Raw genomic sequence first — 60,948 nt, forward strand, 5'->3', positions numbered from 1 at the left:
GAAGATAGAAGATGCCGTCTGGATGAAGACTTCGGCCCGGTTGGGTGAAGACGTCTCAAGGTAGGGTGATCTTCAAGGGGTTAGTGTTAGGTTTTATTAAGGGGGGATTGGGTGGGTTTTAGAGTAGGGTTGGGTGTGTGGGTGGTGGGTTTTAATGTTGGGGGGGTATTGTACTTTTTTTTACAGGTAAAAGAGCTGATTACTTTGGGGCAATGCCCCGCAAAAAGCCCTTTTAAGGGCTATTTGTAATTTAGTATAGGGTAGGGATTTTTATTATTTTGGGGGGGCTTATTTATTTTATTAGAGGGATTAGATTAGGTGTAATTAGTTTAAAAAATTGTAATTATTTTATTATTTTCTGTAATTTATTGGGGGTTTTTTAATTTAGATAATTGTATTTAATTGTATTTAATTGTAGTTAGTTTAGGGAATTAATTTAATTATGGTGTAGTGTTAGGTGTAATTGTAACTTAGGTTTATTTTTATTTTACAGGTCAATTTGTATTTATTTTAGCTAGGTAGCTATTAAATAGTTAATAATTATTTAATAACTAATAATAATTGTACCTAGCTAAAATAAATACAAGGTTGCCTGTGAAATAAAAATAAACTCTAAACTAGCTACAATGTAACTATTTGCTATATTGTAGCTAGATTAGGGTTTATAGGTAAGTATTTAGTTTTAAATAGGAATAATTTATTTAATTGTAGTAATTTTATTTAGATTTATTTAAATTATATTTAAGTTAGGGGGGTTAGGGTTAGGATTAGATTTAGGTTTAGGGGTTAATAAATTTAATATAGTGGCGACGATGTTGGGGGAGGCAGATTAGGGGTTAATAAATGTAGGTAGGTGTCGGCGATGTTAGGGACGGCAGATTAGGGGTTAATAAAATTTAACTAATGTTTGCGAGGCGGGAGTGCGGCGGTTTAGGGGTTAATATATTTATTAAAGTGGTGGCGATGTCCGGTCGGCAGATTAGGGGTTAAAAATTTTATTTAAGTGTTTGCGATGTGGGCGGCTCGGTTTAGGGGTTAATATAGTTATTACAGTGGCGGCAATGTTTGGTCGGCAGATTAGGGGTTAAACATTTTAGTTAAGTGTTTACGATGTGGGGGGGCCTTGGTTTAGGGGTTAATAGGTAGTTTATGGGTGTTGCGAGCTCAATCTGATTGGCTGATCGGATCAGCCAATCGGATTGAACTTGATTCTGATTGGCTGATTCCATCAGCCAATCAGAATTTTCCTACCTTAATTCCGATTGGCTGATAGAATCCTATCAGCCAATCGGAATTCGAGGGACGCCATCTTGGATGACGTCCCTTAAAGGAACCGTCATTCTTCAGTTGGACGTCGACGGAAGAAGATTGGTCCACGCTGGAGGTCTTCACGATGGAGCCGTTCCTCATCGGATGAAGATAGAAGATGCCGCTTGGATCAAGATGGTTGCCGGTCTGGATTGCCTCTTCTTCCCGGATAGGATGAAGACTTTGGAGCCTCTTCTGGACCTCTTCAGCCTCAGGATTATGGATCGCCAGCCCCCGCTTGGGTTGGATGAAGATTTTGGAGCCAGGACCGATCGGTGATACCCGGTGAGGTGAAGATAAGGTAGGAAGATCTTCAGGGCTTAGTTTTAGGTTTATTTAAGGGGGGTTTGGGTTAGATTAGGGGTATGTGGGTGGTGGGTTGTAATGTTGGGGGGGTATTGTATGTGTTTTTTTACAGGCAAAAGAGCTGAATTTCTTGGGGCATGCCCCGCAAAGGGCCCTGTTCAGGGCTGGTTAGGTAAAACAGCTTTGAACTTTTTTAATTTAGAATAGGGTAGGGCATTTTTTTATTTTGGGGGCTTTGTTATTTTATTAGGGGGCTTAGAGTAGGTGTAATTAGTTTAAAATTGTTGTAATATTTTTCTAATGTTTGTAAATATTTTTTTATTTTTTGTAACTTAGTTCTTTTTTATTTTTTGTATTTTAGTTAGTTTATTTAATTGTAGTTATTTGTAGGTATTGTATTTAATTCATTTATTGATAGTGTAGTGTTAGGTTTAATTGTAGGTAATTTTAGGTATTTTATTTAATTTATTTATTGATAGTGTAGTGTTAGGTTTAATTGTAACTTAGGTTAGGATTTATTTTACAGGTAAATTTGTGATTATTTTAACTAGGTAACTATTAAATAGTTCTTAACTATTTAATAGCTATTGTACCTAGTTAAAATAAATACAAAGTTACCTGTAAAATAAATATAAATCCTAAAATAGCTATAATATAATTATAATTTATATTGTAGCTATATTAGGGTTTATTTTACAGGTAAGTATTTAGCTTTAAATAGGAATAATTTATTTAATAAGAGTTAATTTATTTCGTTAGATTTAAATTATATTTAACTTAGGGGGTGTTAGTGTTAGGGTTAGAGTTAGCTTTAGGGGTTAATACATTTATTACAGTAGCGGTGAGATTAGGTCGGCAGATTAGGGGTTAATAATTGAAGTTAGGTGTCGGCGATGTTAGGGAGGGCAGATTAGGGGTTAATACTATTTATTATAGGGTTATTGAGGCGGGAGTGAGGCGGATTAGGGGTTAATAACTTTATTATAGTAGCGGTGCGATCTGCTCGGCAGATTAGGGGTTAATAAGTGTAGGCAGGTGGAGGCGACGTTGAGGGGAGCAGATTAGGGGTTAATAAATATAATATAGGGGTCGGCGGTGTTAGGGGCAGCAGATTAGGGGTACATAAGGATAACGTAAGTGGCGGTGGTGTACGGAGCAGCAGATTAGGGGTTAATAATAATATGCAGGGGTCAGCGATAGCGGGGGCAGCAGATTAGGGGTTAATAAATATAATATAGGGGTCGGCGGTGTTAGGGGCAGCAGATTAGGGGTACATAGGGATAACGTAGTTGGCGGCAGTGTACGGAGCGGAAGATTAGGGGTTAAAAAATTTAAATATAGTGGCGGCGATGTGGGGGGACCTCGGTTTAGGGGTACATAGGTAGTTTATGGGTGTTAGTGTACTTTAGAGCACAGTAGTTAAGAGCTTTATAAACCGGCGTTAGCCCAGAAAGCTCTTAACTACTGTTTTTTTTCTGCGGCTGGAGTTTTGTCGTTAGATTTCTAACGCTCACTTCAGCCACGACTCTAAATACCGGCGTTAGAAAGATCCCATTGAAAAGATAGGATACGCAAATGACGTAAGGGGATCTGCGGTATGGAAAAGTCACGGCTGGAAAGTGAGCGTTAGACCCTTTCCTGACTGACTCCAAATACCGGCGGTAGCCTAAAACCAGCGTTAGGAGCCTCTAACGCTGGTTTTGACGGCTACCGCCCAACTCTAAATCTAGGCCTTAGTTAATTGTATGATGACTTACAGTATTCACATTGCGCAGAAGGGGAGCAAGTATAATATTATATTTTTCAAGTTAAACTGTTTCAATTTATGTATATAATTGTACGATTTTATTGATTTAAATTTATCCAAGTAACGATTACTATTGTTACAAATAAGTTACCATTTTACCCCAGACACTTAAATATTTCAAAGGCTTCAAAATGGAAGGAGTTTTCCTCCGTTGCTTTTCTTCAAAAGAAATGCTGAATACCTTCAGACATGTGATCTTCTATTCAATTTATGTATATAATTGTACGATTTTCTTGATTTAAATTTATCCAAGTAACGATTACTATTGTTACAAATAAGTTACCATTTTACTCCAGACACTTAAATATTTCAAAGACTTCAAAATGGGAGGAGTTTTCCTCCGTTACTTTTCTTCAAAAGAAATGCTGAATACCTTCAGACATGTGATCTTCTATTGGAGCCGGAAGAGGCCCCAGAGCCTTAGGGGTGAAACGCGCATAGCTGGCTGTGGTGTTTGCTGGAGCAACTAAGGCTGACGTTATTGCTACGGAAGTCTTTGGAGGAGGTATCAGGAGGCGCATCCACAAATTCAAGTTGTATTACTGAAACAGGAACCAACTTTGGGAGAAGAACACACTAGGTTGGAAAACACAAAGTCATTGTAACAAACAGGTGTACCTAGGAGGTGTGGCCCCGCAACAGTGGGACTCCATCAGACTCTTTAAGTACAGAAGCGGTATTACAATGGTATCCATGAAAGTATTTGTTGAATTGTGGGACTGCTACGATACCTTTCTAAACAGCATTGATAGCCTGAGCTCAGCTTTGAGTGCATTTGCTAAAGTAAAGTGCGGTTGCTGGTTGAATTATAACCCTGACACACTCTGACCATCTACTACACAATTGCAATTTGGTATTGCTATATTCAATTACGGGACTCAATTCCTCCATATTAGTGCTGGGAAGTTGCCGCCATAATCCTGTGACTCAAACAAAATTCTGGGACATTTTCAACTTTAAGTTTGTTAATATTTTTTGAGAGCTCTCATATACCACTATATAATTTTTTCTTATTGGAATCCTTATTACTTATATTTTCCAATATCCTTGTATATGACACATATTAGTTTTCATAGTGCACTATGATAGGAGTAGAATTGCCTAAAATTATTGTTTCTAATTAACTGCTTTTTTGTTGGCTCCAATAAATGCTTAAAAATGCTCCACTTTTTGCGGTGAATTCATGCATTATGTATAGTTATCCAATATTGCTATGTTGAGGGTTCTTAGCCCTGGGGGAATTAATCCATTTAATTTGTGGGATTAGTTAGTGCTGGATAGGACTAGCTGGTAATTCTTTAGTTTTTATATATATATATATATATATTTATATATTTATTTATTTATTTATTTATATATATATATATATATATATATATATATATATATATATATATATATATATATGAGTTGTATTTATGAATAGAACATATTCTGCTATGTGAAGAACATTGGAATCTGAAATATTAATATTTTATGTCGAGTTATCGTACTTGAGAAAACCCAATCCGGTTTGCGTGACTTTTTGGGTGTTAGTATTTTTTTTTAAATTTTCACTATTGAAGTCTATGGGGGAATACGTCAATGCAGTCTTGATATTCAAAGATCGTTTTTTTGAGCTCAGCGCTTGTGTGAAAAGTTTTTACTTTCAACTTGTAATACTCGTAGTATCTGAAGCATGCAAAAAACTTACTTCATAGTTGTCAACTGTCCCGTTACAGTCCTGGAATTTGGGACCCAGTCCCGGACATTTAAATGTCCCGGACCATCCCGGCAATTCCCTGGGAAGCAGGCAGCCTGGTTTGGTCAGGGACTGTTTCTCTCTGCTGGTGCCTGCTGTTTCTCTAGCTGCTAAAGCGGCTATTGGCTGTTGACAGCTTTAGCTCTTCCTCCTACTTTTTCTCTTTCACTTCCGTCCTTCCTTGCACAGTGGTATCTCCCTTCCTGGGCTGTCCGAGGTGACTGCGGGAATGCGGATCCTGGAGCAGGTTTTGTACAAACTGGATTTCCTTATTCCGGTGTCACCTGCTCCTGTGACACCTAAGGAAGGCATCATGGAGCTTGCCATGAGCAGCACACCCAAGTTGTGCGGCCCTAGGGAATGTGACAAGTTGAGGAGAAGAGAGGTAGCAAATAATCTAAGGATTATAATGACACCTCTGTAATGATCTTAGCCACTGTGTTTGATGTGCTCGTGCACACTTCCCCCATAGACATCAATGGGGAAAAGGTTTGCGTTGAATCAGCCAATCAGATTCAAGTTCAATCGGATTGGCTGATCCAATCAGCCAATCAGATTGAGCTTGCATTTTATTGGCTGATCGGAACAGCCAATAGAATGCGAGCTCAATCTGATTGGCTGATTGGATCAGCCAATCGGATTGAACTTGAATCTGATTGGCTGATTCAATCAGCCAATCAGATTTTTCCTACCTTAATTCCGATTGGCTGATAGAATCCTATCAGCCAATCGGAATTCGAGAGACGCCATTTTGGATGACGTCATTTAAAGGAACCTTCATTCGGACTTAGGACGTCGTTAGAAGAGGATGGATCCGCTCCGGATGCTTCAAAATGGACCCTCTCCGGATGGAAGAAGATAGAAGATGCCGCCTGGATGAAGACTTTGGACCCTCTGGAGGACATCTTCTTGCCGGATAGGATGAAGACTTCGGACCCTCTGGAGGACATCTTCTTGCCGGATAGGATGAAGACTTCAGACCCTCTTCTGGACGGATCGGTGATACCCAGCTGGGTGAATACAAGGTAGGGAGATCTTCAGGGGCTTAGTGTTAGGTTTTTTAAGGGGGGTTTGGGTGGGTTAGATTAGGGGTATGTGGGTGGTGGGTTGTAATGTTGGGGGGAGTATTGTATGTTTTTTTTACAGGCAAAAGAGCTGATTTCTTTGGGGCATGCCCCGCAAAAAGCCCTTTAAAGGGCTGGTAAGGTAATAGAGCTGTTAACTTTTTATTTTAGAATAGGGTAGGGCATTTTTTTTATTTTGGGGGGCTTTGTTATTTTTTTAGGGGGCTTAGAGTAGGTGTAATTAGTTTAAAATTCTTGTAATATTTTTTTATTTTTTGTAATTTAGTGTTTGTTTTAATTGTAGGTAATTGTAGGTAGTTTAGTTAATTAATTTATTGATAGTGTAGTGTTAGGTTTAATTGTAACTTAGGTTAGGATTTATTTTACAGGTAATTTTGTAATTATTTTAACTAGGTAGCTATTAAATAGTAAATAACTATTTAATAACTATTGTACCTAGTTAAAATAAATACAAAGTTGCCTGTAAAATAAATATAAATCCTAAAATAGCTACAATATAATTATTCGTTATATTGTAACTATATTAGGGTTTATTTTACAGGTAAGTATTTAGCTTTAAATAGCATTAATTTATTTAATAAGAAATAATTTATTTCGTTAGATTTAAATTATATTTAATTTAGGGGGGTGTTAGGGTTAGGGTTAGACTTAGCTTTAGGGGTTAATAACTTTATTAGAGTAGCGGCGAGGTCCGGTCAGCAGATTAGGGGTTAATAAGTGTAGGTAAGGTAGCGGCGACATTGGGGGGGCAGATTAGGGGTTAATAGATATTATGTAGGTGTCGGCGATGTTAGGGGCAGCAGATTAGGGGTACATAGGGATAACGTATGTGGCGGCGGTGTGCGGTCGGCAGATTAGGGGTTAAAAAAATTTATTAGAGTGGCGGCGATGTGGGAGGACCTCGGTTTAGGGGTACATAGGTAGTTTATGGGTGTTAGTGTACTTTAGAGCACAGTAATTAAGAGCTTTATAAACCGGCGTTAGCCCATAAAGCTCTTAACTCCTGACTTTTTTCTGCTGCTGGAGTTTTGTCATTAGAGTTCTAACGCTCACTTCAGCCAAGACTCTAAATACCGGCGTTAGGAAGATCCCATTGAAAAGATAGAATACGCAATTGGCGTAAGGGGATCTGCGGTATGGAAAAGTCGCGGCTGGAAAGTGAGCGTTAGACCCTTTCCTGACTGACTCTAAATACCAGCGGGCGGCCAAAACCAGCCTTAGGACCCCTTAACGCTGGTTTTGACGGCTAACGCAGAACTCTAAATCTAGGCGTATTTAAATATTATTAACCCCTAATCTGCCTTCCGCCCACATCACCCCCACTATACTAAAGTTATTAATTACTATAATAAACCTATTAACCCCTAAACCGAAAGCCCCCCACAATGAAAAATACTAAATTAAACTATTAACCCCTAAAGCAAAAGCCCCCCACATCGCAATAAACTAATTTAAACTAGTAACCCCTAAACCTAATGCCCCCCCAACTTTATATTAAAATTACAATTTCCCTATCTTAAATTAAATTAAATTAAAATTTACCTGTCAAATTAAAATATAAGTTTTAACAATTAAACTAATATAATTATTAAACTAAAATTAAACTAACTACCAATTAAATAAAACTAAACTACACATTAAAAAAATCCTAACACTACTCTAAAAATTACAAAGTATCTAATTACAAAAAATAAAAAAATACTAAGTTACAAAAAATAATAAACACTAACTTATGGAAAATAACAAACGAAATTATCAAAAATAAAAAAGAATTATACCTAATCTAATAGTTCTATCAAAATAAAAAAGCCCACCCAAAATAAAAATAAAACGTAGCCTACAATAAACTACCAATAGCCCTTAAAAGGGCCTTTTGTGGGGGCATTGCCCCAAAGATATCAGCTCTTTAACCTGTAAAAAATACACAAAGACCCCCCCAACAGTAAAACCCACCACCCAACCTACACGCCAAAATAAAAAAAACTATTTCTTAAAAAACCTAAGCTACCCATTGCCCTGAAAATTGCATTTGTATAGGCATTTAGCTCTATTACATTGCCCAAACCCTAAACTAAAATAAAAACCCATCCAAAAACCCCTTTAAAAAGCCTACCACTAACCCCCTGACGATCCACTTAAAGCTTTTGAAGTCCCGCTTGAATGATCTTCATCCCGGAGTTGAAGTCCTAATCTAGGCGGCGAAAAGTCTTCATCCAGACGGCCTCTTTAATCTTCATCCCGGCTGCGACGTCCTGATCCAAGCAGCAAGAACTCTTCATCCAGGGGGCATCTTCTATCTTGCTCCCAGAGGCGCGGAGCCGGTCCATCCTGAAGACATCTGGCGCGGAGCATCCTCTTCATACGATCGACAACGTACACTGAATCTTCAATGCAAGGGACGTGATTCAAGATGGCGTCCCTTGCATTCCTATTGGCTGAAAAATTTGAATCAGGCAATAGAATTTAAGCAGCTCTCATTCTATTAGCTATTTCAAAATTTTCAGCCAATAGGAATGCAAGGGATGCCATCTTGACTCACATCCGTTGCATTGAAGATTCAGTGTACGGCGGCGACCGTATGAAGAGGATGCTCCAAGCCGGATGACTTCAGGATGGACCCACTTCGAGCCTCTGGGAGAAGATGCTGCCTGGATGAAGATTGAAGAGGCCACCTGGATGAAGACTTCTCGCTGCTCGAGAGATAATGGTAGGTTTTTTTTATTTTTTGTAATTGTAGGTTTTTTTTATTTTTTGTGATTTTAGTGTTTTTTAATTTTTTTTAATTTTAGGTTTTAGTGTACGGCAGGTTAGGTTTTATTTCACAGGTAAGTTTGTATTTATTTTAGATAGGTAGTTAGTAAATAGTTAATAACTATTTACTAACTAGTCTACCTAGTTAAAATAAATACAAATTTACCTGTGAAATAAAAATAAAACTTAAGCAAGCAATAACTATTAGTTATATTGTAGCTATCTTACGCCTAGATTTAGAGTTTTGCGGCCGAAGCGGTGCGTTAGCTATGCATCTTTTTTTTCTAGCGCTGCTTCTAAACAACGCTGGTATTGAGAGTTCTCTGAAGGGCTGCGTTAGGCTCCAAAAAGGGAGCGTAAAGGCATATTTACCGCCACTTCAACTCTCAATACCAGCGTTGCTTACGGTAGTGGCTAGCTGGAAAAACGTGCTCGTGCACGATTCCCCCATAGGAAACAATGGGGCAGTTTGGGCTGAAAAAAAAACTAACACCTGCAAAAAAGCAGCGTTCAGCTCCTAACGCAGCCCCATTGTTTCCTATGGGGAAACACTCTCTAAGTCTGCACCTAACACCCTAACATGAACCCCGAGTCAAAACACCCCTAACCTTACACTTATTAACCCCTAATCTTCCGCTCCGGACTCCGCAGCAACCTACATTATCCCTATGTACCCCTAATCTGCTGCCCCTAACATCGCTGACACCTATATTATATTTATTAACCCCTAATCTGCCCCCCCAACGTCGCCGCTACCTTACCTACACTTATTAACCCCTAATCTGCCGACCGGACCTCGCCGCTACTCTAATAAATGTATTAAACCCTAAAGCTAAGTCTAACCCTAACCCTAACACCCCCCTAAATTAAATATAATTTTAATCTAACGAAATAAATTAAATATTATTAACTAAAGTATTCCTATTTAAAACTAAATACTTACCTGTAAAATAAACCCTAATATAGCTACAATATAACTAATAATTATATTGTAGCTATTTTAGGATTTATATTTATTTTACAGGCAACTTTGTATTTATTTTAACTAGGTACAATAGCTATTAAATAGTTATATACTATTTAATAGCTACCTAGTTAAAATAAGTACAAAATTACCTGTAAAATAAATCCTAACCTAAGTTACAATTAAACCTAACACTACACTATAAATAAATAAATTAAATAAATTAACTACAAGTACCTACAATTAAATACAATTAAATAAACTAAACTAAATTACAAAAAAAAACCCCACTAAATTACAAAAATAAAAAAAGGTTACAAGAATATTATGCTAAATACACCTACTCTAAGCCCCCTAATAAAATAAAAAAGCTCCTAAAAATAATAAAGGTCCCTACCCTATTCTAAATTAAAAAGTAACCAGCTCTTTTACCAGCCCTTAAAAGGGCTTTTTGCGGGGCATTCCCCAAAGTAATCAGCTCTTTTGCCTGTAAAAAAAAAAGCACAATACCACCCCCCAACATTAAAACCCACCACCCACATACCCCTACTCTAACCCAAACCCCCCTTAAATAAACCTAACACTACCCCCCTCAAGATCTCCCTACCCTGAGTCGTGTTCACCCAGCCGGGCACCGATGGACCAAAAGAGGACATCCGGAGCGGCAGAAGTCTTCATCCTATCCGGGCAGAAGAGGACATCCGGACCGGCAGACATCTTCATCCAAGCGGCATCTTCTATCTTCATCCATCCGGAGCGGAGCGGAGCCATCTTCTTCCAGCCGACGCGGATCCATCCTTCTTCACCGACGCCTACTCGCCGAATGAAGGTTCCTTTAAATGACATCATCCAAGATGGCGTCCCTCGAATTCGGATTGGCTGATAGGATTCTATCAGCCAATCGGAATTAAGGTAGGAAAAATCTGATTGGCTGATTGAATCAGCCAATCAGATTCAAGTTCAATACGATTGGCTGATCCAATCAGCCAATCAGATTGACCTCGCATTCTATTGGCTGATCGGAACAGCCAATTGAATGCAAGCTCAATCTGATTAGCTGATTGGATCAGCCAATCGTATTGAACTTGAATCTGATTGGCTGATTCAATCAGCCAATCAGATTTTTCCTACCTTAATTCCGATTGGCTGATAGAATCCTATCAGCCAATCCGAATTCGATGGACGACATCTTGGATGATGTCACTTAAAGGAACCTTCATTCGTCGGGTAGTCGTCGGGGAAGGAGGATGTTCTGCGCCGGAGGTCTTAAAGATGGAGCCGCTCCTCGTCGGATGTATGAAGAAAGAAGATGCCGCTTGGATGAAGATGTCTGCCGGTCCAGATGTCCTCTTCTGCCTGGATAGGTTGAAGACTTCTGCCGGTCTGGATGTCCTCTTCTGCCGCATCGGATGAAGACTTCGGCCCGGTTGGGTGAAGACGACTCAAGGTAGGGAGATCTTCAGGGGGGTAGTGTTAGGTTTATTTAAGGGGCGTTTGGGTAAGAGTAGGGGTATGTGGGTGGTGGGTTGTAATGTTGGGGGGTGGTATTGTGGGTTTTTTTACAGGCAAAAGAGCTGATTACTTTGGGGCATGCCCCACAAAAAGCCCTTTTAAGGGCTGGTAATAGAGCTGTTAACTTTTGTAATTTAGATTAGGGTAGGGATTTTTTTTTATTTTGGGGGGCTTTGTTATTTTATTAGGGGGCTTAGAGTAGGTGTAATTAGCTTAAAATTCTTGTAATCTTTTTTTATTTTTTGTAATTTAGTGTTTGTTTGTTTTTTGTAATTTAGTTTAGTTTATTTAATTGTAGGTAATTGTATTTAATCAATTTAATTTATTTATTGATAGTGTAGTGTTAGGTTTAATTGTAACTTAGGTTAGGATTTATTTTACAGGTAATTTTGTAATTATTTTAACTAGGTAGCTATTAAATAGTTATTAACTATTTAATAGCTATTGTACCTAGTTAAAATAAATACAAAGTTGCCTGTAAAATAAATATAAATCCTAAAATAGCTACAATATAATTATTAGTTATATTGTAGCTATATTAGGGTTTATTTTACAGGTAAGTATTTAGTTTTAAATAGGAAGACTTTAGCTAATAAGATTTAATTTATTTTGTTAGATTTAAATTATATTTAACTTAGGGGGGTGTTAGGGTTAGGGTTAGACTTAGCTTTAGGGGTTAATAACTTTATTAGAGTAGCGGCGAGGTCCGGTCGGCAGATTAGGGGTTAATAAGTGTAGGTAAGGTAGCGGTGACATTGGGGGGGCAGATTAGGGGTTAATAATTATTATGTAGGTGTCGGCGATGTTAGGGGCAGCAGATTAGTGTTAGTGTACTTTAGAGCACAGTAGTTAAGAGCTTTATAAACCGACGTTAGCCCAGAAAGCTCTTAACTACTGACTTTTTTTTGCGGCTGAAGTCTTGTCGGTAGAGGGTCTACTGCTCACTTCAGCCAAGACTCTAAATACCGGCGTTAGGAAGATCCCATTGAAAAGATAGGATACGCAATTGGCATAAGGGGATCTGCGGTATGGAAAAGTCGCGGCATGAAAGTGAGCATTAGACCTTTACCTACACGACTCTAAATACCAGCGGGCGTCCAAAAGCAGCGTTAGGACCCCTTAACGCTGCTTTTGACGGCTACCGCAGAACTCTAAATCTAGGCGTTAGGTTTTATTTTAAAGGTATTTAGTTTTAAATAGGAATTATTAGTTAATAATTGTAAGTTTAATTTAGCTATATTTTAATTATGTGAAAATTAGGGGGTGTTAGGTTTAGGGTTATGTTAGGTTTAGGGTTATGTTAGGGTTAGGGTTACGTTAGGGTTAGGTTTAAGGGTTAATATATAGTTTAATTTAGGTTGTTGCGATGTGGGGGGCTGGCGGTTTATGGGTTAATAGGTTTATTTAGTGGTAGTGATGTGGAAGGCCAGAGGTTTAGGGGTTAATAACTTTATTTAGTTGCAGTAATGTTGGGGAGCGGTGGAATAGGGGTTCATAACTTTAATATAGTTGCAGCGATGTTGGGGTATGGCGGAATAGGGGTTAATAACTTTAGTACAGTGACGGTGACATCGGGAGCGACAGATTAGGGGTTAATAGTTTTATTTAGGTGACAGCGATATCGGGAGCGGCAGATTAGAGGTTAATAACATTATGTAGGTGTCGGCGATGTTGGGGACGGCAGATTAGGGGTGTTTAGACTCGGGTTTTATGTTAGGGTGTTAGGTTTAAACTGTATTTTCATTTTCCCCATAGACATCAATGGGGCTGCGTTACGGAGCTTTTGTTTCCGCAGGTGTTAGGCTTTTTTTGGCCAGCTCTCCCCATTAATGTCTATGGGGAAAGCGTGCACAAGCACGTCAAAACATCACTTGTATTTGGGTGCGGTATGGAGTTTAAAATCTCCATATCGCACGCGCAAGCCGTTTTTTTTTTTTTTTAAACTTGTAATGGCAGCCGCTATGGGGGTTAAATAACGACACTTCTGTGGCATTCTTTACTTTCCCTATAGCACTCAAAAATCGTAACCCAGGTGTAAGATAGCTACAACATAACTAATAGTTATATTGTAGCTAGCTTAGGTTGAATTCTTATTTCACAGGTAAGTTTGTATTTATTTTAACGAGGTAGACTAGTTAGTAAATAGTTATTAACTATTTACTAACTACCTTGTTAAAATAAATACAAACTTACCTGTGAAACCTGTGAAATAAAACCTAACCTGCCTACACTAAAAACAAAAATTACAAAAAAAACAAAACACTAAATTACAAAAAATAAAAAACGAAATTATCAAAAATGCAAAAGAATTACACCTAATCTAATAGCCCTATCAAAATAACAAATCCCACCCAAAATAAAAAAAAACATAGTTGTAGCAGCAGGTACTTTACTTCCAATATGGAAGATATTTTTGATTTCAGAGACCAAATTTTTCTTGATATGAAAGATGAGAATACCCCAATAACCAATACATGTATATCTGATAAAACATCTGATTTAATGCAAAATTTGGAATATAATATGACCAAAGAACTTAAAGGATTACTTTCTGTTATAATTTTTAAGCTAAACAACTAACATATTAAAGTTAATAAACATTAATTAAAATCTACTGACCTATATTTTCTCCAAAACGAAGTTTCATAACGTTCTAAAAGTTATATCTTTTATTCGCCGATGATGTCACGTTATCCTGCCCACTATTTTCAGCACTGCATGTTCAAAATACTTAAACCAATAACTTTGTGTTTAAAGTGCCATTTTGAAACCTAGGTATTGTAAACGGATTGATACAGAGCAAAGGATACCCACAGAGTGGGTTTGGAAAACAATTACATTTGCAGACAAGATTTCTGATATACGGTAGAGATATGTTAATGGAATACTATTGATAAAATGCGTATTTGGGGTAGTTAGTTAGTAACAGGCATAGAAAATATTTACTTACAGTGGCCCTTTAAACAAAAAATGGAATTGGTTTTCCTGAATAGATATACGACCAAAGATATCATCCCAAGAGGCCTCCGCCTCAATAAAAATTGCACCTTTCCACTACAGACCGAATGGACTGACACTTTAAAAAAAGCGTCTAACACCCTGATAGATATTTTAAAAAGATCAAGGAAGGAAACATTAATAAATATTGAGAAAAACATTTTGGAAATTAAAGAGAAACTTTAGATAGAAAAAGCAGCAATGAATTTAAAGAAAGACAAAAAGTTATAATTGATAAATTAGCAAATCTAAATAAGGAACTTTTAAGATCAAAATGGGGAAAGATGGAAAGGGATATAAACGATAACATACAAACACACAGGGAGGACAACTCAAATGAAACCCCCTTAAACTATAACCATAATGAACAAAGAAGGAAAAACAATCATATAAATAGACCTCTACGAGACCCTCAAATACAACACTATACTAATTCTGAAAGCAATAGAAATTATAATTCATATAATGACAACTATAACTATGAGAGAAACCACAATATCAATTATAATGCCCAATATGAGAGACCAAGATATCCTAGGTATCAAAATAGAGATCACTTTTATTCAGAATTTCGGAACAATATGTTTAGACAAAATTCTGATAGAAGCCATCAGAATAGATACAATAATTGGGAATACCCCAGAAAAACTAATAGATGGGGAAATAGACAGGATGACAAATGGAGAATTCCAAAACAAAACCGTTTTGAGACACTCAGGGACTCAAGGCCTCATGAGGAAGTACAAAAAAATTAGGAACTGTTTTTTTTAGAGAGAAGCCCTCTCATGGAGAGCCACTCAAGAGATATTTTAAGACAGGAAAATGATTCAAATCTCAGAAAGAAAAGAAACCTAGAGGAAAGAGAGGAAGAGGAGTATCTAAGCGAGGCAAAAAGGTGGAGATGGATGTTAGACATCAGGGAATTTTCAATCTTAGTAGTATCAAATTGAAGGAAGAGGAAGAGAAGATCCTAAGTTTAGGTCTCTCATTTGCACCAACACAAAGACTAAATAAGTTTAATACACATATTCATATTAGAAAATTTGTGAGAAACCTTACCATAGAAAGATTTTTTCTTAAAGGCCCTGTTGAAAGAGAAGTCACTAATAAACCTATCATTTCAGACAGTATTCGACACACAGATTTTAAAGTAAAATCCAAATTTAATCCAGTCCATGCTAAGGGAAATTACCTTGATACATTTGAAAAACTAGTATGTAAAGATATACAGAAATATAACCCTCAAAAATTAAAAAAATACAATTTGAGTCTAAAAGAAAAAGAAATTATTGAGAATCTTCAAAAAAACAGTGACATACCTCAAAGACTCTACACAAGTATTGAATACACTTAAATCTATACACTGGGGGGATGGGATGTACTTGGCAACATGTGATGTCACATATTTGTATATGGTAATTGACCACTCTAAGGGTATACAAGCCGTTGAAATGTTTCTTAAGTCCGATCCAATTATGACAGATCAACACAGGTCCTTTATTCTAAAAAGTATCAAATATATACTAGAAAATAATTACTTTTCTTTTAATGATAAATTTTACCTTCAGGTAGAAGGTACAGCTATGGGCACAAGGTTTGCACCTAGCTATGCCAATCTTTTTATGGGTGCCTGGGAAACCCAATTTTTCGGCACTGGCAGCTATGGTGCAAACCTTGTGCTCTACAAGAGGTACATAGATGATCTTTTAATAGTGTGGAGGGGAACTGAACAAGATCTTAAAACCATGTTTGATGAAATGAACAACAATACTTGGGGTTTAAACTTTACATCCAACTATAGTAAAGATTCAGTAGTATTTTTAGACCTAGAGATAATGAAGGTGGAAAACAAACTTGAAACTAAGACCCATTTCAAAAAGGTTGATTGCAATAATTATATACACGCTAACAGCTGTCATCTAGATGTGTGGAAAAAGAACATCCCGGTAGGGCAATATTTACGTATCAGAAAGAACTGCTCTAGGATGGTAGACTTTGAACAGCAGTCTGAGATTTTATTAGAAAGATTCAGAGTAAGAGGCTACAAAAATTATATTACAGACAAAGCCATAGAAAGAGCTAAGAGCACTGATAGAGTCTCTTTTAGTGTATAAAAAAAAACAAAAGGAAGATATGGATAAGATTATGATTCCCTTTATAACAGATTACAATGTTGAACAAAATATTGTAAAAAGAATAATAAAAAAACATTGGCATCTTCTTAAAGAAGATGATGTATTAGGGGACAAAATTTCCAATAACCCTAAATTTGTTTTTTTTTAAAAGTTGCAAACTTAAAAACACTCCTGTAAGGCATGTAGCCATAGTAATAAACTGAAAAATATCAAAATAAATAACCTAGAAAAACCCCTTGTTATTAAAGACACTATAAGATGTACCAATAAAAATATAATTTATGTCTTAAAATGCTCTTGTAACCTTTTCTATTTTGGGGAAACCAAGAGAATGGTTAGGGACCGGATAAGAGAACATATTGGTAATATTAAAAATGGAAGAGATGATACTCATCTATACAAACATTTTAAATCAGTTCACAAAGGTAATACCAAAGATTTAAAATATTGGGGTATACAAAAATACATAGACATTGGAGAGGTGGGAACATATAGAAGAAACTATTAATAAAAGAAGCTGAACTAATCTATAAATATGACACTCTATACCCAAAAGGTCTAAACTCCGAACTAGACCTCTCACCATTTCTTTTTGATTAATTCTGTATATAACAAACTATTTGAATCAATAAAGTACTACTAATACATAATAAAGAAGGATTTTCTATTAGGAGAGATCAGATTTACTCCCTACTGTTACAGATATCTCATATCACATCTGTTACGTGTTTAGTCTTAAGGCCATATTAATGCTAATAAAAAATCTTTAATTTTATTTTTATTTTTATTAATAATGTATGGTTTAGAAATAGCTAAATTGGAATATATGTAACACATATGATATATGAAGAGATTCACATTTCTATATAAAAATGCCAAATAGACATTTAAGAAATGAAATTACAAGAAGCAGAATGCAATTATAATAAATGGAATATAAGCCAGAATGATGGATGTATGTCATTATCAATATGAAAGAAAATTTCCACCTTAGATACCTGGATTTATACAAGGAATATAATGCCTGAATGTGCAGAATACTTGGAATTCCACCTTAACGAATAACAATTGAGGAATAACCAATCAGAACATCCTGACACCTTTATAAGAGTACACCTTGCCAGTCACCTGCATCTTGATAAAGCTCCCTGGTGAGTGAAACGCGTCAATCTAAGTGACTGTGCACATCTCTCAAAACATCATATAAATGATGACATCTGAAATCTAAGAACTTTCACGAATTTTGAGGTAACCCGGGTTAATCCGCAAATCTAATAATCTTTTTGTGCTTGAGCTCATTTTTCTCCTGCGTGCACTAGCACTAAGTGTAGGGAATTACATCAAATCTATCCTGTAACTGCATTTGGATAAAACATCCGTTAGAGCCGATAGTCTGTATTGACAGCTGGAGAGTGTACCGATGACATCAGACGCCGAGGCACATGCGGTGCACTGATTTAGTCTGAAGTCTGAAGACCAATATCTAACATCGGCCTCATAGGAAGGTAAAAGGATTATACCATACAAAAAATAAGGTAAACTGACTGTGTTACATTAAGAGGAGTCTTAAAATCGCTCCTATATTCAGATATAAGTCCTGTCTCTAAAACTACAATCCATGGCATTTGCACAGACATTTATTATAAATTGTATCAACTCACTGGCTTTTATTCACGCTAGAGACTGCATTCTGGACTATAAGTCTGTCGATAGGACAGAGTGGATGATTCATACGCTTTTTAAATATACAGTCTGTGGCAAATTTATTTGTTACGCATAAACATCGTTCTTATTAGACCTTTTACTGTTGGATTTGGGGAGACGTCCCCCCTTTTTAAATTAAATTTTATTTTTATTGTATCTTGTAAATAAATCCTTGGTATACACACTAGTCAATGTTTTTTTAGTGGTTTTTAGGTCTGCCACCTTTTAGTATATGATTTTATATTATAATCTATTATAACACACTTAGCACTTACCTACGTTGTATAGTCTCTTTCTTTTGATATTAAGACTATCGTAATTACACATTAGACTAATTCTTTGCTCACGTATTAGAGATATCACTGATAAGCATCCTTTTATTATGTATGATTATTACGTTTTTTTCACTTATATTTTAGATATAGGTATTTTTTCTAAGGTATACTCAGAGAGATATCCCTAGGGTGTTTTTACATTTCCTATAATGGTGAATATATCGTAATTACACATTTTCACTAATTGTTTGTATCACAGTTATCACTGATAAGCATTCCTTTATTATATTATATATTATATATCATTTAGTCTGTTTTTTACTCCAGTTTTAGATATGGGCATTACTTTCTAAAGGTATTATCCAGAGAAATATATCCCCAGTGTACTATTACACTTTCCAACACAGTGAATATATTTCTACATATTTTTTCACATAGCTTTTTACTGTATTTATACAAATTATATTTCAGTTTCTATATATATAAGACTAAATATACTTTTAACGGATACCTTCAGCTTTTTTAGCGCACTTACTACTACCCTTTCAGCTAAAAAAAACCTAGCCTACCAATGGCCCTTAAAATCGCCTTTTGTGGGGCATTGCCCCAAAGATATCAGCTCTTTTACCTGTAAAAAAAACCCACAAAGACCCCCCCAACAGTAAAACCCACCACCCAACCAACCCCCCAAAATAACAAACCTATTTCTAAAAAAAACTAAGCTACCCATTGCTCTGAAAAGGGCATTTGTATGGGCATTGCCCTTAAAAGGTCATTACGAGTGTGGTACTGACGTTGCGTTACAGGCTAAAAAGCTTGCAGTACACCTATACCGACAAGACTTGTAACGGCTACATTAGGGAAAATAATGCATTATGGGTCACAATGCTGCTATTTGACTCATAACGCTAAACTCGTAATCTATTTGTTTTAAGAAATATAAACAGTGTTAAACATTTGACAAATCGTTCAAGCTAAAGGAGTTCATGTAACTTTTACCTTAACCTTTTTTCCTTTTTGAGATACATGTTTACACCCCCAAGCTTATGTGTCTAATAAGCGAATATTTTTATATTAGCATGGCAATTTATGGAAATAAATGTGGGGTTTCCACAACATTTCCATTCATGATGTTTACAATTTCTCTAAAAATAAAGAATATTGTAATTCTTTATTATATGTATTATTTTTTCCATGGGTAATTCCGTGTTCAGTAGAGTCAATTATCACTTGCTTTTAAATAATGAACCAAATGATTACTGATTTAAGCACAATATATATTGTTGGCAGTTCTCACTGCCAAAGTGTAATGTCTACAACTCTTATTCACTGTCATTCCCAGAACACCAGTGGACATCATTAACCTTTTGGATATTACTTGCTTAGTAGCATTACATTTCTATTACAACTCTCATTACACCAGAACCTCCAAACACCCTCCAGAAATTGCCATTATTTTGAATTGCACAAGTGTCAATATCTACTAGTATTAAATGGAGATTAGATTCAAAATGTAGTCTCCCATAGAATGTTTAAGTGCCCCATTGTACAAAGATATGATGACTTTATTTCTCTCTCCAGTCTGATTTGTTCTTGTCTTAAATAATGTTTTGTGTTTATACTGGTGGAGGCGGGTCCCTGTCCACTTACAGAAATGTAGGTTTTAGCCTTTTCAGGCAGTAAGCAATCTGCCCCTTGTACAAAAAACTATTTAGGTGCAGTTTTTTAGCATGGAATATTTAATCTCCATTCAGTGAGCATAAAGCTAATTCATCCCAGTTGCCACTTCACTTGTCCCCAGTGTTAAATGGTCCTCTCAGCTCCCTTATATTAGGGAAACTATATACCCCTCCCATATTAACCACCAGTCACAGCATGGCTACCCTAATAATCTATACAGAGGTTTTTTTTAGAGGGCTCTCTTTATAACGTCCTTGTCTATCCTTAATTCTAATAGTGATCTCCAAAATGGTACTATATTGCTTTGCAGCATCTTCCTAACTCTAAGATAACACTTTCAGCAACAACTTGCTGCCATATTTTCCCATCCCCCACCCTTGGTTATCGCTCTCCAATTACAGTGGATCTTTTAGTGGTTTGGTTCTCCTTCTATACCTTTTATTTTCATATTTTAATTTATATATATATATATATATATATATCTTCTTTTTTTTCTGTTTCTTGTTCTTGTTCCTGCCTCTCAATACAAATTACGGGCAGAAAAAAGGTGCACGGAGGTTGTCTCAAATAATTATATAACTTTTAAGGTTAGAAAAATCAAGAATAAAGAAAGTATAAAGTTAGAAATTTTAGAAAAGATTAAAGCCAATCTTTCCCAGCACTAGGACAATTCTTGCAATTTAAATATTAACAACCCACAAGGGAAGAAATTTACCATAAGATAACAGAGTAACAAAATGAACTGCTGATAAACAAACAATATAACCACAATGTGATTTTATCCTTTCTATTTAATATGCCAAAAAATATTGTATATATGGCAATTAATTAGAATTAGAATTTGAGCTCCCTATATCACAAGCACATACAATGTACAAATACATGATCAATGGTTCAAATAAAGTTTCAAAGAAAGTCCCGCTAGAAACTGGGGATCCCCAGAGCTGACTATGGCATGTAGAATTTCAAATGTAGCCAAACTCTGTTTGCAAACAATTGTGGCTCTTGATTAGACAGCCTGTTTCTAGTTATCATTATTATTATTATCATTTATTTGTATAGCGCCGTCAAATTCCGTAGTGCTGGGTACAGTGATGGGGTATGCAATGACAAAGATTTGTGATAAAATACAAAACATAATAAAACTAAACAAATCTAGTACAGGAGGAAGAGGGCCCTGCTCCGGAGAGCTCACAGTCTATAGGTTTAGGGTGCAGAGACATAAGGTTGGGGTAGCTTGTTACATTGGTTGTATTTGCAGCAATGAGTCAGGCAGTTCATGTACATGTATTAGTTTGGTTCGGATGCGGTATGGAGGAGAGATGGTAAGCCTCTCTGAATAGGTGAGTTTTCAAGGAGCATATGAAGCTATACAGGGTTGGAGACAGTCTAATGGAGTGAGGTAGAAAGTTCCAGAGGACAGGAGCAGCACGTGCGAAGTCGTGGAGGCGGGAGTGGGATGTAGAGATAACAGGAGTGTAGAGACGTAGGTCAGAGGTTGATCGAAGAGGACGGTATGGGGAATATTTTGCGATGAGAGAGGAAATATAGTTGGGAGTTAGATTGTTGAGTGCTTTGTAGGTTAGGGTTAATACTTTAAATAGTATTCTGGAGTGTATGGGGAGCCAGTGTAGAGACTGGCAGAGCGGAACAGCTGATGTAGATTGGCGACTTAAGTGGATGAGTCTAGCAGAAGCATTCATAATAGATTGGAGGGAGGAGAGGCGGTGTTTTGGAAGGCCATTTAGGAGTAGATTGCAATAATCAATGCGTGACAAAATGAGGGAATGAATAAGTATTTTTGTAGTTTTTTGAGTAAGGAAGGGACGAATTCTGAAAATGTTGCGTAGGTGTGAACGGCAGGATTTGGTAAGCGCTTGTATATGTGGGTTGAATGTGAGTTCTGAGTCTAGTGTGACCCCAAGACAGCAGACCTGGGGTGAGGTGTTGAGAATAGAGTCTTCAACCATCAGAGAAATGTCAGGTGTTGGATGTCTCGAAGAGGGGGGGGATAAGAAGCAGCTCAGTTTTGGACAGATTGAGTTGGAGGTAGTGTGAAGACATTCAATAGAAAATTGCAGAGAGGCAGTCAGAAATCTGGTTGAGTAAAGAGGGAGCGATATCAGGAGAGGAAAGATAGATTTGGGTATCATCAGCATACAAGTGGTACTGGAATCCAAAGGAAGCTATAAGTTTTCCAAGGCAGGATGTATAAAGAGAGAAAAGCAAGGGGCCCAAGTCAGAGCCTTGCGGTACTCCAACTGAGAGAGGCATAGGATCACAAGATATGTTGTTAAAGGAAACTGAAAACGAGCGGTTTGACAGATATGATGCAAACCAGGAGAGGGCTGTGTCTCGGATGCCAAATGAATGTAGTATTTTTAGGAGGAGAGGATGGTCAACTGTGTCAAAAGCTGCAGACAGGTCAAGAAGAATTAGTAATAAATAATGGCCTTTTGCTTTAGCTGATAACAGGTCATTTGTTACTTTAGCAAGAGCGGTTTCTGTTGAGTGTTTAGGGCAGAAACCAGATTGTAGTGGATCAAGACCGGAGAATACCTACTCCTCCTTCTTGTTTGTCTCCAGGCCTGGTAGTGTGACTGAAGTGCAGGCCGCCATAGGACAGAGAGGGTAAAGCAGTTGTGTTAGAGGAGGAAAGCCAAGTTTCAGTAAGGACTAACACGTTATGTGAACGTGAAATAAATAGGTCATGAATAGATGTAAGCTTATTGCATACCGAGTGTGCATTCCAAAGGGCACACGAGAATTGGGGTGTACTAATAGAGGTGCAGTTAATGAGGTTTAGAGGGTTACGTGGGCAAGTTGTATGAGGTGTCATTTGGGGTAGTGATCTGAGGGAAGCAGAGGGTGGACCTGGGTTAGGCGAGACATCCCCAGCTACAAGAAGAAGAAAGATGGTGAGCGAAAGGAGATGAGAATGTGTCTTATGTGAGTGTTTAAGTTTAGGATCAGTGAAGCATGGCTGGCTGATGGATGTGAGATAGGGATAGAGTTAATGTGTGTTGTAGAGGGGGAAGGTAGAAGAGAAGAAGAAATATGAATGTTCTGAGTGCTGTTTGTGAATGGAAGAGCTGTGACTTTAAGGAGAAGGGAGGAAAAGGTTAATGCAGACATTAGAAAGTGTAGCATGTTTGCATTTAATTTTTGGAATTTGAAAAGTACTTATATCTGTTGTCCACTCCTTTGTCTAAATCTGTTGTTATAACTCTCTCTACACTTATGAACTAGCACACTTAGACAACTACACACATGCAGTGCTGCACTGATCTAACAAGCTAAGCTTGATGGAACAAGCTGGGGATATTCAATTTAAAGGTAATAACAGTCACATGATCCTAATTAGCAAAGGTCATAAATTAGAGCAGGATCAAACAAGGCATAAACAAACATTGCAGATGGCACCTTTCTTATCAAACTGGAAGACAGAGAAAAGAAAGCTTTTTTAAGGTAATAGAGACATACCAGAGATAGATAAAGATTTGTATGGGGAATAAGCAGTTATAATATGTGATGCAGGGTTAAAATGGAGTTACTATGTATCACCTTACAATTTTGCGAACCCTAAATTGTAAGCTGATACATTTTATTTTTATGCTAATTATGTGGGTTTGGCAATGTGGCCGGAACTTTAGGGTGTGGTAAAAATTTTCATGCAGGTAATTGATAGCTAAAAGTGTCAATGGAAATTATTTTCAAATGTTGGCAACTATGCTACTTCTAGCAGAGTCAATGAGCGATGTGCAAACTACCACTCCACTTGTAATCTGGTCAAAAATGAGAGTTGGTTCAGAAGTGTATGACACCCAAGGAGTGTATTAATATATTACAATTAAATAAAAATATATAGTCAACTAAGAAATGTATATAGCACAAACAGAGGAAGAAATAAACAAAGAACACATTGATAATAAGACCATGTAATATTGTATTGAATATAGTACATATTCACAACACAAGTGTGTACTATTGAGTACAAATATAACCAAACATAATTTGTTTCACTCAACACTTTTCAGTTTTAAAAGGACAGTAAACACCTCATAATTACAAGACATTTATGTTGTGTTGCTATAGAATATCAGCCAAGTCTTAACATTTTTAAAACAAATTAACATTGTTTTTAATGAAATTATTTATCAATAGCCAAACTCAACCAGCTATTTGCCTTATTTGGGGAAACTAACCTGGGCTTTAATCTGCAGACAACAAGGTTAGCCCCGGCTATATTATTAATATAGAGTGCATTGTTTTGCAGTTCTTATCTGATAAAGCCAGTCAGGGACAGATATGTAGCAGAGTTAGTCTTGGGAATTCAACAGTGTGTGTTTTAAGTTCTGGAAATTAGAAATTGTCAAAATTACATGAAAAAGGGGAAAATAAATAAGGAACATATATTACAAAGTTGTTTCATAGCACATCACTAAACCTTTTATATAAAAATCTCAAGATTTTTACTTTCCCTTTAGGTGTTTATTTTCAAAAAACAAATATCTTCAATCTAGGATGTTCCCACCTTATCTCTGACACCCCCAGCAGAAGGCTATGTGACTGTGATACCTCAAGAAGTATCTCAGTAATTTTTTTTGTATAATCTCCAAGTCATTAAAGGGACATTAGACAGTAATGAAATGCTAGATAGATTGTGTATCCAAAACAAAGATTAGCAAGACAATAATATATAGATGCATTTTTTTAATGTATAATGGTTGTTATTGAAGAAATAAGAGTAAACTTCCAATTTCTATAAAGCACTTTAGTTTATGTAAAGTAATCGGCAACACCATGTTGAAACCTAGATTTCCTTTATATATGAGGACAATTGGATACAGAAAGTGTTCAAAACAACTTCTGTGCAGCATGTGAAACATAGCTGCAAACTGTCCTGTTCAAGTTTTTTGGCTTCCTGTCTCTGCCTTTTAAAGGGGCAGTAAACGTACAGAGTAATGTAATATATAACATTATCTTAGCGGTAACTTCACAAATTACAAGCATTGCCAGTTTTTTTTTTGTCTGAGTTTGGACTCCGCTCCAGGCTCTACTGAGCGGGTCTTAAATTTCCAATGCGCTATTCGCGGGCGTGCTGGCTAGTCACAGCATGCCCAATCTCGCCATTGGACTGAATGTAGCTCGCTCCCGCTACTAGACCAGAGTGGGAACGAGCTACATTTAGTACAATAGCACGATCGGGCATGCTGTGACTAGCCAGCACCCCTGCGAATACAGCTTTGGAAATCCAAGACCCACTCAAAGCCTGGAGCGGAGTCCAACTTTAGACCAAAAAAAAACTGGCAATGCTTGTAATTTGTGAAGTTACCGCTAAAATAATGTTATATAATTCTGCACTATGTGCCGAATTATATAACGTTATTCTGTACGTTTACTGTCCCTTTAAGTCTGTCTCTTGTTCAATTTAGTCTGTATTTAGTTTAATAACATTGTGTTCAGTGCAGTAGACATGTGCAAATCCAGATGTGTTGTTTTTTAACAGAAAGAAATCGGGGTCTGAAAAGCGGCTGCCTTCTTCTACATTTTAATAGTAACTAAATACAGAAATGCACAGTGCAGTACTCCCAAAACAGAGGTCACTGTGACTTTTGATTTTACTTTTGTCATTATAAGTCTCATTGCTTACAGTATGTTTTTCTCTAGGTCTCTATCTGTTGTATTCTGTTACACTGAAGGTTAGCAGTGTGTAGACAAATGTCAGGTAAGGGTAAGCCATGTGATATGATATATAATACCAGGAAGCCTAGGAGGCAAGGGGTAAGGAAGCAAGGCATCTCAGCAGTATAGCACAAATGAGGAACATGTGTAATTGCCCCCATTTATATACTGAAGCTTGTTTATTTGGGCCTTAAAGGGACAGTCAACCATAGAATTGTTATTGTTTTAAAAGATAGATAATCCCTTTATTACTCATTCCCCAGTTTTGCATAACCAACACAGTTATATTAATGTACTTTTTACCTCTGTGATTACCTTGTATCTAGGAACCTTCTTCCAGCCCCCTGATCACATGACTGTGACTGTTTATTATCTATTGTCTTAAATTTAGCATTGTATTGTGCCTGAACACAGTGTTATCTATATAGCCACGTGTACTTTCTGTCTCTTTGTGTTGAAAAGAGATTTACAAAGCATGTGATAAGAGGCAGCCCTCAAAGGCTTAGAAATTAGCATATGAGCCTACCTATGTTTAGTTTAAACTAAGAATACCAAGAGAAAAAGGCAAAATTGATTATAAAAGTAAATTGGAAAGTCAATTAAAATTAAAAGTCCTATCTGAATAATGAAAGTTTAATTTATACTAGACTGTCCCTTTAAGATATCAAGCTCTTCATTTGCTGGGACTAGAATTCTAAGAACATAGAGATTTACTGGGGCATTTCTAAGTCTATTACCTACTGCCCACAATCACTGCAGCAGTAAAGATGCCAACTACTTGTGTGTAGTGTTTTAGCTATAGTAAAACCCAATAAAATGAACCCTCAATGTATCTACATACATTATATCCATTCTAGCAGCCCCAAGAAAGTAGTAGTAAGCAGGTTAAGCATATTATGGTAATAACTGTCTAATATCAGGCTGTGTTACATCTATATAAACTAGGGTGCATCGTGTGTCCTTTTATACAGATGCTGAATAATTTGACTATTGCTTGCTTATTCTGGTAGTTGCTGTAAAGGTATTTTCTTATGTCAGTTATGTGCTTGAGAGTAAGGGAAGTGATGATGAGCTTGATGATTTAACCTGCATTAAAGAGCTATAACAGTCATAAAGAAACTGCTCTAATATGTTATTGCACTATTGCTTGCATATAACTGTGTGTTTAACTTATGCAAAGTTGCATAGCAATAATGCCATGCTAGGGGCTAGCATCCGGTGAGCCAATGACAAAAGACAAACGTGTGTAGTTACCAATCAACAGCCAACTACAGCTGCTGAGGATATGTACATATCCTTTTAAAAAAGGTACATAGAGAACAAAGTAGAAGCAAATGTAAAAATGACATGCTCTGTCTGAATTATTACATTTTATTTGTGTGTTTCCTATCCTATCCCTTTAAGCAATCAGTATGGCTAAATTATACCACTAGAATTGTATGTGTTTGTTTTGGGGTAGATTGAAGTGGCCGGGGCTATGCAAACTATAAATGGGCGTCGCTCTGCTGCAAAGTGTCCCTGGAAATTTTTTAAATGTTGGCAACTATAACAATTTAACCTCTTAAGGACATATGACGGAATTTTTCCGTCATAAAACAATTGAGCAAACTGAAAGCTGTGTCCTTAAAGGGTTAATAGGGTTTAAAGTCCCTGAAACGGAACCCCTTAACGAGAGCCGATGTATAGGTATGTCAGCTGTTGTTCACGTGCGGTCTTATAGGGCCTTGTTTACAATGCAGGTCTTGCCGATGTCGTGAGACTGCGCTATGTCAACATCCCTCTGTGAGGCATGCAGTACTAGCACAGCTTTATCGCTCTCTGTGAGGCATGCAGTACTAGCACAGCTTTATCGCTCTCTGTGAGGCATGCAGTACTAGCACAGCTTTATCGCTCTCTGTGAGGCATGCAGTACTAGCACAGCTTTATCGCTCTCTGTGAGGCATGCGGTACTAGCACAGCTTTATCGCTCTCTGTGAGGCATGCAGTACTAGCACAGCTTTATCGCTCTCTGTGAGGCATGCAGTACTAGCACAGCTTTATCGCTCTCTGTGAGGCATGCAGTACTAGCACAGCTTTATCGCTCTCTGTGAGGCATGCAGTACTAGCACAGCTTTATCGCTCTCTGTGAAGCATGCAGTACTAGCACAGCTTTATCGCTCTCTGTGAGGCATGTGGTACTAGCACAGCTTTATCGCTCTCTGTGAGGCATGCAGTACTAGCACAGCTTTATCGCTCTCTGTGAGGCATGCAGTACTAGCACAGCTTTATCGCTCTCTGTGAGGCATGCAGTACTAGCACAGCTTTATCGCTCTCTGTGAGGCATGCAGTACTAGCACAGCTTTATCGCTCTCTGTGAGGCATGCAGTACTAGCACAGCTTTATCGCTCTCTGGGAGGCATGCAGTACTAGCACAGCTTTATCGCTCTCTGTGAGGCATGCAGTACTAGCACAGCTTTATCGCTCTCTGCAAAGCTGCGCTAGAAAACTCTGTACCGAATGCAAGACGTACAGAGTACATCAGTCGTTAAGGTTAAGGGGTTAATACAGCTATATTCCACACAGTCATCAATTGCACACTTTATTTGTCCCTAAATGACCTCATCAAGTGGTTTGATAATGGAAACCTAGGTTTCAACATGGCAGCACCCACTAATTTAGAGAAACTTAGGGGAATTTGAATCTTTGGAAAGTCCACAATTTTGAGAGTTCAATTACAGGAAGGGACAAAATAAATAATGAAAGGATATCCCAAAGTTATTTTTTTTTTTCTACACATAAACATTTTATATTACAATCTTAAATTGTTACTGTCAATTTAAATAGAGAGATACGAAAGGTACAGTGATGGAGTTGGCAACAAAGGAACTGGAGACACTGGAAAATGTATACATTAATAAGATCTATATAGAAGAGCGTTTTACAAAACTTGTGTTCAACTATAAAACGTTCAATACTTGAAATGTGATCATAATCTGGACTTTTAAATATGGCCAACCTTCCACAAAATAACTTGCACGCCCGAAGTATTATAATGGAACGATTATAAAGCTTTCATTTTCATTTTAACAGAGTGGGCAATTTACCCAAAGAAAATATGGCCGCTGCAAATTTTTTCGTAAATGTTTTTTGATTGGCTAGCTGAGTATAGCTTTCGCCGTTCTTTCTCCGCAATGCCCTCTGCTGGTTTAGTACAGTACTGGTTTGGAATGTGGCCCCAGATGGCCGCTTGACGTCAGAGAGCGGGAGGGCTGGCGGGAGAGAGCATTTTCCCCCTAGAGCATCTACTCTATCCCTTCCCGTCAGCGGCAAACAACGTCGCTTCTATGAGAGATTACTGGGGTAAGATTATGATGCAGCTCTGTGTAATGGGGTCATTAGCTTTCAATTTGACAAAGATACAGCGTTATACAGGGGGTCAGGTATTTTATTTAAAGGGGTTTAGTCCCTGAAAGACTGTTAACAAGTTTGTGAATAAACTGCACTATATAAATATATATATGTGACCAAGTAGTTTGCTATTTCATATTGTAATAATATAAACGGTGTATAAATCAAACACATGTTGCTTAGCACTTCTAGTAACCAGATCACTGTGTGTGACACTTATTTGATGTCACTGATGTCTACAATGTATCAAGTACAAAGTTAGTTTGTAACAAACTTCCCACAAAGCTTATATAGAAAGGCTGTGAAATATAAAATTGTTTGTGATCCTAACTTGTGTTTTTTTTTATTTTTTTTATTTTCAATAATTATCACTTTAGAATTTTTTTTTTTATTCTTAAACAAATGTTAAATTGTGATTATGGAACAGTTGAGCTGTCTATGTGGCACACGTAGTAATCCCATCATTATATTCCAACTGTGCATACTGCAGTCTGAAAACATATGTAAGTTTATCAAACCTTAAAGGGACACTGAACCCAAATGTTTTCTTTTGTGATTCAGATAGAGCATGCAATTCTAAGCAACTTTCTAATTTACTCCTATTATCAAATTTTCTTCGTTCTCTTGGTATCTTTATTTGAAATGCAAGAATGTAAGTTTAGATGCCGGCCCATTTTTAGTGAACAACCTGGGTTGTCCTTGCTGATTGGACAGCACCAATAAATAAGTGCTGTCCATGGTCTGAACCAAAAATTTGCTGGATCCTAAGCTTAGATGCCTTCTTTTTCAAATAAAGATAGCAAGAGAACAAAGAAATTGATAATAGGAGTAAATTAGAAAGTTGCTTAAAATTGCATGCTCTATCTGAATCATGGCAGAAAAAAATTGGGTTCAGTATCCCTTTTATACACACAAATACATTATATAGTGTATGTATATTGTGTGTATAATTTGTTTCCCCTATTGTACATTTGTGGGTTGTTGTCCTATTCTCACAGGTATTAAACAATAACTTTGCCCCTGTTATAAGTCTGCTGCAGAGTCTACTTGCTATAAAAATACAATTCAGCAGTTAAATATTAGTTTAATCTGCAAATACAATAAATCAGTGCTGTAATATCCTGTTGCCTAGATTAAATGTCTGATGTAAAACCACAGTCTGGGAAATGGTTCCAGGGATCTATAGGAGTAGGTTTTAGGCGATCAATATGATTAGTGTAGTTTTTTTTTTTTTTTAAAAAACTATTTTAAAGGCAACATTATTAGTTTGCCATAAACATGGAAAGCTTAAAGGGATATGAAATCACACAATTTTCTTTTGTGATTCAGACCTTTTTAAAAAAAAAAAAAAAAAAAAAAGCTGCCAATTTACTTTTATTATCAAATATTTTGTTCCCATGATATTCTGTGTTAAAGAGGCATTTGACTCACTATATGGCAGGAAATACTGCTGCCATCTAGTGCTCTTGCAAAACTGCTGCCATATAGTACTCCAGAAATGAGCCGGCTCCTAAGCTTACAGTCCTGTTTTTCAACAAAAGATACCAAGAGAACAAAGAAAGTTGATAAAAGTAAACTAGAAAGTTGTTTAAAATTGCATGCTTCATGACATTTTGGGTTTAATATCCCTTTAACACTAACTTGTGTGTATTTAAAGGGACAGTTTACTCTCTTTTTTTTTTTCTCACCTTTAATGTTTTCCTAGTGATCTATTTTCCAGCTGTAGTTTGTTAAATTGTTTACAAATAGCTGCTTTACCTTTTTTCACATTTGACATGTCTGCTTTTGCCTGTTGTATCCCATCATATACTGACATTGAATAAAAAAAGATGGCGCTGAAGGAATCGCACTCAAGGCGGGGAGAATAAAGATGTCAACATTAATTTTCAATGTATTCCCTCTAGGTCTTTTTGTAGACAGTGGGAGATAAGACGGGTTTGTTTTCCATACATTTTAAACTTGAGTGGATGGTATAGCAAGTAACTGGAAATATATTAAGGGGAAACCATTTTACAGTAGATTGTCCATTTTAAGATAAATAATTACAAAATATAACAAACTCTTTTCTCTATGGACAAAAATAAGCGAGTAAAATAGTACTGTAGTATTAATTATGACGGACAAGGGATAACGTAATGCTGTTAATTGGTGAACAATTAAAAAATGCTTTACTTAGCAAAATAGAGGTTGACATGACTTTTCACACATGGACTAAATAGCATGGGGTTTAAACTATACAGAATATTATGAATTATAAACCAGTATAATTATTACGTATAACCCATTTTATGCTGTTTATAGATCTGCATGGAATATATAGTACTTGGAAGATGTTCTTGAATGTTTACTGTGAAACGATCAGTTATTTTTTGTTAGGTGTTAATATATGGAGAAATATTTTTGTCTAATTCAAAAATGTGGAACAGATTGTAATATTGCTTTTTTTCTCTGATTTATAAAAAAAGCTTTAAAAAAAATAAAAATTTCTTTTTTATAAACCATTTAAGGGCTACAGCTTAAAGGGACAGTCTAGTCCAAAACAAACTTTCATTATTCAGATAGGGCATGTAATTTTAAACAACTTTCCAATTTACTTCTATCACCAATTTTGCTTTGTTCTCTTGGTATTCTTAGTTGAAAGCTAAACCTAGGAGGTTCATATGCTAATTTCTAAGCCCTTGAAGGCTGCCTCTTATCACAGGGCATTTGACAGTTTTTCACCACTAGAGGGTGTTAGTTCATGTGTTTCATATAGATAACACTGTGCTCATGCACGTGGAGTTCCTAGGCGCCAGCACTGATTGGCTTAAATGCAAGTCTGTCAAAAGAACTGAAATAAGGGGCAGTTTGCAGAGGTTTAGATACAAGATAATCACAGAGGTAAAAAGTGTATTAATATAACTGTGTTGGTTATGCAAAACTAGGGAATGAGTAATAAAGGGATTATCTATCTTTTAAAACAATAAATATTCTGGTGTAGACTGTCCCTTTTTAAGCCTTGAATACGTGTTACAGGCCGTTTTTTAATATAGTTACAACAGCTAAACAAGTAGGAAGAATAGACGCCTAAGAAGACGAAGATGTTTCTTCTTGTAAAGCTTTGACCTCATTTACTGCTACGAATTACTGATTTATTTATAGGGACACTGAACCCAATTTTTTTTTCTTTCATGATTCAGATAGAGCGTGCAATTTTAAGCAACTTTCTAATTTACTCCTTTTATAAAATTTTCTTCATTCTCTTGGTATCTTTATTTGAAAAGCAAGAATGTAAGTTTAGATGCCGGTGTTCTGGTAAGGGGCCGAACTTTTGAAAAGTGAACCATGTCACTTCCTGTGACGTTATATCAGCTGTTGTACACATTTTGGCCCTAATGCGCGTGCCAGTGTGATCACATACCTGGCCGCATACGTCACTGGGAAACTATTTAGACCTGTGAAATTCAGAAGCCTTTCTATAGCGCATGCGTGGGATTTTCTATCACAAATGGGGGGTTATGGAAAGCTGTTTATTCGTCTCCTCGGCAATATTCGGAAGTCCGCCCCCCCACTGCAACTACTCCTATTAAGCTGAGTCTCCATGCGTGTATGACAAACGGCCACTCGGCTATCGCCACTGCTTCTTCTGCTGATCCAATGCAGCTTTTCACAGGCTCCCTTCAATGTCATTGTTTAAACTTTTGTTGCAGCAGTAAGCATTGGATCAGCAGAAGCAGCAGTGGTGATAGCCGAGTGACTGTTTGTCATGCACGGAGAATCGGCTTAATTGGAGTAGTTGCAGTGGACTTCAGAATATTGCCGAGGAGACGAATAAACAGCTTTCCATAAACCCCCCAATTTGTGATAGTTTCCCAGTGACGTATGCGGCCAGGTATGTATTGACGCTGGCACGCATGCGCATTATGGACAAAATGTGTAAAGCAGCTGATGTAACGTCACAGGAAGTGACATGGTTCGCTCTTTTCAAAAGTTCGGCCCCTTACCAGAACACCGGCCCATTTTTGGTGAACAACCTGGGGGGTTCTTGCTGATTGGTGGATTCATTTAACCGACCAATAAACAAGCTCTGTCCACGGTTCTGAATCAAAAAATAGCTTAGATTCCTTCTTTTTCAAATAAAGATAGCAAGAGAACAAAGAAAATTTGTGAATGGGGTAAATTAGAAAGTTGCCTAAAATTGCATGCTCTATCTGAATCACGAAAGAAAAAATTTGGGTTCAGTGTCCCTTTTTAACTTTATTAGAATACTTCAAAATAATCTTTATTAAAAAAGATCTGTTAATATTTTCCAAGAGTGAAAGATGACAGCTTACACACTATTCTATTTAATATTTTGGTGTGGGATCATATTTAAATATTGTCTGCACAGAAATTTGTTCAAGAGTAATTTAATAATGAAATTGTAGATCTTTTCTAAAGTTTTGGAAATGAGTCATCTACTCCTCAGCGAGGATTAGAATTTTCAGAAGAATGGTGGAATATTACTTTGCTGTAAGAGAACTATATGAGGCATCACCACAAGATTTTATTGCAACCATAGAATGCTGAAGCACTTATGGTAATTAAGATAGGTTCTTTTTAGTTAAAGGGATACTAAACCCAAATTGTTTTCTTTCATGATTCAGAGCATGAGATTTTAAGCACCTTTCTAATTTACTCCTACTATCAATTTTTCTTTGTTCTCATGCTATCTTGATTTGAAAAAGCAGTACTGTAAGCTTTAGAGCCAGACCATTTTTTGTTCAGCACCTGGGTAGCACTTGCTGATTTGTGGCTAAATGTAGCAAACCAATCAGCAAGCTCTACCAAGGTGCTGAACTAAAAATGGGCCGGCTACTAACCTTTTATTACTGCTTTTTCAAATCAAGATAACATGAGAACAAAGAAAAATTGATAATAGGAGTAAATTAGAAAGTTGTTTAAAATTGCATGTTCTATCAGAATCATGAAATAAAAGATGTGGGGTTAGTATCCCTTTAAAGGGATATAATACCTGTGACATGAGTCACCAAGATCAGAGGGCCTGTTATGGAACATTCTTTGGGCTGGAGGTACATGGGCTTAAGGATACCCAGACACTGCATGGAAATGTGGAATTTTATATGCTGGACACTCCATGTACTTTCATAACTCTGTCCTATGTCCATGTCACCCTGTATCCATAAATACAGGATGGGTACAGAGTGTAAGTGCTCCTTGTGGGAGCAATTGTGACTCTATAAACCAAGTGGGCATAAAGGACTTAATAGCTAATAAGAGCTGTTCTTATATTCTGTAATAAGATGTATTTTATTTACGTTTCAGATCTGATTGTGTCTCAGGACTCTGTCTAGGTAAACTGATTGTGTTTTTGTGTGACAGTCTAGGCCAAAATAGACTCATGATTCAGATAGAGCATGTAATTTTAAAAAAATTTCAATTTACTATTATCACCAATTTTGCTTTGTTCTCTTGGTATTCTTAGTTGAAAGCTTAACCTAGGAGGTTCATATGCTAATTTCTTAGACCTTGAAGCCCACCTCTTTCAGATTGCATTTTAACAGTTTTTCACCACTAGAGGGTGTTAGTTCACATATTTCATATAGATAACACTGTGCTCGTGCATGTGAAGTAATCTGGGAGCAGGCACTGATTGGCTAGACTGCAAGTCTGTCAAAAGAACTGAAAAAAGGGGCAGTTTGCAGAGGCTTAGATGCAAGATAATCACAGAGGTTAAAAGTATATTATTATAACTGTGTTGGTTATGCAAAACTGGGAAATGGGTAATAAGGGGATTATCTATCTTTCAAAACAATAAAAATTCTGGTGTATACTGTCCCTTTAACTAGACTGGCCAACATCAGATTGTCTGAGTAAACTTTCTTCCCCAGTTAATTAACTTGATATGATCTGTTTTACCTATGAATAGACCATTGTTAGAGGTTTGATGTATTGTTCATATGTTTGCTTTACTGTTTAACCAATGCCCTCTGTAACCTGAAGCCAGGGTGTATAAATCTGTGCTGCTTTTAAATAAAGTGGTCATTTTTGTGTTCAGAAAACGGAGTGTTGCCTCAGATCTGTCCTCCATAACTTTAGACTGCTATTGCTCTGGATAAAAGGACAAGGGAAGTGTTCTGACGGAGGTACTCACTTGGGGTACCAGCCGGTCCGTCACAATACCCAAAAGATTTATTTCATGATTTGGACGCAACGTGATTTTAAACAACTTTATAATTTACTTCTATTATCAAATTTTCTTTTTTCACTTGGTATCTTTTGTTGACAAGCAAGGACGTATGCTTAGGAGCCGGCCCATTTCTGGAGCACTAGATGGCAGCAGTTTTACAAGAATGTTATCTATTTGCAAGAGCACTAGATGGCAGCAGTTTTACAAGAATGTTATCTATTTGCAAGAGCACTAGATGGCAGCAGTTTTACAAGAATGTTATCTATTTGCAAGAGCACTAGATGGCAGCAGTTTTACAAGAATGTTATCTATTTGCAAGAGCACTAGATGGCAGCAGTTTTACAAGAATGTTATCTATTTGCAAGAGCACTAGATGGCAGCAGTTTTACAAGAATGTTATCTATTTGCAAGAGCACTAGATGGCAGCAGTTTTACAAGAATGTTATCTATTTGCAAGAGCACTAGATGGCAGCAGTTTTACAAGAATGTTATCTATTTGCAAGAGCACTAGATGGCAGCAGTTTTACAAGAATGTTATCTATTTGCAAGAGCACTAGATGGCAGCAGTTTTACAAGAATGTTATCTATTTGCAAGAGCACTAGATGGCAGCAGTTTTACAAGAATGTTATCTATTTGCAAGAGCACTAGATGGCAGCAGTTTTACAAGAATGTTATCTATTTGCAAGAGCACTAGATGGCAGCAGTTTTACAAGAATGTTATCTATTTGCAAGAGCACTAGATGGCAGCAGTTTTACAAGAATGTTATCTATTTGCAAGAGCACTAGATGGCAGCAGTTTTACAAGAATGTTATCTATTTGCAAGAGCACTAGATGGCAGCAGTTTTACAAGAATGTTATCTATTTGCAAGAGCACTAGATGGCAGCAGTTTTACAAGAATGTTATCTATTTGCAAGAGCACTAGATGGCAGCAGTTTTACAAGAATGTTATCTATTTGCAAGAGCACTAGATGGCAGCAGTTTTACAAGAATGTTATCTATTTGCAAGAGCACTAGATGGCAGCAGTTTTACAAGAATGTTATCTATTTGCAAGAGCACTAGATGGCAGCAGTTTTACAAGAATGTTATCTATTTGCAAGAGCACTAGATGGCAGCAGTTTTACAAGAATGTTATCTATTTGCAAGAGCACTAGATGGCAGCAGTTTTACAAGAATGTTATCTATTTGCAAGAGCACTAGATGGCAGCAGTTTTACAAGAATGTTATCTATTTGCAAGAGCACTAGATGGCAGCAGTTTTACAAGAATGTTATCTATTTGCAAGAGCACTAGATGGCAGCAGTTTTACAAGAATGTTATCTATTTGCAAGAGCACTAGATGGCAGCAGTTTTACAAGAATGTTATCTATTTGCAAGAGCACTAGATGGCAGCAGTTTTACAAGAGCACTAGATGGCAGAACTAATTATTTTTTTTTTTTTATTAAGGAACTGTTCATTACAAGTAGATAGTATACAAGGAATTACATTGTAAATATGGGTACATACAACATTTAAGCGCATATTTGTATTTCCTGTCCTCATTTTTAAACCCAACTTATAACAATGTTGACCACTCTTGGGTCTATTATTTTAATGCAATATCATACAATAGGATATATATGGAAAGGAGGTGGATAGAAAGAAAAGGGGAGAAGTAAAAGGGGAAACGGTTATTAAACTTGCCTAATAAAAAGGCTAAATTGGAGCCACGACCTATCGATCGCCATATCCTTCTTTCAACCAGCGTGTCCTGCACAGGTTTTTGTCTTTTTAAAGAGTAATTTGTGTTCATGCTGCATAGTTTATTGTAAGAGGGCGCTATAGAAAGCTTCCCGTGATGGTAGCTTTAGTGCTTGCAGTGTATATGTATAGGTAGCCTCATAGTCTTATCAGCATTTGTTTAGGTATTATCATAGCGATACGATGGATTTATATAATCAGAATATATTTTTTATACTGTCTCGCTGCCTCAGCCGCGAGTAGGGAGCTAAAATGCTGTTCACCAACTGTGGCATAAATATACCAAGCTACTTGTTGTCCCAAAACCTATATGATGTGTATAGGGAACCATGCTTACTGTGCAGACAGCACAAAGTGTGATTTAGAGAAGGCATCCTCACTCCCGAAACTGCGTTAGGGTAATTCTATGAAAATGTATAACATAAGAGTATTTTTTTCCCCCCGTGTAAGTTTGCGCACTCATAACGTCATGAACAGTTTACTATTGGATCATTAAGTGATACATTATTATTGACCATGTGTCTTTAACTTAAGGGGGCTCTGAATACAGATTTTATTTAGTCCCAGGACTGATTTGGCTATGAAAGATAGCGTCCTCCAAATTCGGTTTTAGTAAGATATATTAACAATAAACAGAGGTTCACGGCAGGCACAGTTAGTGGGTGGAGATATACAGAAATTTAGTAAAAACAGTATGCTATTACACATTCGTCCCCACTAAACATATTCACTCAGTCAGTTTTCATCTGTTTGTGATTATATTCGATAATGCGCTGATACAGCCATATTAACAATGTCAGTAACAGAAACATCAACACCAGCACAATATATGAACCAACCAGTTAGATCAGGAATGTCTTATGTCAAAGGTTTTCTCTTTAACCTGCTTCTAATCTTGAGGTTGCTTGGGTGACTAAATCGGGTATAAACAGTGAGCGCCTGAATACAACAATTTGTGGATCAATTCTAAGGGTTGAATCTTCTAGTGCGTTCCCTGAGGAAAGCTTAAGTGCTGTTAGCCCATTGCTGCGTGGGGTTGAGTAGCCGCTGCTTTCTGTAAGGAGAATTCCTAGCAGGGGTGGTTGCGCTGTGCTCTTTAAACCATGTGTTATCGTTTTAGGGATATTTTCCACCATTATGCTATGATGTGAAACTGCGGGTTCCAGATGTTTGTATATCCATGTGAGCCTCATGAAGCTATAGTCACGTTGGACATTCTGAGGATATTTGGCTGATCTACGAACCTCTAAATTTAACAGTGGAAGCGTGTGAGGAGCAATGGGCTTTCTCTGGAACTTGCTGTTGCTTCCAATCGCCATTCAAAAAGTCCTGTTCAGGCTCTGCTGTAGGCAGGTGCTCCGGTATTGGTTCAAAGCTCTCTCTGAGGGCTCTGGGCAGAGATCTCTGATAGTTTAATTAGCAGGATCTCTAGCTTAGCGAAGCGTTGTTCTAAGTGCTGCTCTAGATCTCTCTCCCATGCAGTCGCCATCTTGGGAAAATCTGCCGGCAAAGGTATCAAAGAATATAGATACGTTAGGCTGCTTGTGTAACAGTAGAATATTGTACTGTCTGGTGTTAGAAAGAAGGCTCAGTAAGACAGGTATCAGCTGTCAGCACTGGTAACCCGGTGAGTCCGGGGGGGGGGGTCGCTGCCTAGCAGTGGGCCTCCGCCTTAGGCCTTATGTTTCCGATCTGTGGCTCCAATTTCATAGATACAGCAACTTAAAGCGGTCATGTAGCCACAGATTGCTTTGTAGCTATGGCTTGTTGTTTGATATAAAGAGATGTGCTGTCTTTTAGCTCAATAATCGGCGGATTAAAGAGCATTCATGTAGAGGTACGCTGTCAGGTACGCTGTTCGGACACGCCCCCTATGGCAGCACTATTTTATGCAATGCAGTGCTCCAGATGTCTACCTAGGTATCTCTCTAACACAGAATATCATGGAAATGAAGCAAATTTGATAATTGAAGTTAATTGGAAACTGTTTTATTAGTATGCTCTGTCTGAATCACAAAAGAACACCTTTTAGTTTTTAAATCACTTTAAAGGGACATTGTACTCTAAAATTGTTCTTGTCCATTTTACCTGCTGCAGTGTTTTATAGTTTGCAAACAAGTTCCTTCACCTTAATTTTATTTAATTAACTTATTTTTTTCCCAGTTGAAACCACCTACACTGAAAATATGAATACATATGTATTATCTGTAGAAAAGTTATTTTAACAGAAGATAATAGCACTAATTCATCTCCCTGTGGGGACATATTTTTTGTATTTTAAAAACTGGCTGTGCTCATTGAACCACACAGAGAGAAGTGCACTCACAGGAACGAACAACCAGCTCAATAACATTGTTAGCCTGTTCTATGGCGATTTACCACCTGGGTGGAGCTTTTTAGCCCAGTAATTCTTTTCACAGAGTACAACTTCCCTGTAGAATATCAGTCTGATCCCGCCTATTACGGTCAGTTTAACGTCAAAATTTCAATCCTATATGATCATTCTTTAAGCACACTGAGCAAGGAGTCTGCGTCTGGTTGCCCCTTTTTGCCTTAGGGAGACTAAGTACAGAGAGAAGCGCACTCACAGGAACGAACAACCAGCTCAATAACATTGTTGGCCTTTTCTATGGCAGTTTACCACCTGGGTACAACTTCTTTTTAGCCCAGTAAAGCTTTTCACAGAGTGATCATTGAAACCCCAGCCATAATTAGCATTTCAATATATTAGGCTGTGTGTTTTGACAGCACATAAGCAGACCTGCTTTACCTGCAGGTTCAGCCCATTTATATGGACATGTCCATGTAAACAATAGGTGATGAGTTTAAGAAACAAAAACAGCTATTTTAAAATGCAAGAATAAACATGAATTAACAATTCCCCACACAGTTAATACTCTGCAGTAGGTATAACTAGTTATTTGTAACACATTCATAGCAAACCCCTTCTTTAGTATGCTGTCCCTTTTTAAATAGTCAGTATTCACAATTGTTTGCATATTCTAGAGCCTGGTTTCTCAACAGCCGGGCCGTGGCCCAGTACCGGGCCGTGATAGCCCTGCTGGTGGGCCCTGACCTGTCATGCCCCCACTGCACACAAGGGACAGACTGAGACCAATCAAGGCCCCAGGAAAACTGTCTCACACTGACCCAAATGTATTCAAATTTATGCAAATGAACATGGTAGCCTCCCTGCCCTAACTCCAACAGGCCCATCAACCTCCAGAGCCAGGATCCCCAACATTAAGGGCCAAAGAAAGGGCCCCCAACCTCCAGGGCCAGACCTCACACTCCATGGCCCTCACAGCGACAGACCCTCGGCAGGACCCCCACACTCCAGGGCCCCCACTAAAACCACACTGAACTGCTTAGTTACTGATAGGGCAAATCCCTGCTGCTTTCTCTCTCTCTCTCTCTCTCTCTCTCTATCTAAAACTACCGGGCCCTGGACATGTCCAGCTAAAATTTATGGGGCATTGAGGTCACTTTGGTTGAGAACCACTGTTCTAGAGTACAACAGAACAGTTTAATTGCTTTTTCTTGAGCCCTGCTGACTTGTCACAAGGTATTGAGAATACAAAAGGATTAGCAGTAATATGCTTTGCATTCAGAGGGCAGAGAGGTTCTCTATTGGAAAGACTCGGGAGCATCATCTTTTTGCCATTTCAGAATATCTTATCTTATTGGTGGTTATTGTTGATACTCCATTTGTATATGGAGCGTGATCTCACAATGTTTAATGTCCCTTTAACTGTAATCTTTAACATCGCCCACACTAACAGCAAGATCACAAGAAGTCACAACAGATAATCCAAAGTTTACCAAATTGTGATCTATAGTATGTTAAAGATTACAGTTAAAGGGACATTAAACACTTTGAGATGGTGTTGTAAAATGATAAATCATATATAAAAAACCAAAACCTTTTCAATACTTTCATTATTTATTTTGTCCCCTTTTTGTGTAATTCTATTCTGAAATTGTGAGCTTTCCAATTTCTATTATAAATGGAAGTGCAGAACACGGTTCTTCTATTCCATACAGCCATTGGCTGCACACTCTAGTGACCTATTTATAACTGTCCCTAATTGGACAAAGCAGAGAAAGTAACCTACGCTACAACATGGCTGCTCCTATTGTTCTATAGACACTAAAACTTTACATTTTATTTTGTCAATATTTAAACGGCTAATGACTTTTTTTTTTTTTCCTTTGAATGTATTATTCTATCTAGCATTTATTTGGTGTTTAAAGGGATATTCCAGCCAAAATTGGAAACCACATGGGTGCATTTAGGTATAGAACAGAAGCAATTTTTTAATATACATGCATTAGCAAAAATGCTTCTAATAAAAGCTATAGCTGTTTTAAAAGTGTATTTAAGTATGCACCGTGCACCAGCATTTTAAACACAGAACTTGCTCAGAGGGCCTAAGGTGCTTGTACCATCTAGTAATGACTCAATTTGTTAATTGCTGACACGATACAAGCCCCAGGGATGATCTGAGCAGCTGCAGCATTTAAAATGATGGTGCAGTGAGAATATCTATCTATGCTTCACATGCACATGCAGAGAAAAATGTTAACACTAAAACAGTGATAACTTTTACTAGAAGCATTTTTGCTAATATATTTATATTGCAAATATGTTTCTATTTAAAGATGTAATTAATCTATGTGCATTTACATTTTGACTGGAATGTCCCTTTAATGTCCCTTTTTAACATGGAAATAGTTCTGTCAACTTGTATTTAGTACAAAGTTGTTTTGGGTTCTGTAAGTTTGTTTTCTATTCCTGGAAAATCCATTTAACAATACAATACAAGTGCATATAACTTAGTTGAAAAATTGCTGGATTTGTTAAAAAGGGATTTATTTTTTTGACAATGGACCAGACTATTCTTCAAGAAGAGCATAAACTGCTGATTTAAGCAATAAACTCTGGAAAATTTGAATCAGATTGAGACTTCAGTGTAGCATAATTTATACTTCAGCCATTCCAATCCTTTTCTGCAAAAAGTATAAAAATAAACTATCATTCGTCATCTCCTCATGTTCTGAGAGGCTTCTTGGTTGTAAATAGAGATGTCAGGACTGTAACCTTCTAACCTGGAGACTGTTTATTCACCCAGAGCTAAAGGGAAACGCCTGACAGCCTGGAAAAAACAAAGGTTTCTAATGTTTAGATGTGGCACAAAACCTGTGAGCATTTAGTATTAGGTGAACTGCCAGTTTTTATGACAATAACCTACAATTGTGAGACCCCCCACCGCCTTTTTAAAGTTGAAGTTCTATTAGTTGTATTAATGTTTTAAACCTATGAATATATATGGTTTATATAATTATACACTTTTAGATTGTAATATAAAATGTTTAATTTTTAGTTAAAAAAACAACTTTGCAAATGGTTTTTGTCCCTTTTTGTTCCCTGTAATTTAATTCTGGAAATGATGTGGTTTCTAATTCCTGTTCTAGTGCAGAGCCCAGACTTGCTATATTTAGCACAGTGATTGGTTACAAACTCTATTGACCCATTTATAATTCTCCATATTGCCCTTTGCAAAGAAGGAAACGGATTTCAATATGGCGGCACCTACAGCTTTATCTATACTAAACATTACATTCACCCCCCCTCGACAGTTAAAGGGACTTGAAACCCAAAATTGTACTTTTCTGATTCAGATAGAGCAAGCATCGACTTTCTAATTTACTTCTAATCTATTTTTGTTCTCGTTTTGCTTTTAAACAAAAACAAACAAAAAAGAAGTGTGCACGTGTCTGGAGCACTTTATGGCAGCAGCTTTGCAAGAATGTTATCCATTTGCAAGGGCACTAGATGGCAGAACTAATTCCTGCCATGTACTGCTCCAGACAACTACCAAGGTATCTTCAACAAAGAATATCATGTGAATGAAGCAAATCAAACAAGTAAATTGGAATTTTTTTATTTATTTTTTAAACCTTGTATGTTCTCTCTGAATAACAAAATAACATTTTTTGTGTTTTTATATCCTTTTTAAGGAAATACATTTTAAGTTTGTATGTCCCAATAAGGGTTTTGTGTCTCCATGTGTGGCATATACTTTATTTAGAACTGCGAGAATACTTGTTGCCCAAATCTAATAAATGGAAAAACATAGTCTGACCAGGTAGATTGTTTCATTTATCTACTAATAAAATTGTGCTATTAGAAACCTCAATACATTAAAGAAAGAAATCTGTATTTCCCCATGTGTTTAATAGAGAGGGACAGACACAAGCATCTAATCAAGCTATCTGCTGTTGTTGTTAAAGCTTTTCATTTCCTGTTCTGTCCCTTGTGTTTATTATTCTTCGGTCTTTTTTAGATCTCACAATCTTCAACATTTACCAGATAACCACAGAGGCAGTTTGTGTCCCTAGATGGATTCTGTCTGTGATCTGAAGGTGACCTAAAGAATCACTATTGAGCACTGTAGCATAAGACAGTCTGAACCTTCACTGATCATCAAACCACAAGGTAAATGCACCCTCTGGAAATTTACAACAATGTCTGGCCGGTGCCTTTATTCTGATTTATAAAAATTTTTTTTTAAAGCTTTGTACTTGTTGAAGTAGCAACAACTAGGAGCTAGCTGAACACCTCTGAGCCAATGAAGAGGCATATATGTGCAGCATACAATCAGCAGCTAGCTCCCAGTAGTACATTGCTGATTCTGGACCTATTTAGATATGCTTTTCAACAAAAGATACAAAGTGACCAAAGCAAATGAACTAATAGTAGTAAATTGGAAAGGGGATTAAAATTGCTTGCTCTGTCTGAATCGTTAAAGTTCAGTTTTTACTTTACTGTCCCTTTAACATACAGTAGAATTAATTTGTCATTTTGCTGCTTTCACATTGTTGATTGATATAAGTATGCTTTAAAGGGGTAGTCTAGTCAAAATTAAACTTTCATGATTCAGATAGAACATGCAATTATAAACAACTTTCCAATTTACTTTTGTCATCAAATTTGCTTTGTTCTTTTGGTATTTTTTGTTGAAAGCTAAAACTAGGTAGGCTCATATGCTAATTTCTAAGCCCTCGAAGGCCGCCTCTTATCTCAGTGCATTTTGACAGTTTTCACAGCTAGACAGTGCTAGTTCACATGTCATAAAGATAACACTGTGCTCACACACATGCAGTTATTTGAGTTAGCACTGATTGGCTAAAATGCATGTCTGTCAACAGAACTGAAATAAGAGGTCTGTCTGCAGAGGCTTAGATAAAAGGTAATCACAGAGGTAAAAAGTGTATTGATATAATAGTATTGGTTATGGGTAATAAAGGGATTATCTATCTTTGTAAACAATAAACATTTGAAAGGGACAGTCTATACTAAAATTGTTTCAAAAGATAGATAATGCCTTTACTACCCATTCCCTAGCTTTGCACAACAAACGTTGTTAGATTAATACACTTTATAACATTTAAACCTCTACATTTCTGCCTGTTTCAAAGCCTCTATAGACAGCTTCTTAATCGCATGCTTTTGTATTTTCTTTTCACAACAGGAGACTGCTGGTTCATGTGGGTCATATAGCTAACAATGTGTTCACGTCCAAGTAGTTATTTAACCCTTTCGTGACTGGGTTAAAATGTCTACATCGGAACAACTGTTCCGATGTAGACAAATTGAAACCACGCGATCGTGCACACGATCACCAGATTTCAATTATTGGATCGCGTCTGGGGGGCGTCCCTACAACCCTAGGAACGCTCTCCAGACCGCGATTAAATCCTGGAAGCACAGAAGGCTTCAGGACAGCCGTTGGCTGTGACGTTCTATTCCGTCATTATGGCTCTAAAGCCCAGTGTAATTATGACGGAATAGAACGGCATTAAAAGGTTAAGATTTAGCACAACACAGTACTAAAAGCTAGTCAATACATAAGTCATGTGATCAGGGGTCTGTCAGAAGATGCTTAGATACAAGGTAATCACAGAGGTAAAAAGTATATTAAAGGGACAGTCTACACCAGAATTGTTATTGTTTTAAAAGATAGATAATCCCTTTTTTACCCATTCCCCAGTTTTGCATAACCAACAGTTATATTTATATATTTTTTACCTCTGTGGTTATCTTGTATCTAAGCCTCTGCAAACTGCCCCTTTATTTCAGGTCTTTTGACAGACTTGCAGTTTAGCCAATCAGTGATAGCTCCCAGGTAACTTCATGTGCATGAGCACAGTGTTATCTATATGAAAAATATGAACTAAAACCCTCTAGTGGTGAAAAACCTGTTAAAATGCATTCTTAAGAGGCGGCCTTCAAGGTTTAAGAAATTAGCATATGAACCTCCTAGGTTAAGCTTTCAACTAAGAATATCAAGAGAACAAAGCAAAATTGGTGATAAAAGTAAATTGGAAAATTGTTTAATATTACATGCCCTATCTGAATCATGAAAGTTTGTCCCTTTAATATAAGTGTTATGGGTAATAAAGGGATTAGCTATATTTTTTTAAAACAATATTGTATACTGTCCCTTTAAGTATTATAAATATTAATGTAATGTGGTTATATGGTTGAATTGTCTCCCAGGCAATTAGAGGATATTTTGTGTTATTTCCTAGTTAGACACAAACCTGCAATACTTCTGTATGCTGACATTGTAATGTTACTGTGACAGGATACTTGTAAAACACAAATTCTATACAACATTTCCTGTGCTGATCTAAGGACGCAGGTGCAAGATATTTTCTATTGTTCCTTATGTGGCAGACGTCACGCCTGTGTGCTGTATTAACCAGACACAATAACATTCATTTGAGTTTATAGCAGACCACAGGAATACTGATTCCGCATTGTTTTTGCTCGCTCTTGATATTTTACAATGGTGTTTTGGTTCTTATTTGAATAGGGCTAATATTGGTAACCAGAGAGACGCAATCGATTTAAACATAATTGTTAACGCTAAATATTTTCTAAATACTGATGATTCACATAGCTGATATATATTTTTTTTTTTATTAACCTTAAAGGGACATTCCGGTCAAAATATAAATGCGCATAGATGGATTACATCTTTCAATAAAAACATATTTGCAATATAGATGTATTGGCAAAAATGCTTCTAGTCAAAGTTATCACTGTTTTAATGTTAACATTTTTCTGTGCATGTGAAGCATAGCTACATATTCTCAGTGCACCAGCATTTTAAATACAGCAGCTGTTAAGAGCACAAGTGGGGTTTGTATCCTATCAATAAATAACAAATTGAGCCATTACCAATCACCTTAGGCTCTCTGAGGAAGTGCTGTTAAAAATGCTGGTGCACGGTGCATACTTAAATACACTTCTGAAACAGTTATAGCTTTTATAAGAAGCATTGTTGCTAATACATACTGTATATTATATAAATGATTCTATTCATAACTAAAATGAATCCACGTGGATTCCAATTTTGTTTGGAATGTACCTTTTTAAACTGTTGTAGTACTTATTTTGAATCATAGCTAAATGATAGTTTTAAAGGGACACGAAACCCAAAATTATTCGTTCATAATTCAGAAGTAAATTGGAAGCTTGTTTTTTTAATTGCATGCCCTGTTATATAATTTGCTACATTCTCTTGGAATTCTTTGTTGAAAAGCATATCTAGGTAGGCTCAGCAGCAACAATGCACTACTAGGAAGTAGCTGCTGGTTGGTAATTGTACATATTTGTCTCTTGTCATTGGCTCAAATAACATGTTGAGCTAACTCCCTGTAATGCATTGCTGCTCCTTCACTAAAGGATATCAAGAGAGTGAAGCAAATTTGGTAATAGAATTTAACTGGAAAGGTATTGAAAATTGTATTCTGTCCGAAACATTAAAAAACATGTTTTAAGTCCCTTTTTTAAAAGCATTATAGGGGCACTGAAGCCCTGTAAATACATACAGTATATAATATGCATGGTATATATCCGTAATTGAATTATGTGCTACAATATTCACACATTTTAAAACCTTCCTTTTGTTGAAAAGTTTCTGTTTTGCAGCGCAGGAACATGCACCTTGAAATAGAATATACACAATAAAGATAGTTTTTCAATCATTTGCTGTGGCTTTTTAAAGACTTTTATAAATAAACTCTTATACTGATCAAGCAAACACTGTGTAGAATGTTACAGGATAAAGCTTCTCTACAGACAATGGTAAACCAGCAACTTTCAGACTTAAATTACATTTCATTATTTTTCCTGTTTTCCAGTATTTTGGTTTCCTTTTTGTTGAAACTTAGATTCATTCCGTCAGAACATTCTTAAAGGGACATTCCAGCCAAAATTAGAATCCACATGGATGCATTTCAGTTTTGAATAGAAGCATTTTTGTAACATATATGTACTAACAAAAATGATAACAATGAAAGCTATAGCTGTTTCAAAGGTGTATTTGAGTATGCACTGTGCACCAGCACGCTAAACACAGCACTTGCTCAGAGAGCCTAAGGTGCTTCTACCATCTGGTAATGACTCAGTTTAATTGTTGACACGATACAAGCCCCACTGACTCTTTGAGTAGCTTCAGCATTTAAAATGCTTGTGCACTGAGAAAATCTAGCTATGCTTCAAATGCAGAGACAAATGTTAAGACTAAAACAGTGATATCTTGTACAAAAAGCATTTTTGCCAACACATGTATATTGCAAAGATGTAATTCATCCATGTGCATTTCAATTTTGACCAAAATGTCCCTTTAACTCAGGAGCATGCACGTGTCTTGAGCGTTATATGGCTACAGTTATGAATATAGTGCTTCGGACATGCTCACTCCTGAACATACTTCAGTATGCCCTAAGAAAATAAATTATATCAGGAGACAGAGGTAAACTGGAAAAGCAATTAAAATGACATTTTGTGTCTGAAATCTGAGCATTTCATTTTGACATCTGTGTTCTTTTTAAAGAAGCGTTTAGGTTAAGATAATTACTGTTATTAAGCATATCATTTCCTTTACATTGAACACAATTATTATTGTTCTGTAGTACTTTTTGTTCAATTTGTGACCCTGAGAAAATAAAAACAGTCAAGTTGCTCTATTTCATTACAGTATTATGACTAAAAAATGTAGATAAATGCAGTTCTGACTATCCAGAATGTTTTTATTTTTTTTTAAGATGAAGAACGAAATTGCTGCCGTGGTGCTTTTTCTCTCAAGCCTAATAAAAAAGAATGGCAAGTTAAAAAAGGAAGAGATTGATAGGTTTTCCAATGCCTTAACCAAATTTCTACATGATAAATACGCTGGTCACTGGTATCCTGGAACACCAACAAAAGGACAAGCGTACAGGTGTTGTAGATTTCTTGTTATTTTCACCTTTTCACACAGATCTTTATATTTAGAGTTGCCAACAGCTCTTTATACCTGATCAGCTAGTTGGGTGGTAGGTGGAGGTCATGCAAATGGTTTCTCCTTAAACTGTCATCATAGTCTTTATAATATATATTTTACTTGATCCCATTATTTACCAGTAACTAACAAATCAGTGATTGTACCCCCTAGCTACTGGTATTAAACATAAAACAGGGATCCCTCCCCCAATACCATTACGACAACTTTAGGCTGCCTTTAGAAATGAATGGTTTTAAGTTAATCTAGTGTCAGAAAACAGTGATTTGACTCCTCTTAGCCATGTGCCAGTAACACCCAGTGTTTTTTTTTTTTTTTTTTTTTTTTTTTATGCAAGTGATGGTACTTAATTTTTATTTTTTTAAAAATAAACCGCACTTTGTGTGCACAAATACATTTAACACCTCTAGCATTTGTGCCAAAATTGCACTTGACCCATGCTGCCTGGAGAAGCCAGAACGTAAATTTGTGTAACTTGCATTTGCTGCAAATCAAATAGCTGGTTTTAGGCAATTTTGCAGCCTTTTGAAGTACTAAGTTTTTGGGGGGTTTTTTAAGCTCCTTAAAGGGGAGAGGGAACAAATAACATTATTTTGATACAAAAACAAATATCCCTTTAATGCCTGTGCATATACTGTCATTTCTTTTTGCCACCATGTTTGTAAATGAGTAATCGTGGCATTAAAAATAAATGTAGCTGCTGCTAACTTCCTAAATTCAGAATGCTGAATAATATGTGGCAATTCATTGGTTTTGAGTCAAGGAGAAAAGAGTATACCATATAGAAGAAAGATCATTTTATGTTTTTAGCACTGGTGCATATAATAAATTAACATTTGGTACGAAAGTAGTCAGTTATGTGGGATGCTATTATTTTCTACTACATTTCTATATTAAAAGCCCTTTCAGCTTTAACAAGTGTTTAAAGGACCAATCAACACATTAGATTTGCATAATCAACAAATGCAAGATAACAAGACAATGCAATAGCACTTAGTTTGAACTTCAAATGAGTAGTAGATTTTTTTTATAACAAACTTCAAAGTTATGTATATTTCCACTCCCCTTGTACCATGTGATAGCAATCAGCCAATCACAAATGCATATACGTATAGTCTGTGAATTCTTGCACATGCTCAGTAGGATCTGGTGACTCAAAAAATTGTAAATATAAAAGAATGTGCACATTTTTTTTAGTGGAAGTAAATTGGAAAGTTGTTTTAAAATTACATACTGTGTCTGAATCATGAAAATTTAATTTAACCTGAGTGTCCCTTTAAGGTTTAAACATTTCTATAGCTAAGGGCTTTATCCTAATCTCTAATATCTATATTCACTAGTCTTGTTGTTCATATATATGCAGAATTAAAGTGATGGTAAATTTAACACATACTTAAATACAATTATTAATCTATATTACTTTTGATACCTTCATTTTTTTTATTTTCAGATGTGCTAAAGCAAGACTTTAGTTCTATAGCTTCCTACGGCCGTCCACATGATAAATATTTTTTTATTGAGATGGTTTTTTGCCTGTTGGTTTAGCGGTGAAAATGTCACCTCAATAAAAAAATCTAATTTTCATGTGGGCAGCCAGAGGGGGCTATAAAATATAACGGAGGTAAATGATGAATTAAGGGAAGTTTACAAAATAATATAGAATAGGATTAAAATGTTAAATTTACCATCACTTTAATGCACACAGCAAGTATCCTTCTTATGGCTATGCAGGCACCAGCACGCTAGAATGTGAGCATATTTTTACTTAAGAACAAGTGGTCGTCTATTTTTAACTGTAGTGTTCTTACATTTGATGGTCATAAACTGTGTTTGCAAATGCTCTATCTGTTAAAGCGTCTCATATTTTATTAAATGCTTTGGATGATATTTAGGGGAGTAGACTGATTAATTTTGGTGATCAGAAATTAAAAAAAAAAAAAAAATTCCCAAATATTTTTTTGTAGTTTTAGATACAATTAATCTTGTCAGTTTTTACTGTTTAGAAAAAGTCTAACTTTTTGTTGTAGAAAGTGAAATAAAGTGTCTGTTTTATAATCATCTAGTCTTCGATCAACATTTTTTTTTTTTTCTCCTTAAAGGTGTATTAGAATAAACAAGTTTCAAGGTGCCGACCCTGAACTAGTAAAAGCGTGCATTCTCTGTGGTTTAGCGTACGGCGACCTCGGTTTACCAAAGGAAATCACGCTATGGGTGGATCCATGGGAAGTGTGTTGCAGGTGAGAATTCTAAAAAGAAATACCAGAAATCACAAATGGCATTTTATTGCATGCGTCCTACTTGCTATTGGCATAAAGTACAACCTGAGATGCCAGTTTATAACATAGAAAATAACTGCACCAGTTAAATGACTGACGTGCTCACAGCTTTTTAAATTGCCTGCTGGGTTGTATGGCCTTGTCTAAGCATCCTTGGTCCCTTTTTTTTTTTTTTTTTTTTTTTAAACATAATTTGCTGTTTTATGTTAATAGAGGTGTGGGAGTTGTCTTGATGTAAAGGTGAGCACAATTATGCATTTCCTGTTCATTTTATTATCCTAAAAAACTGCTTTTACATTTATTCTTATATGCAAAAAGTATGTTAATTTGTTGCTCTTTCATTTGGTATACATATTTATTTAAATATCCCATTAAAAACTATATCTTTCTCCTGAGATGTACATAATACTGATAATGACCCCAATAGATACAGAATGGGTTCTTTCTGGATCATCACGACTGCCTCCAGTTTGCCTGGCACCCAGCTGAATTAGTTGTCACCTTGTCACAAGGTGATACCATGCTCAAGAGCAAAAGGGGTTGGGAGAGTTCTTTTATCTTTAGGTTGCTAAAATAGACATTACACACATGGCCTGTCAGTTTGTGCATCTGTCTCTTTTTAATCTTGTGTGTCTGTGGCTGAACTAAGCACAGTAATATGTTCATTTTTATGTCATATAACTAAAACCACACCTGAATGCCCCTCTGTTGCTGCATATAACTATAAATATTAACTGCTTCTGTGCCAAATCAGTGGCTGTTTGTGACAGAGGACTTTGCTTTTTAAAAGGGGAGAAGTTCACCTAGTTTCATATAAGTAAAAATTAATGGAATCAAAGAAATCGCACAGCAGAAATATTGCTTCTGACCACCAGGTGGCAATGCTGAGACACTTTTATTAAAGGATAAAAGGCACTGCTTTGCTTTTTGTAGGTTTGGTTACAGATATATCAGATTTAACTGATACATAGTGGCAACTAAAAAGACCTTTAGAATTGCATGGATCCAATAAACTTGTTTTTATTAAAAAAAAAAGTAATTTAATTATTACTTATGCCATAACTGACCAGTGAGTATTCAGTATGGGCTTTTGTATATGATTGTGTTGATACTGTGTTTGTGCAGTTGTCTTGGTCTCTAGATGTAAGTTTGTAACATCTGTATAAAGTTGGGAATGTCATATGCCTGTGCATTAGTAATTACACTTGTCCATTTAGGGCATGTGAAAGCTTGTTTAGAAACAGGAACACCCCCATTTATTATTATTTTCCCTTCACATTAAAGGGCCACTGTAAGTAAATATTTTCTATTCCTGTTACTAACTAACTAACTACCCCAAATATGCTTTTTCTCAATAACATTTCATTAACATATCTCTACCGTATATCAGAAATCTTGTCTGCAAATTTAATTGTTTTCCACACCCACACCGTGGGTATCCTTTGCTCTGTACCAATCCGTTTACAATACCTAGGTTCCAAAATGGCGCTTTAAACACAGTTATTGGTTTAAGTATTTTGAACACTCAGTGCTGAAAATAGTGGGCAGGATAACGTGACATCATCGGCGAATAAAAGATATAACTTTTAGAACGTTATGAAACTTTGTTTTGGAGAAAATATAGGTCAGTAGGTTTTAATTAATGTTTATTAACTTTAATATGTTAGTTGTTTAGCTTAAAAATTATAACAGGAAGTAATCCTTTAACTTGTGACAATCCTGTGTGATTGACAGGCAATGCCAAAACGCTAAGGTGTAATTGCTATTGCTGTGTCAATCACCTGATAGATGAAGAGAAAAGAACAAATCGTATTTCCTGATCCACTAGAGGGATCTCATTTGCCATCATCTTGAGATTAAGAGACTGAAGCTCTGTAGTAATTCAGGTGGGAGAGCACCAATTGTCCCCACAATTTGCGGGTTTGACTTGAATTAGAAGCTGTCTTTCCTTTGTTCATTAACCTCTATCTCCTTCTTACACAAACACCGGCGGTTGAAAGCTACACATTAGGAAATTTGTATACACCATGACATTGTATGTACTGGACACAAAGGATGTACTAAATCACTTAGAAAACATGTAGTGGATGATAATGTACTACTGGCTAGCATTAATGTAGAAAGTCTCTACTCTAACATCATGCATGATCTAGGACTTGAGGCTGTAAAACACTTTCAAAAGACTGTAAATCCGAAGGGGATTTTGAAAGATGACTTCACTATTGATTTACTAAATTTTGTCCTAACACACAATTATTTTCTTTTCAATAACAAAATATGTTTAAAAGATGGGAACAGCGATGGGTACCTGATGCGCATCCACATATGCCAACCTGTTTTTGGGTTGGATAGAACAAATGAGCATACTGAACCAGGATGTCAATCCATATATGAAGCATATGGACTTCTATTTGAGGTACATCAATGTGCTAATACTATGGTCTGGCACAAAAAATGAATTTCTAGATTTCATGAAATGGTTAAATAACAACATTTATGGAATGAAGTATACACACACAGTAGATGAAACAAGAATTGCATTCATGGATTTATTGATTATCAAAGACAATGATGGTGTTCTGAGCACTAAATTGTATAGAAGAGTACATCAACTAACAGCCTGCTTGAATAGATAAACTGTAGTAAAGACGAGGACTTTGAGAAAGAGGCACTCGAACTGAGAAAAAGGTTTAAAGAGGGGGGGGGGGTACCCTAACCAATGTCTCAAGAAAGCCTATCAAAGAGCAAAAGCCTCAGACCGAAGATCTTTACTAAGAAACACTACAATAGGCTGCACACCAATACAGGGAAAGGAACAGTCCATATGAGTCATAGGCACTTTTGATGAAAATAATCACAAAATACGTCAGATCTTTAAGAAACATTGGCACGTACTGACAGACGATCCTGACTTACTGGAGGTAATGACAAAAATAACCTAATCACACATATAAGATCACAAAATCTAAAAGATATCTTACCAACAGCCGTTATTGGATACCAAAACCAAGAACATGGCTTTGAGAAACCAAAGGTTTCTATACATGCGGACGTTGAAAAAGCATGCAGAAACATAATTCCAACAAAATGGTTTACAAATCCCAATACAAATAAAAAGTATGAGATAAAAACTTTCTGTAGATCTAAAATGGTTATTTGTGTTGCAATATGCAAATGTAATTTGATCTCTGTGGGAGAGAACTCCAGGGAGTTAAGAACTAGGATTCTGGAACATATTGGTATATTAAATGGAATAGATCAATACCAATAGCCCAGCATATGAATATATTCCATGCAGATGCCAAGTATGATACGTTTTTTGCAATTAAACAGCTAAAACTAAAAGGCAGAAGAGGTAACTTTAATAAAATATTGCTGCAAAAGGAATGCAGATGGATCCATGAATTGCAATCAGCCACACCAAAAGGGCTAAATGAAGTGATTTCATATAAATGTTTTCTGGGATAAATACAGAAATTCCATAATACCTGTCTGATAGTACCCCAGTATGCTAATAATTTAAAGCGATCAGGATTGAAAAAATACCTAGTAGGCTGTTTTAATATAACATAATATGCAAAATATACCCTAAAACTGCATCTTATGACTCTGTGGAATAAGTACAAAAAATACCCCTGAATAGTCATTAATTTTTGAGATTTGATTGATATGCTCTATTACGATAATGACGATAACACATATGTATAGAAATATCTACAGGTGCATACACTGGATATGCATCCAGGAGCACATTAATAGTAAACCGAATTGAGGAGTGTTTAAAGGTGTTTGTATCCGTTAAAACCTCAGTGTATGATATTAAGAGTATTCCAGGAATATTTTCCTGTACAGGAATGACACATTTCCAAAAAAAACAAATAGCCAATATTGAAATCCTCATTACGCATCCAATTTCTGTGGAACTTAATAGACATTATAAAGACAATTTAATGAGATTTTGTAAAACATATATGACTGAGAATAACCATTTTGTTGTAAATAAATATGAGCACCCTCTGCGGACCTACATGAATTTAACGTTGACGCCAGGCAGTACAACACTGCTGTCAACAAAATTGATTACCATGGCAACATATGCCTATAAGAGAAGCTGAGACCGCCCCTAACCACTGACGAAGTTACGCACAAGTGACGAAACGCGTCAGTGGGCGGGGCTATGAGGGACGCAATAGTGGAGTGAAAAATAACTTGAACTTTAATCAAACTGGGGAAAAAACTATACATCTGTTACAAATATGATATAGTCACATTCTGTAGCCTGCCACTGTTATTGTTATGGTGATTAGTTGGAGACTGAATAGTCAGCTAACTTAGAGATACTATATTAACGGCAGAGTTAGTGTTGAATGCACTGAGTATACTATATGATACGCTCAGCATTGAATGAGTGACCAGCTTGAATCAACTTTTGATGTGTGTTGATTAGTAATAGGGATACAGTTAGAAATCCGCCGACTGTGTTCAATCACAGCGGTATGCAGAAAGGAGGTCGCCTTTGAGCGCATGGTTTTATTGTATGTACCCAAATATATGCCTGCATGTTTATTCCTATTTGCTGACAACACTCCACAGTCTCTCATAGCCCACACAGTCTTTATTTAATGTAGCAGCCACAGTCCTGGGCTATCATTAAATTAGTGGATGTGAAATACCCCCTATTGCCTAGCAGTTATAGCTGTATTTTTTAAACGTTTGTGTATGTTGCATATATGTCAAAGTGCTAATTTTTATCATAAGCAAGCTATACATTATACCTGATCCATCCTCTGCTAAAGCGGTGATGAAGGCCATTGAAGTAGTTGGATTTGATCCATAGCTGTTAACATAGGCACAGTGGTATATGGTAGGATGGAGCTAAACTTTCAATACATAGAATAGCTGCTGTTGCACTGAGACTAGAATACTCCTTGTAATTAAACATTAAAAGGATGGTTAACCTGTATATACAGTATCTCACAAAAGTGTGTACACCCCTCACATTTTTGTAAATATTTGATTATATCTTTTCATGTGACAACACTAAAGAAACAACACTTTGCTACAATGTAAAGTAGTGAGTGCACAGCCTGTATAACAGTGTAAATTTGCGGTCCCCTCAAAATAACTCGACACACAGCCATTAATGTCTAAACCGTTGGCAACAAAAGTGAGTACACCCCTAAGTGAAAATGTCCAAAATGGGCCCAATTAGCCATTTTCCCTCCCCAGTGTCATGTGGCTTGTCAGTGTTACGAGGTCTCAGGTGTGAATGGGGAGCAGGTGTGTTAAATTTGGTATCGCTCTCACACTCTCTCATACTGGTCACTGGAAGTTCAACATGGCACCTCATGGCAAAGAACTCTCTGAGGATCTGAAAAAAAAAATTCTTGCTCTACATAAAGATGGCCTAGGCTATAAGAAGATTGCCAAGACCCTGAAACTGAGCTGCAGCATGGTGGGCAAGACCATACAGCAGTTTCACAGGACAAGTTCTACTCAGAACAGCCCTTGCCATGGTCGACCAAAGAAGTTGAGTGCACGTGCTCAGTGTCATATCTAGAGGTTGTCTTTGGGAAATAGACGTATGAGTGCTGCCAGCATTGCTGCAGAGGTTGAAGGGGTTGGGGGTCAGCCTGTTAGTGCTCAGATCATATGCCACACACTACATCAAATTGGTCTGCATGGCTGTCATCCCAGAAGGAAGCCTCTTCTAAAGATGGTGCACAGGAAAGCCCACAAACAGTTTGCTGAAGACAAGCAGACTAAGGACATGGATTACTGGAACCATGTCCTGCGGTCCGATGAGACCAAGATAAACTTATTTGGTTCAGATGGTGTCAAGCGTGTGTGGTGGCAACCAGGTGAGGAGTACAAAGACAAGTGTGTATTGCCTACAGTCAAGCATGGTGGTGGGAGTGTCATGGTCTGGGCCTGCATAATTGCTTCTGGCACTGGGGAGCTACAGTTCATTGAGGGAACCATGAATGCCAACATGTACTGTGAAATATTGAAGCATGATCCCTTCCCTTCGGAGACTGGGCCGCAGGGCAGTATTAAAACATAACGACCCCAAACACATCTCCAAGATGACCACTGCCTTGCTAAAGAAACTGAGGGTAAAGGTGATTGACTGTCCAAGCATGTCTCCAGACCTAAACCCTATTGATCATCTGTGGGGCATCCTCAAACGGAAGGTGGGGGAGCGCAAGTTCTCTAACATCCACCAGCTCTGTGATGTTGTCATGGAGGAGTGGAAGAGGACTCCAGTGGCAACTTGTGAAGCTCTGGTGAACTTTATGTCTAAGAGGGTTAAGAAAGTGCTGGAAAATAAGGGTGGCCACACAAAATATTGACACTTTGGGCCCAATTTGGATATTTCCACTTAGGGGTGTACTCACCTTTGTTGCCAATGCTTTAGACATTAATGGCTGTGTTTTTATTTTGAGAGGACAGCAAATTTGCACTGTTATACAGACTACACACTCACTACTTTACATTATTGCAAAGTGTCATTTCTTCAGCGTTGTCACATGAAAAAATATAATAAAATATTTACAAAAATGAGGGGTGTACTCACTTTTGTGAAATACTGTATGTGCATATGTATATTTATGCACAGTAAAATCATTTTCTAACTTACTTTATTTTGATGCATATTATGTGATTTAATTTAGCCCTATATAAAAAAAAAAAAAAAAAAATATATATATATATATATATATATATATATATATATATATATATATATATATATATTTAGATTTGGAACTGCACACTGCTGACTTATCAAAGCTAACCCTGCTACATATCTATCCCTAATTGGCTTTAGTAAATAAACTGCAAAACAATTCACTTTATACTAACAATATGACTAACCTTGTTCTCTGCAGACTAAAGCCCGGTTCACTCCTCCAAATAAAGCATATGGAGGGTGAAATGTGGCTTTTTAAAAAAAAGTTTAAACTTGGCTGATATAATCTATAGCAAGACAACAGAAATATTGTGTAATTATAAGGTGTTTACTGCCCCTTTTAGCAGAGCTTACACCATAATCCTTTCATAAATATAAACATGCACTGGTCAAATGAGGAAAAGTGTTTAATATATGCATTTAATTTACACAAATGTAAGATTGCAAGCTGCCCTCACAAAATGTTTTTGTTTCTGCTCTAGATATGGTGAAAAAAACCACGCCTTTATTGTGTCAAGCTTTGAAAGTGAGGATGAAGATAAGGCTGAAATCTCACAGAAAGTTAGTTTTGTTGCTGGTAATATTACCTCAGATTATCACTCTGGCTCCTCCTCAGATGAAGAAGTTTACGTAAACAGTAAAAAAGGAGCTTCGGTGATGCCAAACACAAATGGCAGTTGTCAGGTAACTGACTAGAAATATCATGTGATTATGTATGAAAACTATTAGCTGATTAGAAAATGTTATCATATTTACGGACCAGTCAACACATTAGATTTACATAATCAACAAATGCAAGATAACAAGACAATGCAATAGCACATAGTCTGAACTTTAAATGAGTAGTAGATTTTTTTTATAACAAATTTCAAAGTTATGTATATTTCCACTCCCCTTGTACCATGTGATAGCAATCAGCCAATCACAAATGCATATACGTATAGTCTGAATTCTTGCACATGCTCAGTAGGATCTGGTGACTCAAAAATTGTAAATATAAAACTGTGCACATTTTTTTTAATGGAAGTAAATTGGAAAGTTGTTTAAAATCACATGCTGTATCTGAATCATGAAAATTTAATTTAACCTGAGTGTCCCTTTTTAAAGGGACAACAATCACTTTTTCAATATTCACTATGTGTAGACAGTCTGTGTGGTCTTTATGTTAGTGAATATATGTATAATGTGTGTAGATATTAAATTAGACATACGTTTTTATAGATGTATTTATATAAAGCAAGTTCTTGGCACATTTGATAACCATTTAGGGGTGTCCCAGTGTGCGCATGCGCATAAGTAGCTGCTGCTGATCTTTCGGTAGTGTATGATATATTGGTGCAGGGCCAAGTGCTCCCTAGTCTAAATGAGATCTTCTCTAGTAGAAGCACTAAAGCAATAAGTCTCGATAAACAGCAGATAAGGACGTATGTACATATCTTGCCACTTAGTAAAAAACTAATGTATTGTAGATGTCAGTCAGTACATTTTAGGTATATAAAGTCTGACACACGCACTTTATTTTAGGTTTGGCTCCTGATAATGCTGACTCTTTTTTATTTAATAAAAAAAAGACTTCTGCTCTAGAGGTGCCACTAACCTGTGTGATAAAGTCATAGACGGATGTCATTATTAGCTACTTGAGCACGCAAATCTGAAAATGTTGGCGTTTGATAATTGTACTTTATTTCTTTTAATTACCAATGCTAAAGTGCTGTTTTTTTTTTGTTGGAACACAACCAACATTTGTATGTCCCTTTTTATTAAAAAAGATTTAAAGTTAACTGGCAACAAACTATCTGATATGGTCAGGAAAGGGGTGGGGAAAATATATACATGCTTTGCTTTCTTGACACTAAATTTTCTGTTTTTTGCTCTCTATAGATTTACCCATAAGAGGTCAGTTATTTAGCAGTGCTTTAAAATGTCATGTGATATTGAGGTATCAGTCTGCTAGTAGCGGAGTAAAATTCAGCTAAAGGTTCTTTATTGCCAGCGTCTCGTGTGTGTTGCTTTGATAAGATTGTGTTGCTAAGCAGCTAATGACACAGCTGCAAACGGAAGCATGAACAGAATTCATTGTAGAGGCTAAATTTAAAGACCAGACTGGTCAACAAGGGTTTTTATCTTAAGTACCAAAAATAGACATGACAAGCAATTAGTTGTACTTCCAGGCTCAAATGCTCTCTTACTGTGTCATATCAAAGTACACATTTCTACAATCTCATTTGTATTTCTTTTATTTGCCCTCAGATACCAGAATTTGTGTTTCATTCTCTACCTGCATGGAGCAAGATTCCAAAGAAAAAGCATAGTTCTCAGTACAACTATCATCCACGTTTTGCTTCTACTCATCAACACCCTCAAGGCAACAAGGTGTATGGGCATATGCCGTGGCTGCCTACAATCGTTCATAATGAAAGAAATCACTGGACTAATCTGCATATAGTGACCAATTGTCATCACTGTTTGATTTGATTAACTAATACTGTTGCGCGTGTGATCAGATGGACCAAACTGTCTTTTCAAGACTTATATCTATATATATCTTTTTTTTTTTTTTTTCTTTTAATTTGATGAAAACTGGTTGCACCTTAATATATTCATAGTACTTTGGGAAACACTTTTGTTATAGTTTATATATAGATAAGTGCCTAGGATTTTTAAGATGTTGAATTATATTTATATATAGTGACTTGCACAGAACCATGTTAAGAAAAGCTTAATTTACTGTACTTAGAATTTTCTATATTGATCATATTTATTCAGTTAATATTTTATATATAAAACTAATAAATATAAAAAAAAATTATTCTAAAGTGAAAACCGTGCCTTAGAATTTGACTTCTAATAGTGTTCTAATTACAATGTAATGATATATAAATGCTAAACTTAGGTTGTCACATTAGTAGTATTAAATATACTGCAAATATATTCTGAATGACGTTCTTGTGTATTTTTGTTTTGGTCGAGGGGTAATTCTGAAAAAGGAAAGTGTCATTCATATTTCTATGTTCTTACATTTTTAGCTCAAATAAGTGTAGCTTTTTTTTTTTTTTTTTTTTTATTCGAGGCTCAGTATTAGTGTTCTCACCATCTAAATCAAAGGCTACTCGCCATCATTATAAAGGGGACAGTAAACCACTTTGCGATTTTTATATATTAAATGTTATACATATGAAACAACTTTGCAATATATTTTCGTTATTTTAATTTACCCCCTTTTCATTAAATTTAGCTCTGAAAACTGAGCAATTTCTAATTCCCAGAACTTAAATTGGAACATGCGGACTTCTTAAGGCTTACTTTGCTTTATATCTGTCCCTAATTGGCTTTAACCGATAACTGCAAAATAAAGCACTGTGAATACTAACTTTATAACA

The 60,948-nt window shown here is 36.5% G+C and overlaps 1 protein-coding gene across 1 annotated transcript; it reads left to right on the top strand.

Annotated features, from left to right (window-relative positions):
- Nucleotides 1–29,158: 29,158 nt before the first annotated feature.
- On the top strand, nt 29,159–60,506 carry BTG3 (BTG anti-proliferation factor 3). The gene is made up of 6 exons (XM_053704559.1): nt 29,159–29,289; nt 43,595–43,746; nt 48,369–48,541; nt 50,701–50,838; nt 58,051–58,252; nt 59,819–60,506. Exons 3-6 carry the CDS (start codon nt 48,369–48,371, stop codon nt 60,041–60,043), a joined length of 738 nt encoding a protein of 245 aa, XP_053560534.1. The 5' UTR covers nt 29,159–29,289; nt 43,595–43,746; the 3' UTR covers nt 60,044–60,506.
- The last annotated feature ends 442 nt before the right edge of the window (nt 60,507–60,948 follow it).

Source organism: Bombina bombina, chromosome 3 (genome assembly GCF_027579735.1).
Source record: "Bombina bombina isolate aBomBom1 chromosome 3, aBomBom1.pri, whole genome shotgun sequence".
NCBI lineage: Eukaryota > Metazoa > Chordata > Amphibia > Anura > Bombinatoridae > Bombina > Bombina bombina.

Coding starts and splice junctions, on each gene's coding strand:
- BTG3 (XM_053704559.1), top strand. CDS start 48,369: ATGAAGAACGAAATTGCTGCCGTGGTGCTTTTTCTCTCAAGCCTAATA. Junction 50,839..58,050: donor CCATGGGAAGTGTGTTGCAG/GTGAGAATTCTA, acceptor TTTCTGCTCTAG/ATATGGTGAAAAAAACCACG. Junction 58,253..59,818: donor ACACAAATGGCAGTTGTCAG/GTAACTGACTAG, acceptor ATTTGCCCTCAG/ATACCAGAATTTGTGTTTCA.